The sequence below is a fragment of the Perca fluviatilis genome, chromosome 2 (genome assembly GCF_010015445.1).
Source record: "Perca fluviatilis chromosome 2, GENO_Pfluv_1.0, whole genome shotgun sequence".
NCBI lineage: Eukaryota > Metazoa > Chordata > Actinopteri > Perciformes > Percidae > Perca > Perca fluviatilis.
Window position 1 is genome coordinate 11,513,832 of NC_053113.1, and position 55,000 is coordinate 11,568,831.

General features: G+C 41.6%; 3 protein-coding genes and 4 non-coding genes across 7 annotated transcripts in view; all 7 read left to right on the plus strand.

The window, feature by feature from the left end:
- Window positions 1-21,953: 21,953 nt before the first annotated feature.
- Window positions 21,954-26,988, plus strand: LOC120553334 (mRNA decay activator protein ZFP36L1). Its single transcript, XM_039791660.1, has 2 exons — window positions 21,954-22,632; window positions 23,490-26,988. The coding sequence occupies exons 1-2, from the start codon at window positions 22,579-22,581 to the stop codon at window positions 24,714-24,716; spliced, it is 1,281 nt and encodes a 426-aa protein (XP_039647594.1). The 5' UTR covers window positions 21,954-22,578; the 3' UTR covers window positions 24,717-26,988.
- A 13,832-nt stretch (window positions 26,989-40,820) lies between these two features.
- Window positions 40,821-49,097, plus strand: rps3 (ribosomal protein S3). Its single transcript, XM_039786653.1, has 7 exons — window positions 40,821-40,927; window positions 41,935-42,065; window positions 42,953-43,046; window positions 44,002-44,096; window positions 47,001-47,188; window positions 47,521-47,724; window positions 49,021-49,097. Exons 1-6 carry the CDS (start codon window positions 40,898-40,900, stop codon window positions 47,718-47,720), a joined length of 738 nt encoding a protein of 245 aa, XP_039642587.1. The 5' UTR covers window positions 40,821-40,897; the 3' UTR covers window positions 47,721-47,724; window positions 49,021-49,097.
- On the plus strand, window positions 42,476-42,624 carry LOC120554434. Its single transcript, XR_005638446.1, has one exon. It is a non-coding gene; the product is annotated as a small nucleolar RNA SNORD15 (small nucleolar RNA).
- Window positions 43,621-43,769, plus strand: LOC120554442. The gene has a single exon (XR_005638451.1). It is a non-coding gene; the product is annotated as a small nucleolar RNA SNORD15 (small nucleolar RNA).
- Window positions 46,560-46,708, plus strand: LOC120554427. Its single transcript, XR_005638440.1, has one exon. It is a non-coding gene; the product is annotated as a small nucleolar RNA SNORD15 (small nucleolar RNA).
- Window positions 48,425-48,573, plus strand: LOC120554420. The gene has a single exon (XR_005638430.1). It is a non-coding gene; the product is annotated as a small nucleolar RNA SNORD15 (small nucleolar RNA).
- Window positions 49,098-51,429: 2,332 nt separating the features above from the next.
- Window positions 51,430-55,000, plus strand: part of kctd14 (potassium channel tetramerization domain containing 14) — a 7,966-nt gene continuing 4,395 nt past the window's right edge. Inside the window, exon 1 of the mRNA XM_039821761.1 lies at window positions 51,430-51,561. Coding sequence (XP_039677695.1) covers window positions 51,508-51,561 — 54 coding nt within the window. The 5' untranslated portion in view covers window positions 51,430-51,507. The remainder of the gene's footprint in view (window positions 51,562-55,000) is intronic.

Sequence of the window (55,000 nt, forward strand, 5' to 3'; positions counted from 1 at the left end):
TTTTCTCGAGGCTGGCGTGAACATCTGAGAGTGAAGAAGAGGAGGGTGATTCACACAAAGACAGCAACGAGAAGGTGTAACTGGAGAGACGACGAGATTCGGGAGCTACTTTGCGAGATCGTCAACACATATACGAGCAACGGCAAAAGACTGTGATTTAAGACCAAATTACGAACCGGCTACGTGACCACGGTGTAATCTGTGTCATGTCCTGCCTCCTGCACGCTGCACAGGAGTTACCCCTCGCCTAAACCAAACAGAGTATTTCCAGTAGGTGAGAACGCGTCTGACATTTAGTGCGTTTACATGTATTTAAAAAAACAAACAATTATATTCAGGTTTAGGCAATACCCCGATTTCTCAAACACCATGTATACACCTTACCCCGGTTAAAATCTGAGTTCTCATAACATAACATAGTCTACAGGTAGAGAACTCCTTCAGTAACTGGGGTAATCCTTCATGTATACACCTTAAGAGGCAGAGCAGCATGGTGGCCCAATGGTTAACACCGTGGCCTCACAGCAAGAAGGTTCTGGGTTTGAATCCAGGTTGTTGCGGGGTGCTTTCTGTGTGGAGTTTGAATGTTCTCCCCCCATGTTTGCGTGGGTTTCCTCTGGGTGCTCTGTTTCCCCCCACCATCAAAAACATGTACTAGGTTCTCCAGTCAGTGCCCTTGATCAAGGCACTGGCTCAGATCTGGAGTTGGTCCCCTGGGCGCTGTGATTGGCTGCCGACTGCTCCCTTGAGGGATGGGTTAAATGCAGAGAATGAATTTCGCTACAGGTATGTGACAAGAAAGTACCTTTAACTGGGGTAAGATCCGTTTAAACGTCTGCAAGTGCCCCTCCCCACTTGACTGGAGTGTTTTTTTGACCCGGAAATAATACAAATCGTTGCTGTGATACAACAAAACAGCGATGCTGGAATCAGCGGGCCATCGGAAGCAAAGAGCCTGGGGTCCATCTGTTTTATTCCCAGCCGAGGCAGCAGCGGACATCGGGAGATGGCTGAACAGACTGTCCATATCCGGGGGCTGTCCACGCTGTGTCTCGGGCAAAAAAAGCGGGAGGGACTGAGGAGCCCCTCGCTGCGGCCGCTGGCTAACGTTTACGTTAGTTAGCTAACGGTAGCTTGCTAATTCCAAGGGGCGTCGGACTGGGGGGTAAAGGGGACTGAGTACCCAGGGCCCTCATGTGAGGAGGGCCCAAAAAGGTGCTAGAATGAATAGCTGTGGATGCGGGGAGGGGCCCATAGAAAATGCCTTTCTACAGGGCCCAGAATTTGGTGCTACGCCCCTGCTAATTCCAACCGGCACTGGGCGACACTGGTTACAGATAACGAGCCAAGCAAAGTTGTCAGTCATCTGCCGAGAGCACTGTGCTTTCCTACGATGTGACAAGAGTGTGTGAATGGAACATTAGTTTGTTAAATTGTACTAATTAAGTGGCCGGTAGGTGTAATTTCGACATAGGTCAACCGGGTGGAAAAAAAACAAGTGAAACGTTTTCACACAAGCAAGTGATGCATTTTGGTACACTTGAATTTTTTTTTCTGTCTTAAAACAAACCAAACAATGCGGCGAAAATGTTGCATAAAACCATACTTGTAACAAAGCCCAAATATTCACAGGTTTTCTCCCAAAATCCTAGCCACCATCGGCCAATCAGCACGACTGTCACAATCACTTTGTGTATTTTCAGTATCTTAAAAAAAGTATTATCACACTGCAATCGCAGGCTCCAGTGTCGTAACTTTTTTTTAAAACACCCTGATGTGTAAAGATGATTTGTAGATTATGTAGCATGTTCACAAACAGGAACACACACACACACACACAAACACACACGGATACATTCAACAGTAAACCACATACAGAGGTCTGGCTGTACGCTCTAACTGACGGCAGCTGTGTTCGTTAACCCTTCTTCGCTCAAACATTACCACACAGCTAACCGCACACACGCACGTACATACACACACACACACACACACACACACAGATACTGTATATGCAGAGGAAGCCTTGTAACACCCGTTGTGTCTCGTTAACTGCTCAAATTATCAATGTGAGGCAATGGATGTGGTCAAAGCAGCTCACTTGCTTATCAGCACCATAGGACTACACACACAAACACACACACACACACGCTACTTAATTAGTTCTACTGGTTCATATCAGTGGCAGACACATGAAAACACACTCACACGGGGCATAAGGACACAGTGTACAAGGTGGCGTGTGTGTGTGTCTTTGTATGTGTATGTTTGTTTTTATGTCTGCCAGACCACCCTTGAAAGACACACAAACACACACGTACACACACACACACACACATACACACACAAACACACACACACACACACACACACCTCTGTTGACCCTGTTTCTCTTCCTGTAGTAATTATGTCACTGTGTGTTTGGTCTGCAGACCTGTTGACAGGAGACACGTGTGTGTGTGTGTGTGTGTGTGTGTGTGTGTGTGTGTGTGTGTGTGTGTGTGTGTGTGTGTGTGTGTGTGTGTGTGTGTGTGTGTGTGTGTGTGTGTGTGTGTGTGTGTGCGTGCAGTCAGCTTATTTAAAACTGGTTTTCGGTTCAAGTGCAATGGTAACAGACTTTAAAATCTTGAAATCTGTGCTATATTTGCATTGAAATTTGGCTTATGATTGGTCATTGCTGCTTTTCCTATGTATTTATGTATACACCTTTCTTTTACATACTTATGTACATAATTGTCCTGTATATTATTTACCTTTATTTGTCACAGCTTTGTTGTTTCTGTGTATTAACAACAATGAAAAAATAATAGTTAAATTCTTTGTTTGTGTTCACATTAGTGTTGTAGTCGAGTCGCCAACTGTCTAGTCCAAGTCAAGTCTCGAGTCACCAAAGAGTCCGGGACTCAAGTACTCCATCACTGCCTATTACGCATTCAAAAAAAAGTCACAAACTTCATCCAATTTCAGAGTCCTATTTAATGAATGCTCGAGTCCGAATCCAAGTCTCGAGTCCAGGACTCCATCACTGGTTCACTTACTTGGCTATTAAAGCCGATTCTGATATACCGATATGTTTAAATAAGCAAGCCATGCTTCCAAAGTAAGAGCTAGTTATTTTTTATTTTTTTAGTGCATGTAAATGTACTGATTGTCGCATCAAATAGTTCAGCCATCAAGAGGCTGCAGGTAAAGCCTCTTCTTCAGCACCAGCGCCTGGGTATTTGAATCTCCTGCGCCTTCCACTGTCCACAATCAAGACCTTTTTCCAAGCAGTAAAGCGCAGTGACAGTAACTGGACTTGTTGTGGAATAATGGGGTCGACGGAGGCCCATCGTGGAAAACAGACCGAGAACAATAGCGGTGGAAAGGGAACAGTTCAGCGGACTGCCACATTAACTCTGTTGCTTTGTATTGTACGAAACGGGGCCATGAATTCCAAAGGGAATTAATGTTTGTTATGGTAATGACTCCGTTAGATATGGTTGGATGGCAGCATCCAGAAACACTCTTATTTCTCAGGCCTGTGGTTAATGATGATGCTGTTGATGTTAATAATTTCAAAGCATCATTGTTTTAGTTTCTCAATCTTTTACTTATCGTCATATGGTTTGGAGAACTAGTTGGTTCAAAACCACTTCGGTACGTACAACAGTCAATGAAGGCATCACCATTTATACAGCCGCAACGTCCAACGCTGGTTCTAAATGTCTTCATTTCAGTAGTGTGGCAGTCTGTTTCGCTCAGCTCAGGAGGCCTACAAATCTAGCCTATACTAACTAGCACTGCTAATAAAGGGAAGGACTCGAGGTGATTGTATTGTCTACTGACTGTATTGTTCTTGGGGTTATAGTTAGTTTTTTATTAGTTCAATTTTATTTCTGTGTCATGCCGAACATTTGGCCCATCCCACATGGGATTATTTAGCAAACGTCTTCCAGTCGCATGCATAAATCATTCGGAGAAATACATGAATACAAGTATATATAGTATATACACACATATATACATACATATATATACACACACACACACAGTATATACAAACAACAAATCCTCATCTACAGATCATCTCATGAAGAGCTTTCTTCCTCTTCTCCCAGGCTTTCTCAAGATAACTGGCTCATTTATATGTTTCCCACATGAACAGCCATCTCAGTCTTTGAGCATCATCCATATTTACCAACTCAATCTCTGCTTTTATCTTACTAAACTAAAAGAAAATCACGATACAATACAATAAAAAGGACAATAGAAAACAAAATGGAACTCATCATTCAAACAACGCATGGGACAGATCCATTTTTCCTCTTCTACATTATATATTATACAGTATATTATGTCTAGTTTGGATGGGTTATTATTCGGTTTTATTTAACTGACAGATGAAACATGGTAGGTAGCTGGAAAAGAACAATAATGTGTATATGTATGCATGTATGCAGGGGCGTAACTTTGGGTTGGGTTCAGACAGGGTTGAGATCTCTAGCGATCTTAATTTTCTGCATTCTGAATTTTTCTGCATTAATTTATGCAGCAGATGTCTTTATTTATGTTTTTTTTTGTGTTTTTGTTTTTTTTATGTGTGTGTGTGTGTTTTTAAAAATTAATAAAAAAAAAATAAAAAAAAAAAAAAAAAAAAAAAAAAATGGAAAACCCACACGTTTTTAACTCCTTCCTACTCCTTTTTGAACATCAGAATCCTTTTTTGAATCATGTACAATCATTTTGAAAGATATGTTTGCTGAGCATTTTGATTTTGTTGTTTTTTCTTGCTTGTGCTGATACGTACACGTTCTTATTTAGCTTTTATCTTTTCATTTTTAACATGTTCAACTCGGCAGCCACTTATTTTTTATTTACAACCGAGTTATCAGATTCTGATTGCTTCCCTGGCTTTCACTGTCTTTTAATAAGCTTTTAACCAGGGAGTCACATACTGTGCATCTTAGCTGAGGGCTGACAACGGTGCTCTCGGTCAACCGGAAAGGCCTCCTGCACACTGGCTGTGTGGCGTGAGCGTGGCGGCTGCGTGGCGTTTTCTGTCTTTACACACCAGAAACGTGTCTGACGCGGCGCTGCTAGCCTTGTCTGTACACATGTAGGTTTCCCACAGTTTCAACTAGAAAAAAGTCACGTGATTTGGATCACCCTTGTTCAACATATGGGGAGAGAGTTGTGGAAATTTACTGCACTCAAGCAGTAGTATTCTTCATGTTAAACATAAATATATACTGATTTGATTACAGCAAAGACAACGTCAGCAATATTGAGGGCAAAATAGGCTACAGAATATTTCGTTCTGTATTGACCGGTGCAATATTTGAAAATCGATAATTATTTATTTATTTAAATTACATTTATATCTGCATTTATTTCAAAACCTAGAGACTTTCAAACATCAAAATGTAATTTATTAAATGTATTTGTGTCAAAATGACATATAAACATCTTTTCCTATTCTATTTTGCTTTGCGTGTCGCGTGAAAAATAGGCGTCGGTCCTATTTCTAGCATGCACTTGTTTTTGGTGCGGCTGAGCAACCTGATCTCACAGAATTCCATGAAATGAACACGGCCCCTTAAGTTAAGTAAAAGGTCATGGGTGGGCTAGGGTTAGGGTTAGGCAGTGTGAAGGAGCCCTAAGTGCAGCTCCACTTCTTAAAGGTCCCATGGCATGAAAATTCCACTTTATGAGGTTTTTTAACCCCCAGCCTGCCTATGGTCCCCCAGTAGCTAGAAATGGTGATAGGTGTAAACCGAGCCCTGGGTATCCTGCTCTGCCTTTGAGAAAATGAAAGCTCAGATGGGCCAATCAGGAATCTTCTCCTTATGAGGTCATAAGGAGCAAGGTTACCTCCCCTTTCTCTGCTTTGACTACCCAGAGAATTTGGTCAACCCATGAGAGAGAGAGAGACATCATGGCTTTCAAACGAGCAAAGTGGCAGTTGGTCAAGGCCACACCCCCCCCCCCCATCAGACATCAGATACAGTATTAAGGGACCACTAAGGCCTATATAAAAGAGACTTCAGATACAGTATTAGGGGACCACTAAGGTCTATATAAAAGAGACTTCAGATACAGTATTAGGGGACCACTAAGGCCTATATAAAAGAGACTTCAGATACAGTATTAGGGGACCACTAAGGTCTATATAAAAGAGACTTCAGATACAGTATTAGGGGACCACTAAGGTCTATATAAAAGAGACTTCAGATACAGTATTAGGGGACCACTAAGGTCTATATAAAAGAGACTTCAGATACAGTATTAGGGGACCACTAAGGCCTATATAAAAGAGACTTCAGATACAGTATTAGGGGACCACTAAGGTATATATAAAAAAAGACTTCAGATACAGTATTAGGGGACCACTAAGGCCTTTATAAAAAAAGACTTCAGATACAGTATTAGGGGACCACTAAGGTCTATATAAAAGAGACTTCAGATACAGTATTAGCGGACCACTAAGGCCTATATAAAAGAGACTTCAGATACAGTATTAGGGGACCACTAAGGCCTTTATAAAAAAAGACTTCAGATACAGTATTAGGGGACCACTAAGGTCTATATAAAAAAAGACTTCAGATACAGTATTAGGGGGCCACTGAGGCCTATATAAAAGCACCCAAAGAGCACCATGTCATGGGACCTTTAAAGCTACTATATTCGTTCAGTGGAATTGGTGATTCAGTATAGTCAGATCAGTGCAGTTACTCTTTAAAGCCACATCAGACAGTTTCACACTTTGGAATACCATTACAGTAGCTGAATGGGAGACTGAGATGGACAATGAGGCTATGTTCAAAAATATAAAGGGACGAGGACTTTTAACCCCATGGCCTCACATTATACTGGTCCCCAGCCAAATTCCTACAATACCAGTGCAAGTTCTGCACAATGCACAGAGGAACAATCTGCTCATTTTGCTTCATGAATGTGGTTCTTGTAAACCGAGAGTTTTGCTACTTTATTTTTTTCATAGATAAAACACATTGAGATAAAGTTTAACAAAAGTGCATGTGCATTGTGTAATATGGCAGGTTACTGTTTTAACAAACGTTTGACCACAGGAACAGAACTTGCATTGCCCTGCATTTCGACCAAACAAGGACCATAATCTACATGTTCTGGGGCTCAAATATAAACATGTGAAATGTTTATTAAATTTAGCATGTAAGTCCCCTTCTATCAAATCAAATCAAATGTGTTTTTTCTCGAGCTGGAGGGAAAGTCCAACACTGGGGACTTCCAGGCCTGTCTCTTAACAGCAGTGCATTCACAAGATGTTTTATCAGAGTGACACCAACAAACTGTACTACATGTGTGACATTGGTGTCATGTGTTTAAAAGTTCTCTCTTACTGTTGACCGACACACAACTTGATTCATTATCTGACAAATGCATGAAGTGGTGCCCTGTCACACGTATTTCATTACTTTGTGGTAATGTCTGAAGTTCTACCATTGATACTGTAACATTTTTTTTGTGGAAAAAAATGCCTTGGTTACCTTGTTTCAAGCCATTCTAGCGTGGTATAGAAAGCCTGCAGGAAGACTCGGCTCGATTTGTGCCAGTTCATATTAATATTCGAGTTTGCTTAAAGCTCCGAATCTTTTAGGGTTTAAAATTAATTTTGTAAACTCTACTAAAAATAGGTTTCAGGATTAGTAATGTTGTTTACGCCTAATACCCTACGTACATTATGTAACTTAAAAACAGTAACATCAGACCATGTCTGCCTCTTAAATAAGGAGGCAGGAGTGAAAAGGAGTCATCCGTAACATTTCTTGTGTTCTATAATTATGTACATTTAAGCCCTGAAGGTTTACAATGCCTGGCACCGCCCCTGATTCCTATGCTTTTATTTGTCTTATTTTTATCTTTCACATTATGTATTGTATCTATTGTATTCTCGGCATACCTGCCCTTGATATTTGCTTCCCATGTTGTTTGTTGCTCATTTGACTGCTTGGTTTTATCACACAAGTTGATGCACTTTAGTTTGAATTTGCATGTGTTCGCTACATGAAAGGTGCTATGTAAATAAAGTATCATAACTAATGTTTTATATTTGATGAATGTACAAACCTGTTAGTCGACAGTATTTCTGAACACATAAAAACCTTTTAGGCTTTATTTTTTTTCTGAGTTTCAGAAAAGCAAACATGTTACAGTAATTAGTCCTCATAGCGTTTACAGGTGGATCTGTGTTTATACTGCTGTTGCTGACCTTATTTGCTGTAACTCTATCCATCGGATCCCCCCCATCCTGTCTGTCTGTTCCCGACTGTATGATGTCATTTGAAAACAAAAGAGCGTTGGCAACTAACAGCTGAGGGGCAAGAGGTGCGCACACACACACACACACACACACACACACACACACACACACACACACACAGACACACTCATGTTGGAATAACAGTAGCAGCTGCTGAAGAGACTGGTCTCATTTAGCACCAAACAACACCTCTTAGACTCGCACTCTCAGACTCAATGAGTGTGTTACTTCACACTGTATCAGCAGACTGGGGCTGTCTGAAGTGAACAAGGTCCAGTCTGTCTCACACACACACACACACACACACACACACACACCTTAGCAACCGTCCACCAGTTGTGGCAGTTGACAATGTGTGTGTGTATGTTGTGTGTGTTGGGGACGCTGGCATTTGTCCTCTCAGACATTTGCAGTGAACATTTGCGTGTCTGCGCAGCATCCTCAGCATGCTCTGCGCCGTGTCGTACATTTGTAGAAGCCTTTAAAGCAGCAGGAGCTTTTGGTCAGATGACTATTTTTAGACGCGTTCATTAGGCGTCCAGGAAGCTAACGTTTGTAAATCCACTGTTGGAATCATACTGACTCTCACACTGATGGTATGACGCAGGATCAACCTGTATTTGCACTTACGTCACCGACAATCTTTCGGGACGCACAGGTCTCCACCTCCTGCCAGAGCTCCGACTGCAAGTTGATGCACTTTAGTTCCTGTGTTGACCCAGGCCCGGGTCCCTGATGTGAAAACCCCCTTTGAGGTCCATGTATACAGAGGCAACATAACACTCTACCTCCTGGCACTATTCAACACTGTGTCTCAACATCACGTTCACAGAATTTCATCCAAAATGACTTCTTATTTATTATAAATAGACAAAGTAATATAGAGGACGTGGTGTAGAGTAACTTTGTTCTGCAACTATAGTCTAAGATATGTCTGTTAGTGTCAAAAATAATACATATTTTGTATTTTAAACACAAGAAAGAATCCGTTGACTTTGTAATGTTTGCAAAAAATGAAAGAGGATTTCACCCAGGTTTTATTCCCAACGCTGCCGACTATTGAAGTGATAAGCCACGTGTTGAGCATGCTGTGAGTATCAAAAACACTGACAGCCAGCTTGAATGTGGAAAATAATCTTTTTATTATTTTCACAGGATGAAAAGGATTCTGCAGATTCTCTCTCCCCCTGTTTTTTAAGGCGATTTCTAAGCGGCGTGATAAAATAGTGTACGGATTATGTTCCCAGGGATTTGATGAAAGGAAGTCTTTATTAACCAGATGCCCCCGAGGGGCTTGCTGGTCACTGTCTTGCTGTTGCATCATAGTGAGCAGCTGGCACCAAATGGCCCATGTGTGTGTGTGTGTGTGTGTGTGTGTGTGTGTGTGTGTGTGTGTGTGTGTGTGTGTGTGTGTGTGTGTGTGTGTGTGTGTGTGTGTGTGTGTGTGTGAGACACGTTGCCAGATTCCAGGAAACAGGAAACTGACTGGCGGGAAAATTACTGCAGCGGGGGGTCCAGTCTTTTGTCAAAACATAATCCAGTGGACGCTCTTAACACTCTGTTCCCCCCTGTACCCCTACAACCCTCCTCCCATACACACTTACACACACACACACACACACACACACACACACACACTTTCTTTCTTTGGACATTCTTCCAGGAATCAGGGCCGGCTTCTGCTGCCCTCAGTCACAATACAGTCTGCATGAAGTGCTGCTTGGGCGTGTAGAGAGTGAACTGAAGAGGGGAAGTCAGAGATTCCTTGTTGGCGGGGAAAAAGAGAGTGGGATGAGTGTGTGTGTGTGTGTGTGTGTGTGTGTGTGTGTGTGTGTGTGTGTGTGTGTGTGTGTGTGTGTGTGTGTGTGTGTGTGTGTGTGTGTGTGTGTGTGGAAGGGGGGGGTTGAGTCCAGTTGGTCAATTGAAAGGATTTAAGGAGCCATACGGCCTGAAGGAGGATCCGAGGAAGAGAAAAGGCCCTTGGCCTGAGACCTGATGACCTCTGCGACTGTATGGAGCAAGAGAACATTCACGTGTTTTGCCACAAAAGGAGGGCTAACAATGCTGTAAACAATGAGTGCCCTGAAAATCAAACACTCTTCCAGTATGGTCTGTCGGATCGTTAATACATCTTAACGTTTCCGACCGCACTTGAAGGCAGCTTCACTTTCCCGATAAAGCGAGAAAGAAAAGAGACGGAGGGACTGAGGAAACAGTCATATTTAAAACTTGTTTGTGGCAGTGATGTTTTCCTGTTTTCTGTACGAGACTCTCACACCGCCTCAAAACACACTGACAAGTCTGATCGCCGGTTACATGGTTGGCCAACGCAGCGTGATGTCGGGTTGCGGTTCTCCCAAAGTTGAGTCGGTCTCAACTTTTCGCCTCAGGCGGCTGCATTTGCAAATAAATGGAAAGTCATGTGTTTTTGCCGACGCAGGCAGTGTGAATGCAGACTATGACTATGCCTTTTCAACCACACGTGGCTCAGACTCTGTAGTCCAATTTCTATTCCATGTCTGCCTCTTAATTTAGGAGGCAGGAGTGAAAAGGAGTCATCCTCACCATTTCTTGTGTTCTATAATTATGTACATTTAAGCCCTGAAGGTTTACAATGCCTGGCACAGCCCCTGATTCCTATGATTTGGTTTTTCACATTATGTATTGTATCTATTGTATTCTCGGCATACCTGCCCTTGATATTTGCTGCCCATGTTGTTTGTTGCTCATTTGACTGCTTGGTTTTATCACACAAGTTGATGCACTTTAGTTTGAATTTGCATGTGTTCACTACATGAAAGGTGCTATGTAAATAAAGTTTTGATTGATTATGGAAGGGTATCATAACTAATGTTTTATATTTGATGACTGTACACTGTTAGTCGACAGCATTTCTGAACACATAAAAACCTTTTAGGCTTTATTTTTTTTCTTAGTTTCAGAAAAGCAAACATGTCACAGTAATTAGTCCTCATAGCATTTACAGGTGGATCTGTGTTTATACTGCTGTTGCTGACCTTATTTGCTGTAACTCTATACATCGGACACTACAGCAGGCAGTGTGAATGCAGACTAACTATGACTATGCCTTTTCAACCACACGTGGCTCAGTCTCTGTAGTCCAATTTGTTGGTTGATTCAGCCGAGTTACCTTTCTTTCTCAACTCCGAACTCCTGTTGCACGAAAACGTAAGACCCACAGAACAGAAAACATGGAGCGACACACCTGTACTCGAACGTTTCACTGAGCAGATTTAATCCAAGAATATTCTGGTGACCTACATGTATATTCATCATCTCCTTATCTATCATACCATTCACCTTAAGATCCCAACCTGGATTTTAAAATACAAACGTGTGCATTAAAGTTTTGCTTTCATAGTCTGGGTTAGAGGTGGGTGTCTTCTCTAATCTTTTAGACAGGTAATCCCCACAGCATTTTGGAATCAAAGCTGAGGCTATATCTACACTACTATGGCTTTATTTTTAAGCTGCGTTTTAATACAAAAACAATCTAATGATAGTCTGGGAAAGCCCTGACGAACTTCCGGCAAATTTGAGATTTGCTCTGCAAGTCCGTCTGGCCAAGAGCCCTTTCAAGCCCATTCATTTCCAATGTTTCCAAATCGAGTCACCAATCACAACCGTTGAGGCGGGCTTTACACGATGACGATAGCGCAGCGACGGCGAGTAGCTTTTTGTTTATGTTCAACATGACGCCCACCGAAGCGCAGCGACCCGTTGATGCCGCTGTAGCTGCTACGTCACCCGTCACTGTAGCTGCTACGTCACTATGTTGGTCTGATTGGTTGAAGGACTATCCAATTGCGCCCAGATGCATTTGAGCGGCGTCCGTTGTTGATGCCCCTTTTGGAAATGGGCTGTGAATGAACCTTCCCCAGACCCACTCTCAGTTACAACTGAGAAGGGGTCTGGTGTCAACCAGGCTAATCTGACATTACTCTGCAGTTGAAAATCATGGATGTTTTAGTTGAAAATACAGAAAAGTAAGAGCAGAGATGTATGGATCTTTTTCACAGCAGACATTTTGACTCATAGTAGGAAAAGCACAGCTGAGATTGATAACCTTAACGATGGCTCAGTTCCATCAAGTGTCCCAGTAAGATATTTCAGTGAGTCAGCATGCACAATACCAGGACCTCTCCTAAGTGGAATGCAGCCATCATTAATGGTTTAATACCAGGACCTCTCCTAAGTGGAATGCAGCCATCATTAATGGTTTAATACCAGGACCTCTCCTAAGTGGAATGCAGCCATCATTAATGGTTTAATACCAGGACCTCTCCTAAGTGGAATACAGCCATCATTAATGGTTTAATACCAGGACCTCTCCTAAGTGGAATGCAGCCATCAGTAATGGTTTAATACCAGGACCTCTCCTAAGTGGAATGCAGCCATCAGTAATGGTTTAATACCAGGACCTCTCCTAAGTGGAATGCAGCCATCAGTAATGGTTTAATACCAGGACCTCTCCTAAGTGGAATGCAGCCATCATTAATGGTTTTGAATACACCTGTGCCTTTCCTACTATGACATGTCAACATTAGCCAAACAACCGACCAATCAGCGTTGGTTTTGAGGCGGGTTTAGGTGTGACGCAACGAGAAGTGTCTAAACAACATGGCAGCTTCCACGGATGAGATGAGCGTAGCTATTGCGCAAGTTTTATCCAAATTAGAAAGGATTCCTTCATTGAAAGAAGAGCAAAAAACGGTACTGAAGGCTTTTCTCGGAGGAAAAGATGTTTTTGCTCTTCACCCGACTGGTTTCAGCAAGAGTTTGATCTGATTGGTTGATTTGGCCCGTCTATCACCAACATAGGTGGTGATTGACAGATGGTTTATCCAATCAGCTAACCAGTATTTTCGCCCCTTCCCAAAAGTTCTCCAACGGAAAGTTCCCAGATGGATATGCCGAGCAAATGCGAAGCGATCCATCTGGCGGCGTCAGGTTATGTCAACATGTCTGCCATGAGAAAGGTCTATTAGCTTGGACCGACGATGAGGTGGAACTGTTACTGAAAGGTCTGTAAGCCGACCTAACCGACAAGACTGACTGATGTGAGAAGTGTTTCCAAAGGTCTCCGTTTTAGGGGCTCTGACGCGAGGCATAAACGTAGCAAAAGATATTTGTTTAAACCAAAACATAGTAGTGTAGATGTAGCTTGAGGTGGGTTTCTTTATTCACTACCACCCATCTCCTTTTCCACTGTCATCCTCTGATGTTTTTTTTTTTAAACAGACAAATCCAGAAAGAGAGTGGATCTGTGTGTGTAGGAGAACAGAGAGGAAAAGACAGAGACCTTATCATTTCAGTTTACCACACGGGAGAGCATTGTTTTGTCAAATAAAACTGAAGGGAAGAAGTGCTATTAGAAGAGCGGAAGCTGGCTTGATGTATGGAACGAGGCCAGAGACAAAGTGAAATACCCTCCTTCAGAAGCTTGTTGTGAAACGGTTGTTTATGCGACCCCACTGGAGTCAGGTGATTTATCCACCCCTGTATAACAGTCGCTAACTGCCCGGGGGGGTTGCCATTCATCTCTCAGGTTCAACGACATGCTCATTTCTCAACTGTAGTCACTGTTAATCACTTTATAACTTTTCACTTTAATCAGCCATTTAAAACTCCTATCAGGGCTGGAAATATTTCCTGGCACTTCAGAAAAAGACCCATAAATCACCAGCTTATAAACAGATAAGAGTTGCTGTGTTCCTGTGTGCTTTATTGGCACTAACAGAGTACTGTTAGTGCTGGAAATTTTATTCCCTGGGTACAGAAGGAGCTAACTCAAACTTTTCAAAGAAATCTCCACTGTGGGAAGACAACCTCCTGACACTTGACCAATCATTGCAGGAAGTGGGCACGTTTGTTGGATTGTTGGTTTTTAAAGGTTTGCAAAACCAATCTGAGGCAGCACCCCAATTCCAATGTTGGAAAGGTGGAGAGGATTTCAGGTACTGTAAGACAATCACAAAGCACTTGGTTTGAAGCACACTGAGGCGCTACATCTCATTGGTGAAAGAGACGTAAAAACGGCGTAAAAAAAGGGGATGTATGTGACCATTTGAACACAGCTTAATGTTTGTAGTATGTGGCCATGGTGTTAAAGCTATAGTGCGTAGTTTCTGCCGCCCCCATGAGGAATTCTAAGTAATGACAACAAAACTGTCGGCGCGTCCACATGATACAAGCCTTACATGACCGTGCACACCTCCCACCCCCCCCTCCTCCTCCTCCTCCTCCTCCACGCAGTTGCTAGTAGCCAAGGAGGACATGGAGGATTAAAAAAAAACATGGAAGAGGTCATTATCTTCACTCAAGTTTCTGTGCGAAAGTCACCGGACGCCACAATCTTCTCAACATAGCCGTACTTAGAAATAAAGAGAGAGTTGTGTGGAGCTGATAGTCTTAGTTAGCTTTGTAGCAACTCATTTAGCAATGGCTTGAATGTAACGGAGGTTCACTAATATCAAAAAGTTACGCACTAAAGCTTTAATGCGATACAGTATTGAAGTGTGCCGATACACACAGATAATGGATGAGTTGGACAAAAAAAACAAGGCAGTGGACATCTGATGGCTATGGCTCTCGTTCACATCAATAGAGGTAGGAAAGTAGCATCACGCCAAACAAACACAGCAGGTTACAACGATAGACTGTGGCTATGTAAACAGGGCACTTGACCACCATTCAGATCCAAACCAAAATGGAAATGACCTTAAAGAGCCAACGTTCATGACAATGGGCACGCCAGGAGGAGATAACGATGAATATTAAAAGCATTAGTTGTTTTTGTTTAGGGAGTAAACAGCTCATTAACCCCATGTGGAACTGCAACATTACATGTCAGAGGATGCATTCACAGCCACTGAAGGTTACATTTGAAAAACTCACCAGCAACGCATGCCTTTCTAGAAGCAATGTCCCGCCTATTCATTGATAGTCAACAGACTTTTCTTTAGGAACTCTATACTGAAAACTTCTCACAGGTTTGTCGACTGAATGACCAGGTTTGTGGATGAAAGATAAAAACATGTTGCTGTTGAGTCCACACCACTAACACCCAATGAACTGGACATCTTGAACCCTCAGAAGATAAAACTATAATTAGATCCCACTTTCCAACTGCTGCAAAACAGTCCTTTAGACTGAATCACCGTGATGTTGCGCTAACACAAGAACCACTTCTGGGTAGACAAATTGCAATTGATTTGAATTGTGGAGCTTTGTGAAATCCGCAAACTTGTTTATTTCTGTTAGTTAAGCGGTTAGACATTTCTGACTGTCGGACTAACTGCTAGTTTGGGTTGTGTCAGTTTCTTAAGTCTGCGGAGGAACTGGTAAATTAGCTCTCCAAGCTAACATTAGTTAAAAGTGTTGACATATGACACAAGTGTAAAACATGCATTTTCGATGAATGAGATGAGAGTATAGCCAGTTGTTTCTCGTCCCGGCTTTTGTTAGAGCCGTTAAATTGTATGTACGGGAAGCAGGAGTTTTCAACCCGGAAGTTATTGTAAACAAATATTGTGATTGGGTCTTTACAGTGTGTTGTATCTTGTAAGCAGTAAAGCCACCAACCCAACATAACCAAGAATCACCTGGGTTTTGTTCCGAGTTTGGCGCTGCACCCTGCTCAAATTCATAAGCTAAGTGCTTGTTTAAAAAAAGGCTTGTCAAGTTATTTCATCCACAGTTCCAGAAGTAAAAGCCCCATTCATTTTTCCTGTTAGAAAGTTCTGCCGTTGGTGGTGCACACAACAGAATTTTAAGATGATGCTTTGTGGAAAATATTCTTTCCGATCCTGGTCACTTAAATTCTGTGTTTTGTTACAGTTGCAATAGTCTATATCCACAACGTTCCACTTCCGGGATTGCTCGGTTGCCGCCGGATATTCTGACGGATGTCACTCTCTTCAGCTGGATGTGAGGTGCAACAACAAAGCACAGTTGCAACAACAAAGCATTTTGAATTAACTACAGGTCTGATTCGTAATGCCAAAGTGACACAATAAAATATCGAAGAAACAAAGTGGAAATAATTCAAACTTATGGCAATGGCATAAAACTCTTGTATCATCAAATTATCACATTCAATCAATATCAATTGTTTAAATGTGGAGGGATGCAGTCCACTGCAGCAGAGCCACGTAAGTCTCAGGATAAGCTCTCGTCTTTGATTAAGCCCCAGAGGACAGTTAGACCAGATCCTGTGTGCTGGTATTGTCCGTAACGCTTCACTGTGGTGTACACCAGAACATATGGAGAAGCTTCTGGACAATGGAGCTCTTGTCATGCTGGCCTCAACAAAGAGGCCAAGACGAGCTCAGACAGGGGGCCGATGACCCTGTGTGTGTGGTGTGTGTGTGTGTGTGTGTGTGTGTGTGTGTGTGTGTGTGTGTGTACATGTCATTACATCTTCATAATTATGTTATTAACTTTACCACCTAAATAAATTTTGTTTTAACAATATTCTAGGGTTGGTATAATTTATTTTATGTTCTCATTACCTTTCAGGCTTTTCTTTTCTAAATACTTTTGGGGGAAATTGTTAGGTTGAACATAATCCGAAAAGTGGCTCATTCCTATCGGTTGCATGGTGAAGGGAACAAAAATATCAGCCCTCTTCAAACTACACACTTCCACATTTTTCACATAATTTGTGAGCCGTCTGCTTAACGTTTAACCGTAATATTTTGGATTCCTGTCAAAGTGTCAGCCATGTTGACTGACATGCATTACATCTTGGTCTCTGTTGTCAACAAACTGCAAATCATAATACACAACGTAGCCAACACTGTGTTATTGTGTTGTACCAGCCTCTGTAAACCGGCTCCTCCCTCGTCTCCACCCAAACCACTGCCAACTGACACGGCACGTGACATTTCCCAGCCAAGGTTAAAGTAAACCACCATTATGATATGATTATACAGACATTAAATTATGATTGAGGTGGAAAGTACCCCTAATGTTAGTCCCAGACCTGATCAGAGCTCTATTACAAATGTGTACATGTGATGTGTACAACAAGCTTACTTAACTCGCTCGTTATGGGTTCAATCAGTGGAAATAAAGACATGTATATACATGATCTTGTTGTGGGTTATTATGCATTATTATGCATTACAGCAATGCACTGTTCGTGTTAAGCTTTGCAACTGTAAGAACAACTCAAGAAAACACCCACATACAAAAAACAGACACATCCCATAGCCACAGACAGTTATGCTGGTTACGTAAGAACAGATTCAGTTACTGTGTCACTACAGTACACCAGACCACAACAATAAAGAGAGAGATAGAGAGAGAGAGAGATATGTAACTAATTCATTTGCGTGATTGATCAAGAAAAATACAAGAACATAATCCCATTTCAAAAATGCACTGCAACCCTGAACTTATCCAGACAGTACCCCGGAAAAGCTGTATGTGATAACTCAAAAAAACATTAAACGGCCTTTACCCTGCCAGAGAACAAAGTCTGTGTTATGGCTGATAGAGCCCATGTGTGAATGGAGCATAGTCTTGATGATTGTTTTTTTTCTATCATGTGGCTCGGGCAAACCCCAACTTAACAAACGAGGGTGAAGAAGAAGAGGAAGAAGAAGAATTTCCACGAAGACGGCAATGAAAATGTCTAACTGGAGAGGGTAAGGGATGATGCCAAAACAGACAAATTCAGGGAATGGCAAGAGACTTGTTTATGACCTAGTCTCGCATTGCCAGAGCGTCCTCCACAGCGCTGCGGAGTAGGGTCTGACTACTTTGCGTCCTGTCCTGCCTCCTGCACGTTCTACCCAGGCAGCAACCCTTACCCAAACCAAACAGAGTATTTCCAGTAGGTGAGAATGTGAGAATCTCCTGTGTGCTACATGTGTCAAAGGGAAATTCTGGACCTGATTGTCTGGAGATTATTTGAGAAAACAGCAGAGAGTACAGAGAAGTAGGGATGATGGACTTGTTCATAAATCATCCGTAGAGTGCTAAGAAAGAAAGAAAGAAAGAAAGTGTTGATGAAAAAGACATAACGACAGTCAGTCTGTTACCAAACCAAGCGACCACAGGGAGGAAACCACACTGAATTACAGTTATTTAACCCTGAACACACACACACACACAGTAACGTATCAATGAGGCATTGTGATAAGAAATGTCTGTTGTGTGTTTACAGTTTGTCTTTGCAGCCTCTTTAAAATGAACTCTCACTCAGTTCTTACAGCCACAAAGAATCCAAAGATCAAACCTTTGGCTGCTCGGGTACCTTATTCATGTAAGTTCAATAAGTATCACCAAACTCACCATTTACTGATTCACTAACAGAAAGTTTTCAGGCCCTGACCATGTTTGAGCCGGCTTATGTCATTCCAAAAGCTCAGTTTAGTGTAGTGTGAGAGTCATTTTCAGTATAATAGTTTCATAGTTTCCATAGTCCATAGTTTTAGTATTACCAGCTGAATCCCACAGACAGTAAACATTGAAGTGTTGACACTTCCTCTGTGGAGCTCCTGTTCTCCTTGATGGGTTCCACACCCCGGATCACCTAACGACAACATTAACACCGTCTGAAACGTCCCTGCAGCGTCCATACAGAGACACAATGCACAACACTAACAATAGATCCACTACTGTTTGAAATGCATCACAGCTGTCAAATGTTGTTGTGTACTTGATGTGGTCACTGAGTTTCAGTGAGTTGGAACTAAACTTATGTAACCCTGATTCTAACAAGCAAGCAGTAAGCTCTTGACTCTCTGAACAGGGCAATCATTCTTAAGAAAATGCACTTCCTGGTTTAATTTGAATTTCACAAATGATTTTTTTTCTGTCTGTCCAAACCTTTTAGTCCAAAAAATACCAAAGATACATATAAAAATGAACATTTGCTATTTAAACAGAGACACAAGACTACAGCTGCAGTAACTAATCTCCGTCCATATTAACGCGTCTCAACACAACACATATCACATGAGCAATCACACACACTGGGTATGTGCGTGCCGGTATAAAGAGGAAGCAGATTGTCTGATGTTACCATGTGGTTGAAAATCATGGATGTATAAGTTTGAAATACAGAAAATACTTTGGAGAAACAACAATAACGGTGAAAAAAAACAGGGATTTATTAGCTTAGACCAAGGAGGAGGTGGAACTGTTACCGGAAGGTCTGTAAGCTACCTAACCGATAAGACGTGCGTCCTCGTTTCCAAAGGTCTCCGTTTGTGTCCGTCCAGATTACAAAGCAACCCTGGAGTTTGTAAACCAAAACAGGGGCAGCATTGTTTCCAAATGTCTCCATTTTAGGGGGTCAAAAAACCTTGTAGTATTGTGGACGCTTGGCGCAAACGTAGCAAAAGATATTCATTTTTAAATCAAAACTGTAGTAGCGTACAGTAGATGTAGCCTGAAGCAGTGGAAGCACTGGTGGAAGCTTACTGACTGGGGACAGCCCAATGGTCCCACAGCCCTATGTTCCCACAGCCCAATGGTCCCACAGCCCTATGTTCCCACAGCCCTATGTACCCACAGCCCAATGGTCCCACAGCCCTATGTTCCCACAATTCTAAGAATTTTTTTTTTTCACTGAAAATTAGGCCCTATATTCCCACAGCTTTCTAGGAGATTTTCAAAATGAGGTCTTGTGTTCCTACATTTCCCTTCAATTTAAGCCCTATCCTCCCACATGTTAGGGGTTAGGTTTAGGGGGATAAAATATGATACAAATTTATGAAAAAGGAAATGTGGGAACTGTGGGAACATAGGGCCTAATCTTGAAAAAAAATCTTGTTGGAACATAGGCATGCTCCTGACTGACTGACAGTTTACTCACATGCAGTACCCTGACTGCTTCTGATCAGTTGCGAGCATGTCTGCTTAGCTGTCACAATGGACAAGCACAACCTTGCAAGGTAAGAGAGGACTGAAAACCTTTACATGGGTAACTATACAGGCCATTAATAGAGATAATGTTCACCCCTCCAAGTGACTGGGCCAACAGAGGAGATTGATATTCTTATCACAAGCATTGGTAATGCGTTCGGTCCATATGTGACCATGAAAACGTACCAGGTTTAGACATGAGTTAGACTTCTGCAGCTGCAGTTCCATACGTGCCATTGCTGCGGGGCTTTTGCATTTTAGCATTATAAGTTTATTTGGCAAAGGAAATTCAACATGGCAGACATTGAGGATTGATTTAAGAAATCCCCAACCGTAGCATTTCTCTTTACTTAGTCATCTTTTACAAACTTTACATTCTACAATCGGATCTGGAACAGTTGAATTTCATTGCTGACAGAGCAAGTAGTCTCCCCCAACAGATGGCAACTTTATGTTGTTATCACTGAATTTTATTAAAATCAGGTTGGGAACACAATCGTGGAAATCCCACGTTGACCCATTCAAACCAAAAGCAGTCTTTGTTATGTCCCGTGTTGCCATCGAACAGTCAACATTTTTTTTCCACCCTGCTAGCTTTAAACCATCCTTACTGACCTCAATTTGCATTTGAACACAACAACAAGCTTTGAAACGACATACCGTGACGATGGAAACATCACTGCTGAAGGAGTGGCTGGATCAGCACTGAACCACATGTCAGGACTGGCTCTTATCTCTCATATATGTGAAGCCATGAATGTCAAACATAAACTGAGATAGCGGTGACATTTTGATTCATTCGTCAGGTAAAAAAGTGTAGTTTACATACAGCAGACAGCAACGGAGGACTCGGATACATTGTACTTGGATGGTCAGCATGCATGCTAATGAAGACAACTTGTGACTGGTTCCAATACATTTTACATACGTCCCTTTATCATTGTAATTTAGTTTTGTCCAGAGAATCTGCATTTCCATTATTTAAACCAATGACATAATTTCTGCCTCCAAGGCATCTTTGACTCTTGAGAAATGTTTGAACTAAAACTATTCACAAAGCTGGGTGGGGTACGTCTCGGACACATCGTCAGTCTAACACATTCACACTCCATTTACACCTTTGGGCATTTTGGACTTCCAATTTACAGGACTTTGGGAGGAAAACGGAGCAAACAACTGTCACAGACATGTGGATGGCATACAAACTCAACACAAAAAGAATTCAAGTGTATTGTAACCTAGACGTACGCCGCCATTGTTAGTACTTTGTTTTGCACTTAGAATAAACAGATACAAGGCTGGGTTAGTCATCATTGGATTTTTAGACCAAACAGGTTTGTGGTCTTATTATATACTTGCAATAACTCTTATTAAAGTATTACCATGTGTTGAAATTAAACTTTTCCATCAAGTAGAAGCTGAACGAAGCGTGAACAACATGGCTGAACAGAATCTTAAATCAAGTTTACTGCAGAAACCTTGATTGGGTCGACTTAGAATATCTTTTTATTACTATTAAAAAGAAAGAATTAAAAACCAATTCTTCTCACATATAGCATGTTAAGGCCCTAGTTTCCATCTTGATAGCCTTAATAAGGGTTGAATGCAGTGTAGCTGAAAACATTTGGAGGAATACAACTTAAAACAAGGAATACAACTTAAAACACTGTTTAATTGAATATACTTTTTCAATACTTTTTAACAACTTTGCAGCATTTTAACTGTACTAATGAAGTTAAATGTGTTTGGTGTTTGCAACATTATCTGCTCAGCTGTGTCGATCCAAAACAAAGTGAGGGTATGGCCGGTTAAAAAAAAAAAAAAGAAGAAGGATTCATCTTTAAGGATTTGGTAATGAATGGGTAGAAAAGTAGCTCCATTCAGCTCCCTTCTCTTCTTTCTGTGCCCACCCTGCCCCCCAGCACACTATTACAATGAAGGACCCCATCCCCCCCAACAACACCCACATTAACACACATTAACACACACACTCCCAGCCCTGCCCCCTGAAGAACACAGGCAGGGGGGTGTGTATGGGTGGGTTTCCCCAACTATTTAAGCAGATTCCAACAGATGGTCGAGGAACTTTCCTCCGAGGGTCACGTTGCTCTTCTTCAACGGACCTGACTACTTCTTCATTTCTCTCCCCTTCCCTCCCCACAAAACTCTTTCAACTCGTAGGACAAGCAGTTTCTCTTCCGCTTCTGAAGGACCAAACTGAAATCCCCGAGGTTTCCCCAGGCCTTAAACCTTTTTCTCTGCAGTCTCAGATCCCCTAAAGACTAGACTGTCTTCCTTCACTTTGGACCCAGACACGTTTTGTCCTCCCCAGCGTTCCTCCACTGTGGGATCAGGCATCCAGCTCCTTCAACTCAGCGAGGACGGTGGAGCGAACCATGCCCTCCGACTTTCTAACGCCTTTCCTGGAACTGGATGAGGAGTTCTTCAAGGTGAGAGCGACCAATGACAACTTCAATGTTCGATAAATATCTACCAACATGCCAAATCTTACTCGTCTGTCTCCTCTGTGATCAGCTTATGCTCTTGATTGATGAATCTTAATTATGGCAATGCTAGAGTAAATCATTAATGCCCTTTGTGTTTTAACGTTGGGAATGATAATTAAGTGATGAAAAGTTGTAGAACTAATACCTAATTAAAGACTTAAACAGATGAAGTGTGTTACTTTGGATGTATCTTAACTTTCTTTGGGGAGATGACTCATTAATAATGCAAGAAATAATGGTGGTTTGGGGAAAATCTAGATTGGCTTTTCATTTTATCTGCAATGTTTGGTTTGAAAGGTATTTGTGTAAAAGAAATCTACTAAATCTATTGTATATATAATATGTCTTGTAAACTTTACAGGAAAAGTGAAAATCTAGGGTGGGATTTTTTTTTATTTTAAGATTTTTAAACCACAAGGTTATACCTGCAAGAAAGGTTTATGTTTGTGTTTTGGGACCGGTGTACACATTTATATTACATTCATAGTTTCATATATGTATAATACTAACTGGAATTAGTTGGTTTTGTCTTTGTGCATGCGTATTCTACTTTAACACATATTTTTATGTTTAATAAAAGCTTCTAATCCCATTAAGCTAAAACAAACATGTACCCCAAGCCCTAATTTATTAATTTTTTTAAGATTAAACAGAGTCCAACTTCCCAAGTAAATGTTTCCCAGTTGCTTTAGCTGCAGCTTTTCAAATCTCCTTTCAGCTCGACTTGGCCCTGCCAGTCTCGCTCCAGCGCTCCAGGAATGCAGAAAGCTCACATCTATTCTTCTCCTTTTGTGTGACAGAATTTCCGCGGCCTGGAGGCGACAGATGGCTCGCCTACCGGCTCACAGCCTCAACGGCAGCAGCACAGCCAACGAGTCCTGGGCTTCCAGCGTCGCCATTCTCTGTGCCCCGTGACCCTCCCCAACTCCAAGTTCAACAGCGGCGCCAGCAGCAGCAGCAGCAGCAGCAGCTCTGATGTGATTGACTCAGTCGGCTGGGGGCTCAACGCGGCCTCCAGCCAGCAGTGGAGCGGGGAAAGTCAGCTTCCTCTCTCCTCACTCAGCCACATCCCCTTCAGAGTCGACCGCTCTGTCAGCATGATCGAGGGCGGCAGCTTGGGAGCCAGAGAGGAAAAAATGGCTAACTTAGCCCCAAAACTGCTGCTCCCTCCGCCTGGCTTCGGCCTCAGCAACAGCTCCCTCTCCTCCCTCGCTTCCCCGTCTGCCTCCAGACCCCAGGCTCCCTCGCCTCACATCTCCACCCGGTACAAGACCGAACTCTGCCGCACCTACGAGGAAAGCGGCACCTGCAAGTACGGCGCCAAGTGCCAGTTCGCCCACGGCATGGACGAGCTCAGAGGCCTGTGCAGGCACCCCAAGTACAAGACGGAGCCGTGCCGCACTTTCCACACGATAGGCTTCTGCCCGTACGGCGCCCGCTGCCACTTCATCCACAACGCCGACGAGATCCTGGACGGCAACGCTGGCGCGCCTCCGCAGAAACAGAAGCTGAGGCCTCCTCCGCTGCGTCACAGCTTCAGCTTCGCGGGCTTCTCCTCCTTGCCGCAGACTTTCCAAGCGCTCGAGGAGTTGCAGCCTTCCTCCCTCCTCTTCGCACGGGCCTCCTCTGTCTCCCCTCCCCCGTCCTCCACAGGGAGCCCCGAGCTCCTGTCCCCTCTCTTCCCCGAGCCAGGGGCGCTGAAGCATTGTCCCTACCCCTTCTCTGGCATCAGCGACCTGGGAGGCGACAGTGGCGATTCGGCGCCACGATTCTATGCTGTGACCGAGTCGGTCAGCGCCAGGTGTCCCACCAAAAATCCAAACCTCCCTTACCGCCTCCCCCAGCAGCTGCCGGTGCCCCTGAGCAGCCTCCCCGGCCTTCAGCGCTGCTCCTCGGCCGACTCGCTCTCCGAGGAGGGCTACACCTCCTCCTGCTCCCTCAGCTCTTCCTCCAGCGGCACGGAGTCGCCAAGCTTCGAGGGCCGACGCCTGCCCATCTTTAGCCGGCTGTCTGTCACAGACGAGTAGGGGGAGGGTTTTACTGTCAGGCTGAATTTAATCAGGGACCTCTAATTGTTTAAACTCTATGTGACGAGAATGTGATAGTTGGGTTGTTGTTTTTTTGCCTAGTCCGAAAACCAAAAAGCAGCTTTGACCTATTTTTTTTCTATGCACAATATAGGGTCTAAATAAAGCAGAAACTTCATTATCACAAGATTTTGAAAACAGTTAAAGAGTTAAAATACAAGTCACAATGGAGTCAAACATTAGGGTTTCAGTCCCTCCCTAGATCCAGCTAGGTAAACGTACCTAACTTTGTGCATATTGCATTTCTCATCCAAGCAGTTGTAGCGCTGCTCAGTGTTCGTCCAATTTTAGCTGACTTCTTTTGTGTTTTTTTTTTTATTTTTTTTATAAGGTTGTCCTTTTACGCCATTGTTACTGCTGTATACTGTTGTATACTCATTTTTTAAAAGAGAATACTTGTAGGGTACTTCACTTAGCTCGGCATTTGCTCAAAACGCTATCCCTACTCAGTGGGAGCTTCTGTGTGAGAATCCCTGGTACCCAGATTGAAGAAGGATTTGAAGATGTATGAATGGTGTGCTTTCCGCTTTTCCACAGATCTTATTTGTTATTTTTACTCCTTACAAACAGTTTATAGTGATGCCAACCTGCAGCTCTTCTCCAGTCACATGAGGGCTCTCCAACTGTATGAAACCAACCTCCTGTCCACGAGTAAGAGGGTTAAAGAACTCTATATGCTGTTACTGATTGATTGATTGATTGATTGATTGATTGATTGATTGATTAATTGATTGGATGTATGGCTGTGGCCACTTGATTGTATATGTCAGCCATTTTAACTGCCTGGCAAGGATTCAGCTAAACTGCCTCAGCAACAAATGGTATGGCAACCCACTGACTCACTAGTTACCAAAGTTGATGTTAGAGTTCCCCTAACCGACTAGTACTGTTAACACCCAGCCTAGCCTTTAACCACGAAAGAAAGTATGCAGTGTTATGATTATTGTTGTTATAGCGTAACACTTTTGTAGACTTATTTATTGTTTTTTTTTAATTAAGTTGTTGAGTTTGCTTTGTGATTGTGTTTGTGCATTTTTTTTATAATCCTAGAGAAATTATGCTTTACGACTGTATTCATAATGTCCATCTGCTTGGTTTATACTATCCAGTAGCTTTAAGAAGGCTCGCGGAGGGGAGAGGAGAGGAGAGGAAAGGAAAGGAGAGGAGGAGAAACTTTTTGGCATTCTATATGTATGTTGCCTTATTGGCTAATAGGCCGGCAGAAATCAAGACTCACTGAGGTTTCACATCAAAAGCAGCTGGATAAGTAAGTCAGCGGTTTCTCTCTTCGAATGGAGACGCCGACTGATGATCTTTAGCATGTCTGCTGTTGGCGTGAGCGTACAGTGAGTCTACTCTCCTCTCCGTCACGCCTCACACACCTGACTGTAATAACCTTTTTCTCCAATTGTTAAGTGCTGTTATCTAAATACGAAGCAAAGCGGTGGTGAAAGAGTGGTTTCCGCCACACATTCGTGGCCTCAGTGTGAGTCAGCAGTTGTAAATAGAAATGTGGATACACAATGATCATCCGTTTGGCAGCGACATAAAAATGTGTCAAAAAATGTTCATCTTAGAAAAGAGAAAAGCTAACAATACATCATACGTGTGTGATTTATCAGGGCTGCTGTATTGCTACGTTGTGGTCATAGTGTGTGGAAACTACCGTTTTTAAAAGAAAACCTGTGTGCTATCTTCTTCTCTTGTTGTAGGCAAACGGGGGAAAAGGAGACCTTTCTGTACAGTTGATTTGTATCTATCAGAGTTGCCTGGATGACAATGTGTTTGTAGGTCGACCGCTGTTGCACGCTAGCTAGCTAGCTCTCTGAGCGGCAGGTGAAATCAAGCGAGTTAAAATGAAATCAGGCAAGATTTTTTGTATTATTATTGTTTGTTTTTGTCATGAAATCAGAAACTCGACCTGCCCCGAAGAGACGCTCGCTGTTGCTGTAGCTAATTGTTAGCTCGACCTGGCAACAAGCCGTTTCTGTAACTTTTGTTAACTTAAAAGTCTTATTTATTTTGTTTTTCAAAGCGAAAACCTATATTGTGGTGTTTGATATTGTGTTTTTTTTGTTTTTTTTTCTTGTTTTTTTACATAATTTAAGTGCATTTATTGTTTACATTCCACGGGTTATGTTGACGACCTAGCTCTTTATCTTAATATATTTGTCCCATTTTATTTCAAAATAAAAGTCTTTGAAAAATGAAAGCGCAGTATCTTGTATCTCATTTCACGATTGTGTCATTCTGAAGGGATTTTATTAAATTAGGAATGTTTTAGCATTCAAGAGATTTCATTTCAAGCGATTCCAATGGCGCAGACAAATTTCCAATATCGGAATGAAATCCTGAGAGTCTTGCTGGAGTGGAGGCGCGCTCCCGTCGTCAATAGTGTGGTTTAAGATTGGGCATAGAACTCAGCCAGATCTATCTTAAGTCAGTCTTTTTCCCGTCTTGATATTCTGAAAAAATAAAAAAAAATCATGTTTGATATTATCGTAACTTTTAAGTCTTGGTAAAGTTAAATAGTGGCCTTGTAAATTGTGACCCTGCAAGACCCCCAGTCTTTGCTAAACTTTCTAGTCTGTGACTTAACAACTCACTGACATTATGACAGATTGCCTGTAGATGTGAGACAGAGACAAGAAGACTTTCAAAGTCTTCTAGTGTATGGTGGGCATTAGGTCTTTTGAAATCTTGAGTAACTTACGAGTCAAAAACTGAATAAAACTTGAGGGAAATAGCATGCAACATAAGAACGAAATCAAACACTTTAAACTTTAAGCACTTTACTTAGCTCTTTCACCCTCATCTCCCACATAAACTTTTAATTCTGATGCACATCGACCACACTGAGACTTCAGGCCCCTGTCTCCCATTCTCCCCCTCTGCTCATTCTCATCTCTACCAAACACTTCCCTTAGCTCTTGCATCATTATGCAGTTTTCTGCAAGATTGTTGTCTCATGATGACTCTGAGGGAAACGGTCAATCTGACTCTGATGAGCTCAGCTAGACAAGCAGCACAATTAAAGGCACTTCTACCTTCTGCAGAGAAGAAGATCCAGACAGTGAGAAGACGCAGGAACATAAGTGGTGTGGGTTTCAGTGCTGAAATAAACTCACACACTTCTCAGTACAAACTTAATTTGTCTTTGGACCTTTTGCTTTTATATACTAACTGCTTATAAATAAATGGCTTCCATCCACAGTATTTCTTTGTGTTTCTTGAGTCAGATTCCTTGTAAAAAAAACAACTATTGAACAACACAAATGTTGATTTTCGGGCGAAGCGTTCCCACGAGCATCACTTTAAAATTCTGCTACTGCGTTTAGGTCCTTTACGATCATCTGGGTCTCACTGACGCACAAAAGGACCAAAGATTAACTCTTTCTCTTACTTGCGTTCAGCGAAATCTCCCGGCCCTCCCCTCTGTGTGTGTGTGTGTTTATGTGTGTGTGTTGTGTGGGAAGAGGAGTGAGTTTTGTTGCAACTCGTCTAAACAGACCAATTTAGAGTGAGTGACACTGAGGACAATGTTTGGGCAACAGATGCTCGAACAAAGACTTCCCAGCACACAATGGGGCACAGAGATACTTGTGACTGATTTCCATCTATTCACACAAAGTGGAGCAGAAGTTGACGTCCTCCCCTGTGTGTGTGTGTGTTTCTTTTTGTTTTTTTTTTTTTTTGTGTGTGTGTGTGTGTGTGTGTGTGTGTGTGTGTGTGTGTGTGTGTGTGTGTGTGTGTGTGTCCCACAAATAAGTGTGTGTTGGTTGTGTTAAAACTACCGTTTTAATTTTGTAGCTGGTGCAGGTTGGGCTAATTAGGTCAACTGTTGGGCAGTTTCATCTATAACAACAGATTATGTTTATAACATGATCTCGACAAATAACTAATATGTAGTTTTTAAAATTTTAATCTGTAGTAACTGCAGCTGTCAGATGAATATATAATGGATTAAAAAAGAATGAGGCCTACATTTCCCTGTGAGATGTACTGTAGTAAAATTAAAACTACCTTCAACATTTTACTGAAATCACACTGGAACCTCAACTGAATTTTGCGTGTGTGTGCGTGTGTGTGTGTGTGTGTGTGTGTGTGTGTGTGTTGGCATTCAGCTGTGGGTAGGCTGAGGATTTCCCTCTGGTGAATGAATAACAGAAGAGTGAAACAGGAGCAGACTCCCACAACCCCCATGGCTACTTACCATTCAATACCCGTGGCTGTGTGTGTGTTTGTGTGTGTGTTTGTGTGTGTGTGTAAGACCTTAAAAAGGCCAAGGGCCATCCCCGTGCAGCCCATCGACCCCTCCCTCCCCTCCTGGTCATGCAGGCTCTTTGTGTCTCCCTGCTTTCCCTTTTCAGTCGAACATCTGTATGCTAATGCAGCTCAATGGGAATGGACTAGAATTATTCTGGGAGAGAGGGTGAGGGGTGGCTTCCCTGTGTGTGTGTGTGTGTGTGTGTGTGTGTGTGTGTGTGTGTGTGTGTGTGTGTGTGTGTGTGTGGTTGTGTGCGCCCCACAAATAGGACAGTTGTATAGAGTTGAAGTAGAAGCTGAAATCAAGCCTCTGCCTGAAGAACACAGACATGACATAACATGACATGACTTTAGATGAAGCGTTGAGTCTGAAGCTGTTTTCTCACATGAACTCCTGGACAATGTCCAAGGAATCAGGTCCTGACATTGTCTGAAATTTCCCTCTCTCACATGTGGCACGCAACAGGAGATAGTCCGTGTCAGATATTGGACTGGAAATACTGTAGTAGTAGTATATATGTAGAAATATGTTTTGGTTTAGGCGAGCCAGGTAGCCAGTTCGTAAATCTGGTCACAAACATCCACGTCTCATGCCGTTCATTGAATTTGTCTGATGATTTCGCCGGCGTCTCTCAAGTTAGACATTTTGGTTGCCATCTTCGTGTAAATGACCATCCTTCACCCTTGGATGTTTGTTTGTTGGTTTCTGGTTTGCTGCAAGCCGCATGATAGAAACCTCATCAACGCGCCCACTCGCTTGCTGTGAATTCTCTCACTTTGGCCGCAATCGGACATTACACAGACTTAAAGACTGTTTAACATCCAGCCCAACTGAGCGGCAAGAGACTCAAACAAATCACGAACCGGCTACGTGACCACGGTGTAAGCCTTCTGCACGCTGTACCCAGGCGCAACCCCCTCGCCAAAACCAAACAGAGTATTTAAAGAACGCATGTGACACGGACAATCTCCTGTTGCGCTCCACATGTGTCAAAGGGAAACTTTGGACAATGTCAGCACCTGGACGAAGACGCTGGATTTTGTCACCCATCACCTACATTGGAAGCACATTAAAAACTGTAATACAAACTATATTATAACTGCTGTTAGGTGCTATAAACCCACCCAAGCAGCAGAAAAAAACATCCAGTACCTTCAGTGCATGTTCTAAACTATTCATGTGAAGTAGTGAATTAACCGTTGTGTTGTCTTCCCATTGAAAAACAAGCAACTTTTGTTTTTTCTGGGTCAAGTTTTGAAATCAAAACTTATTTTTTTCCACACTTTTATCACTTTTTTGTCCAAGTTTTTTTTGTCACTTTTGCCGTTTGTTTCTGTGCTTTTTTTTGACATTTCTTCTTCTTTTTTTGCGCCACGTTTTTGAAGCTTTTTCCAACAATTTTATAATTTTTTTTAATTCTTTTCCTTCAAATGCTATAAAATTGAATAAAACACCAAAATTCAATGAAAGTAGTGAACTGATCTTTTATTTTACTTGTGAAGAGCGTTGCAGGGAACCATCCACGTTATTGTTTTTTTGGACAATTCGGTTGAAAGAAACTGCAGCAGTTGCACGGAGGGGAAAAAAGATATTTCATGACACAATTTCCATAAATGTGACCGATTCTAACGTTTGTTCATAATCACAGAGCTTCTCTCATTACAGAATATATTTCTTTGAGCACTAACATCCACTAATAAAAAATAAAGAGAAGAAAAAAGTAGAGGAAAAAAAAAACCCAGGGGCTAAAAAGAGAGAGAGAGGTGGTGCCATCTTGTGGAAGCTTTAGCGAAATACTGTATGCTAATGCAGCTCAATGGGAATGGACTAGAATTATTCTGGGAAAGAGGGTGAGGGGTGGCTTCTGTGTGTGTGTGTGTGTGTGTGTGTGTGTGTGTGTGTGTGTGTGTGTGTGTGTGTGTGTGTGTGTGTGTGTGTGTGTGTGTGTGTGTGTGTGTGTGTGTGTGTGTTTGTGTTTGTGTGCCATTTTTAGCGGCAGCTTTACATCATTAGCATTGCATTATTGTCGGCATTGATTTACATTGTGTTTTTTTGTACATTAAGTACAGTTATTCAATACTCCAGGTTATGATTATCATCATGATTGTTTTATAATGTTTTGTAGAAATATTTTTTGCACGTGACGCAAAACGTGACGTAGCTCCATTTGTTCCGTAAAAGAAACTTTAAAATGTTACATGTTAGAAATTATTGATTAGTCCAAATGTTGTAGTTAAAGTGTAAATTCTGCAAATGTGTCCCACCTCAAACTGTATTTGAGTCACATGAGCGATCAAATAAGGGAATTGGCATTTATGTGTGCGTGCAGTTTTTAAAATCTGCTGACCCACCTTTTTATTTATTAACCACTTCAGTTATTTAATCAGTGCAATGCTTTAAGGATGTAACACACTCTTAGACCTTCCCAGCACAGCCACGTGATTTACTCACTGCTACTTTGTACTTCCTCTACTAGATCTCAGAGGTAAATATTGTACTTTTTACTCCACTACATTTGTCTGACAGCTTTATTTACTTTCAGATGACAGTTTTTCCTTCCCTTCCTGTCCAGTGAAAACCATGTATCTCCAGATGTGTTGATGTTGAATGTTTGTGATAAACTGAGGGATGAAGTGTTCCTTAACGTGTTCTTAAATTCTTAAAATAAAGTCTTTAAAAAGCCTCTCGGATCAGCTGGAAAATGCATCATCACAAAGCTGAAAACAGGTTACAAAGAGATCACCTCCCGTTAGCATTCCACTGACTAGCATACATTTTGGCGCCAGTTTGACAGCGAATAACTTTACATCTGAAGCGTTTAAAGACTATTTGTCCGTTGTTTATTTCTAAAGAAACACGACAATGTATAAAAGGCTCCATTACCTTGTACCTCACGTTATGGCTCCGTAGCAGACGTTTTTATAACAATAGGCTAACGATTGTGCTATAACCAAGTGACTTACTGTCGCACAGTAGAGGAATTACCGTATAGTACAGGAGAAGCTCACAGGCAGTTTGGACTTACGTGAGCTGTTTAGGTTTAATTCCTAATGTTAACTAGCATGTTAGTGATCAGTAATTAGCCTGTGCCCATGTTATCTCCTTACATATACCTACACTCTCCGTCTCTGTAAGATTGGGAATGATTGAGATTTCTCTCGGCACAGCTACTAGAAGACTTCACACTTTCAGACAGGTTGCTCACATCACATCTAAGTTGGAGGCTGCTCAGTAAAGCAAGAGATCACTGCAAAAGTGCTTCTAATATCCTTCACTGGTCTCCGTCCAGAGCAACGGGCTCTGTTGGTCCATTTTATATATTTTTATTATATGTCAATGCAGCTGGATTGTGTCGTGACACCTTGTCTTTACTGACTTGTATTTTGGCACAGTTTGTCACCAGAGAGGTGTTTTCACATTCCTCTCCTGATGCGGGAGATGTGTGCGCACTTTCCTAATATCTGAGATTCAAACATACCGCAAGCTTTAGTTTGATATGTCAAAGATTCAAAAACCAACCGTTGTCTAATTAGCCTGGATGCCAGCCGAACATAGCCCCGCCCACAACATTTGAGGTCGGGAAGTTTGGTCTGGACTTGATCCGTTGTGGAACAACTATGCTCCGACCAAAGCAGTTTGGACCAATCAAATTGTCAGGGCGGGCTTTATACGATGATGGACAGATGATCAACTAACGTAATCAACCACGTCACCAAAGAGCGCTTGGGTTGAATTTGTTTACAACAAAGATGGCCGCCACTGGAGAATTGAGATGTGTAGATTCCGCCATCGCGTCTGTTATAGAAGATATCGACAGCGCATTCATTTAAGAGGAACAGAGAACCGCGATCACGTATGTACACACACACCCGTCCGCACGACACGGACACGGACACTGCCGCCTCTGCCTTTGCTCTGTCGAAGCCTGCCTTACCGTGCGTTCATGGACATCGGAAAAACGTTTTTCCGAGTGAAAACGTCACCATTCACGTCACTTCCTGTTGGGAATCAGAGGTGGGAAACTCGGGCTGGATTTTGATAACCGAGTTCCCCAGTTGGTGACGTGTTGTTGACAAAATGATGTTTGATGGAGGCGACTTTGGTTCACTGAACATATTTCAATGATAATAAACTGTTTATTGTGGACAAATGCCTCTGCCAAGAAACATACACAGACATAATATGTTTAAAATTATTCATAAATAGGCCTATGTATAAAAAAAAACCACATTATCCGTGTCTTTTCCCGTTGGTTGTCCAGCAGATAACACAAACAAACACCTGACAATGTGCTGTTTGGATGCTCGCATAACAAAACAGCAGAGAATCTTCTGTTATTGTGGCGTCCATGTTTTCACCCACCTGATGCTCTCGGCTACGGCCAACGCTTGGTGGCAGTCATGCAAAAAGTTGTTATGCCAAACGCCAATATAACAGAAGAAGAAGAACACGCATCCCGACCCAACACATTCTCACACCCAACTCGTAAAATAAGGACGTTCGGTCAGGAGCCTTTCTCGTTCTTATTTGACGTTAAAAGTCTCCTTTAGCGTCTCATGTAAACGTGCTTGGTCGCCACTATTGCCGTCCCTTTTTCGGAGAAAACAAAAACAAAAGAAAAACAACGGGGAAAGGACGCATCAAAAGCCGGGAAACACACGCCGGAGACGGGGAAACAAAACGCCACAGACCGGGGAAACAAAAGAAAAACAACGGGGAAAGGACGCCTCAAAAGCCGGGAAACAAAAAGCCACACGCAGGGCGCGAACCCGAGTCTCCTGAGTGAAAGTCCGGTGTTTTACCCATCCGCCACCCCAACCACCGTCCTTATGCAGCAATTTCCCCTTACACACCACTCGCTAAATCTCATCCAACTGCGGCTCTCCCCGGTACGTTACACAAATACGCTGAAGGGTGCCTTTTTCGTCGCATCAGACGCTGAAGGACACTGCCCAAACGTACTTATTTTACGAGTTCGGAATGAGAACGGGTTGCCCGACCATGTGAACGCTGCCAGGGGCGGTCCCTGTTATTCCGAGGTGGCATGAACGCAGCATTCGACTTGCAGATTCTGTGACGTCTGTCTCCGTTGCTCTGATTGGTTGTAGGTCTATCCGTTGCTCTGATTGGTTGTAGGTCTATCCGTTGCTCTGATTGGTTGTAGGTCTATCCGTTGCTCCGATTGGTTGGAGGTCTATCCAATTGACTGCAGAGGCATTATTCTTTCCTGGTTTGGTTGAAACACGCCCCATAATTACAGCCCAATGGAGCAGCATCTGACTCATATTCTGACTAGAATCTGAGTATGACGACGTCAGGCTACTGTCTAAAATGCAAAAGTTGGAAAAGAAACCTGAAACCTCCAGCGCAGAGCCTGTCAGTAAAGACAGCGAAAACACACCATCATCGTAGCTGTCAGCCACTGCCAGCTACAAGCTAACACACAACATCAAATAAAAGATGATAACTACACTTACCATTCTGATACGTCTTTCGTGCACAACAGACTCTTCATCTGAGTCTGGATCTGACTGGCGCCAGGTTGGTTAACATGGGCAGCGAAGTGTCAAATGTCAAATGTTTGTGTCCTGTCTGAACCCGGCCGAGGCTCAAACATGTCTGGCTGAATCTCTCCAGTGTTTCTAGTGTAGGACTATTATTTTAATCAATTAGTTGTTTGCTCTATAAAATGTCAGAAAAATCGATCAGTGTTTCCCAAAGTCCCAAGATGACATCCTCAAATGTCTTGTTTTGTCCACAACTCAAAGATGTTCAGTTCAGAAAAGTTTGACCTTTTTTTTTTCATTAAAAAAATGACTCAAACCGATTCAATCGATTCCCAAAATAATATGTGCGTAATTTAATGTTTGTAATTTAATAGTTGACAATTAATTGATTAATCTTTGCAGGTCGAGTTTTTAGCCATCTTAATGCCCGCTGCTCTTTCACCGGTCAAAAACACAAAATAAAAAGAGTAGATATGCTTCCCCCTGCCCCTTTTAGAGTTTATTTTTACTTTTCATGAGGGAAAACCAAGTTCAGCAAAATATGGTAACACTTTACTTGAAGGTATCTACATAAGAGTGACATGACACTGTCATATATACATGACAAAAACCGAATGACACTTACTAAAAGAAGCGTTATGTCCTAAACGTTTATGACTTGTTTATAATGTTTATGACACGTTCATGACAGTGTCATGTCACTCTTATGTAGATACCTTCAAGTAAAGTGTAACCCAAAATATTAATTGAGTATTTTTACATACTTTAAAATGTCTAATGGGGGGACTTTAAAGCAAGACAACGTAACTTTTCCCACTTCGGTCCCCCTACAGGTTGTCTACACGAGCTGTAGTTCCAATGAGGCAACCTGTAGGGGGACCGAAGAGGGAAAAGTTACATTGTGTTGCTTTAAGTAAGAGTTAAAAATGTTTACAAATGCAACATTTTAAACATATGTGCTTCCAACTTTATCATAGTGTGCCGTTGTGTGTTATAAAGCATGTCATTGTTTACATTTTTATGTGTATTTTTTTTCTCTTCGTCATTCTATTTACCAGTTGGTCGGAGCTGTTGCCTCTGCTGGAAAACAAATATGGCAATATGACAAGTGTTACATGTTTGAGAATATCGTGTTCCCCATCACCGTCAAGCGGCGTCCCCCCACCTCCCAACCCCAGCCCCCGCAGGACTGCTGCCCCGGCTGGCACAAAGCGCCCGGGGTCAACATCCTGGCTCAGCTGTACCACGAACCCATCACCTCAGAGACCCACTACAGCTACTTCAAGATCATCGTCAACCCCCTGGGCTGTGTTCATCCTGAACAACACATTCTCACACCCAACTCGTAAAATAAGGACGTTCGGTCAGGAGCCTTTCTCGTTCTTATTTGACGTTAAAAGTCTCCTTTAGCGTCTCATGTAAACGTGCTTGGTCGCCACTATTGCTGTCCCTTTTTCGTCCCTTTTGACGCGCTTGGTCGGGACGGGTGAACGGAATCGCGGAGGTTGGGTTTAGGAGAAAAACAACGGGGAAAGGACGCCTCAAAAGCCGGGAAACACACGCCGGAGACGGGGAAACAAAACGCCACACGCGGGGCGCGAAACCGGGTCTCCTGAGTGAAAGTCCGGTGTTTTACCCATCCGCCTCCCCAACCACTGTCCTTCTGCAGCAATTTCCCAACCACTCGCTAAATCTCATCGAAGATGAAGGCGAATACGCCGAAGGGTGCCTTTTTTCGTGGCATCAGACGCTGAAGGACACTGCCCAAACGTACTTATTTTACGAGTTCGGAATGAGAGCGGGTTGTCCTGAACGTCCACGGACTGCAGAGCTCACAGAACGGCTGCTCCTGGGTCGACAGGAATATAGCACGGATGTACCACACAAGGTAGACTGATGCTTGTGTACTTTCTAATCAAATCATAGGGCTGATTTAAACTGGGTTTCATTTCTGGGGAGAATTCATCTACATCAGGGGTCTTCAAAGTTTTTAGGCCAAGGTCCCCTTAGTCTATATCCACGACGTTCCACCTCCGGGATTGCTCCGCCGGATTTCACTCATTTAGGCCGGATGTCCGTCCCCTTCCTCTGTCTCTGTGTTGGCGTTCTAACCTCCGGTGGATTTGTGAGGACTATGGTTAACTGCTCCTCAGATCTCTGCAGGGTAAATCCAGACAGCTAGCTAGACTATCTGTCCAATCTGAGATTTCTGTTGCACGACTAAAACTACTTTTGAACTGCTTCTGATGTACTTGAACGTCCCACCAAAACAAGTTCCTTCCCGAGGCTATGTGGTGTAGGGGTGTGTGTGTGTGTGTGTGTGTGTGTGTGTGTGTGTGTGTGTGTGTGTGTGTGTGTGTGTTGCAAAATACTTTTTCACATCAAGGACCCCTAAACTGACACAAATTAGACCACCGTTAATTTTCTCATTGCATGCATGTTTTAATACTGTCACCACATAAAACAGTAGGGTGTGTGCGTAGCAGTCTCTGGGGGAGGGTGCGGTGGAGCGAGTGAGAGAGTGACGGTGAATGCTGAGCGATGGGTCTGAGCAGAGGAGGGTTTAAGTTTATTAGCAAAGATATCAAATGAATGAACGGCAGAGTTTGCAGTTTTGTGTACTGTATCGGAAAGCTGTAGCAGAAAAAGTGAACACTCTGCACGCTGCGTTTATGGCACGATTAGGGAGTAATAATTGATGTTAAAGCTATAGTGTGTAGTTTCTGTCTCCCCCATGAGGAATTCTAAGTAATGACAACAACACTTTTGGCGTGTCCACATGATTTGCCACACACACACACACACACACACACACACAGTTGCTAGTAGCCAAGGAGGACACAGAGGATTAAAAAAAACATGATGGACTCTACAGAAGAGGTAATTATCTTCACTCAAGTTTCTGCAGATGCCACAATCTTTTGAACAAAGCCATACTGAGAAATCCAGAGAGAGTTGTGTGGAGCTGATTATCTTAATTGGCTTTGTAGCAACTCATTTGGCAACGGCTTGAATGTAACGGAAGTTCATTAATATCAAAAAGTTACGCACTCAGGCTTTAAGTGGACTGACGTTTTCCTGGCTCTTGCGTTCTAACCGATGCCCCATGATGATACAGTTGAAAACAGATATTTACATACACTTCAGAAAAAAAACACTGTCATACATTAAATCAGAGTAAACTTTTTCTGTTTTAGATCAATACATATTAACATATTTTTTGCATTTGTTAAATGTCAGAATCGAGCGAGGGAGAATTTTGATGTATTTTCTTTATGACTTTCATCAAAGTCAGAAGTATACATACACTTCCTTAGTATTTGGTAGAATTGTCCCGAAACTGTTTCACTTGGGCCAAACGTTTTGGGCATCCTTCCACAAGGACACTTTTTTTGCTTGAGTTAGTGTTTTTTGTTTGATACTTGGAATTGAAGTCACAAAACTAATCCCATAAATTTGGAGTTGTAGTGTTAACTGTGACCACCACAGAACAATTAACACGTCAGTGTTCTCGTTTCCAATTTTCAGTTAGTTCAATTCGTTTTACTTTGAAAGTATTGACTGGAAGTTGCATTGTCTCATCTTGTCTAACTTGACATGACTTGTTTAGGCGTAGTTTCTCACTGTGACCACTAGAGGGCAGTAAATACTCATTATATCTCATTGAAACATGTCACAGTCGGCTCCGTCAGTACCAAGAGAGACATGACGGCATTCTCCGCCAAAAAAACTGTTGTTTAAACAACTCTGAGTGCAAGTTTAACAAAACCTAATGTTACTAATGTTATTTGTAACAGTCACACTAATAATGATCAATAAATATTAAGATCAATAATGATTTTCCTGACATTAACAATGTGTTATCCACTAATTGAATGTAGCGTTGCAGTTCCTCGCTGTGACCACTGGAGGGCTGTAAACACTCATATACGTCAGCTGTCAGCTTCTGTCAGGCTAAAAATAATACCGTGCCGACACTTCCGGTGGAACCTTCACAATAAAACAATCAAAACCCATGCGTTATGTTCTTGTGTCCACACAAGTATGTAAATAAAGATGAACGAAACATTCACAACAGTTGTATTTAATGCAGGGCTATTTGAATACATTACATCATGCAGGGCTTTTAGTGTTTAATAATGTTATTAGCAGTACGGACAAGATATTAAATGATAAGATATGATTCAATACAATATATAGGGGTTAAATTGAAAAAACATAAGCCTGCTCGTTTGTCCGGATGTGCCTGCTTGCAGTCTAAATACGTCACATAAAATTTGATGAAATTGATGCTTTTGAAAACATGATATTTCTGACAATAAATGAAAGATTTTTGAAATGGCATGTCTATTTTGTCTCGGCGGAGCTGAGATGAGAACAATCAGAACACGGCAACAACCAGCGCAGCACTGCAGAAAATTCACCACTGCGGGTCAACTACATAACGCCTTTACTGTCTCCGACCGTCGGTAGGATTAACAGATAAAATGCCTTCTCCTAAAGCTAAAAACACCGTTCGCAGCGGTGGAAGCCCGGTGCAAGGGAGCTCCACCGGGAGCTACGAGTTCATGTCGCTGACCAAGCCGTGGAACCGGTTCTCGCTGTCGCATCTCCTCCAGCGACAGGGCTCCGAGCCTCTGAGCATCGGAGAGCCCCAATCGGTGCCGCGTGTGTGTGTGTGTGTGTGTGTGTGTGTGTGTGTGTGTGTGTGTGTGTGTGTGTGTGTGTGTGTGTGTGTGTGTGTTTTTAGATTAGATTAGATAATACTTTATTTATCCCACAATCGGGAAATTCACTTATTACAGCAGCAGTTTTTCCACAATAAAAACAAACCAACAAACAACCGAACAAACAAACAGGCAAACAACAGACAATGAGCAAAAAAAACACTGAATGAATGTAAAGTGGCATTATATAAAAAGTATTTAAGTAAAGTGAGGTGGCCATAGTGCAAAAAAAATACTGTAATGTAACAGCAAAAGTAATTAACCATAATATAAATTATATTTATATTTAAGTGTGACCATAATATAAATAATATTGAAAAAGTAAGTACTTGGAATGGAAAAGATATAAATACAGATGGAAAAATATAAATACAGATAATAAGAAATATATACATAGAGCCATGCTGAGTGGTGATTGAGACAGGACCCGAAAAAAAATAAAAATAACTACAACAATTATCGGGTGGTGTAGGTGTTGTAATAAAGAGAGAGAATGGGAGAAGGAAGTTTAAGTGAGGTGGACCTGGTCACCCCAGACCCAAATCTTCTCAGCTGTTGCTACTGTCATATGCTGCACTGTCTCTTCATGAGGCACATTATGTTTGGCACATTGTATGGGTCACTTCTTATATCATAACAAGGTAATACAATGTGTAATCAAGTGATGACTGATTAACAGTAATGTAAATGCTAAATGCCCTAATACCTGTTGATACTACAACAATGCAGAGTATAGGCTCTTAAACTTGCAGTTTTTCACATACCATGTAAGACTCAATTTCTTTGCACAAAACTCTCCAGAAAGTGCCTTTTAACGGTTTATTTTTCTAATTTTATTCCCAGGGGGGGGGGCATACCCCCAGACCCCCCTAGGGAGAGCCCCACCGCATAACAAATCCCAATTTATATATATATATATATATATATATATATATATATATATATATATATATACATATATATGATGAGTTGTGGTTGAGACAGTTATATTTCTTATTTATTTATATTTCACACACATGCACCCCTACTACTGTACCAATGGGAGCACAGCACTACTATTAGTTTGAAGAACATAGTGACAGAGACCGAAGTTTTAAAACATTTCTTCCATTAAAAGTCATTTATATTTTCCAAACATCACTCCACATGCAGCCATGAAGAAAAGCAGGTCAATTCATGCATTCAGCCACAGTGCTAACAAATGACCGCATCGTGTTGATTCAACAGAAATAATAAAAGCAATAGAAGTAATTTAAAAATAAATAAAAAAATTCAGCTGATTCATCTTTCTGTGACTTACTGCTGTTGTTCATAAGCTTGTTTTTCCGTTTGGGGTGCCGGTAATGAAATAAAGCGCGTTTGACTGTTTGTAACACTATTGTACAATAAAATAATAAATAAATAAAATATATATATTTTTAAGTTTTCCATATAAACTACAATTTAAAAAAATAATAACAAAATGAAAGAAAAAAAAATTAAATAAAGCTCGTTTCATTTACAAAAAACTACAAGCCCCAGCGGCAGCCTGAGCATGGCGTCACCGGAAGTTAGTCATTTTAGTATAAAGTCATTTCCGCGTCCTCTGGCGGTCCTTTCCTGTCTACGGCCTATCAGAAGATGGCGGTGCAAATCTCTAAGAAGAGGAAGGTTAGCGCTGTTTTATCCCTCTTTTACTCACACAGACAGTCCGTTTATCTACAAATGGCTTCGTGCTGTTTAGGATACACCCGCTCCGTGTTCACCGCGGGGTCAGTTGAGCTTGTGTACCTCCGATCCGAGGAGGATTAAACCAGATGCTGCCGGCGCCGCGTCCTCCTCATTTGGCTAAACTAGCATGGCTCCGGTCACCGCGGCCGGGAAGGAGACACGAGCCCCTACTTACTCAGCTAAAACTCAGCGGAGTTGTGTGCAAAAAAACAATTGTGTCAGACTTTTAAACCTTGTGAAACGTCTCCGCGTTAACTTAGTTTGTTGTAAGTATCCTAATGTGACTTAGTTAGTTTGTTAGCTGGTGAATTAGCTTCATAATCAAATGAACCGGGACCAGGCGAAAGACAGCGTTAGCTGAGGAAACATGTTGTAATTAACGTTAAATTGAAACAGCCAATGGCTGCAATTTAAGACAACGGTAACGTTAGTTAATTGACAGCAGCATCAATATGTGGCTGTAAGTCCTCGTAGTTGCACCTCACAACAGATATGACATGCGGCTCCAGTGTTTGTGCTAAGTTTAGGCATAAATAACGCGTGAAGTCGGCTAACTAACGCTACACACTTGATAAAGACAACGGGGCGAATGGGCGCATATATTATAACTTATAGTATTGCTGTCAATGCGTTTTTATTTTCACTCTGCAGCATTTTTTTTTTAGATTTAGCCTGTTCTGCATTGGCATGATCTAACTTAAAGCTAACCCACAATCCCTTTATTCAATGACTTATTAAAAGGGACATGAGCAGTGTCTCAGGTTGGGGTTTCCCCATTTTTTAGTTAAAAAACCTTAGATTTAGTTAAAAACCTCCTGAAACTCATTCATTGGCGTCATTCAGACCTTGCCTTGGTTCTGTCCCTCTGGGGGTGGTGGGGGGGGGGGATCGCTCTGTTTCATACTGCGTTACACGTTGGGTAAGCTGACCCTGTCCTCTCTCCTTAGTTCGTCTCAGACGGTATCTTCAAGGCCGAGCTGAACGAGTTCCTGACCCGAGAGCTCGCTGAGGATGGCTACTCCGGTGTGGAGGTGCGTGTGACTCCAACCAGGACTGAGATCATCATCCTGGCCACAAGGTGAGTCAAGCGTCCCAGCCTCTGTATGCTACACATGCAGTTACTTTTGGGGGCTATTCCCTTTTTATTATATAGTGACAGTGGATTGACAGGAAAGGGGGGGGAGAGAGATGGGATGACATGCAGCAAAGGGCCACAGGTTGGATTTGAAGGTTGTCTGGGAAGGGCTGCTGCGAAGGACTCAGCCTACATGGGGCGCACGCTCTTACTGGGTGAGCTAGAGGCCGCCCCTGCAGTTACTTTTTTTTTTTTTAAGAATTAGCTCAAGACGTTGCAAGTATGGAGTGTTTTTTTGCAGTGATTCAGTGAAGTTGAGTAGAATTCACAACCCAAACTAAAATATCTGTCGTACGGAGACCCGTGTTTGCTCTCAGGGAGGAAGTGTTGGTTCTGTGTCTCAGTTTTGGTCCCTTCGGTGATGATACGATGACGAGTCGGAACAGGACTCACTCTGGTTCTGGTGGTTGCTGGTTCAGGTCCACGTTCTGTGGTTCTGCTCCAGTTCCTCAGAGCAGCGAGTCCTCATGGTTGAAGACATCGAGGCATTTGTCTGAGAAGGGCTGAAGCAGCACACACAAACTGTTACCTGCTGAATGTACTGTAGTCAAGTTAATGGAGACAACCTGATAGTCTGACATGCCAATAAACTAACCAAAGCAAGGTGCTGCTGCTGGCAATAGAAGCTTCATTTTTAAAGGATAAATGACGCTAAGTTGTACCCAAACTAAAGCGCAACGCTCCTACTTGCTTTCACAGGATTTTATTGAACGTTTCTAATATTCCAGCACTGAAGTATTCTGTAAAATAGATTTTAATCTGTACTCCAATGTTTTTTCTTCGTTCTCCCAGGAATACAGTGTAACCCTAAATGTGTTAACTGTCTTTAGGACCCAGAATGTTCTGGGAGAGAAGGGCCGTCGGATCAGAGAGCTGACCGCTGTGGTCCAGAAGAGGTTTGGCTTCCCCGAGGGCAGCGTCGAGGTAAGACAGCCAGGGTGGTGGGGGGGGAAAAAATGAAGTGTTTACTCAAATATTTTAATTAGGGATGGTAATTTAGATTTTTAATTTTCCTGCGCGCCTAACATGCCACCGACAGCGCCAGTTAACCCGTCCAGGAGAGCCACAAACTCAGCAGGAAAAAAGCTCTTCAGACGCTAGCTAGTTAACTAGCTGTTACAGATTGTCGAGCCTCTTATTTCTTTTACAATGCAGAAAAAAAATAGATTTTTGATTTAATGCAGATAAAGAGAAGTTGTGTTGTTGCAGTATTTTTAACACTATTCAGCTGAAATAGATTAAATAATTATAGGTAGTTTGTCTAATCGGCGTAAAGTGAAGGCAACAAACCCGTGTATTGTAAATATAAAAATAGCTGCAAAACCTTTTTTACACTGCAACATATCATGTCTTTAACAAAATGTCATTCACACAGATCTGGATTTTATTGAACACAGTAGTTTCTAACACAGTTTTTAAATATGAAGACTCACTCAGTTTATTTGGAGAATAGAACTAATGCAGGTGCGAAAGGCTTCCGAATCTTGATTAGACCTCCCTTCAGTGATGATACGATGACGAGACAGAGCAGGACTCAGTCTGGTTCTGGTGGTTACTGGTTCAGGTCCACGTTCTGTGGTTCTGCTCCAGTTCCTCAGAGCAGCGAGTCCTTTCACATGAAGACACCGAGGCATTTGTCTGAGAAGGGTCAAAACGTTTCTAATTAAACTAAGCTAAGAATCATTGAGGTCTCCGACGAGAGCAGCATCGATATTTTGTGCACGTGTAGTCGAGGAAAACGGCAATTTTCATCTGCATTTAATCAAAACTTACAAGCACTCTGACCCAACGATGGGGTATAAAGTTGTTTTTGTCTCTAACCAGCAGTTTTTCTAGTAGCAGGATGTTTAACCTGTGAACTGTGTCCCCTCTCCGTTAGCTGTATGCTGAGAAGGTTGCCACCCGTGGTCTGTGCGCCATCGCTCAGGCAGAGTCTCTGCGCTACAAGCTGCTGGGAGGCCTGGCTGTGCGTAGGTAAGCAGCGTGTCCACTGGGTTTTAAAAGGTAGTAAATCAAATTAGTAAAAAATGAAGGCCATTTAAAGGTATTAAACGCCTTTTGAGGTATTCATTTTTTTAATGATTCTTTTTTTTTTTTTTTTTGTGTCCAAACTATGAGTTGTCCATTTGTTTTGTCTATTTGAGTTGATTTTGTAAAGTTTGTGATATTATATCCTATCCTGCATCGGCTGATAGCCTATTTCAGCCTGCCAAGGCAGACCCACATCAAGAGGTTGTCTTTCGAATTCCCTCTGCACGCTACAACCAAGCAGAGCGACGAAGAAGATAGCGGAGCTAGCTAATAGATTAAGCTTTTGCCGTATCTGGTCGGCAAAACTCCGAACACATCTTCCTTTTTTAAGAATGACTTCAGTGCCGTTCTTTTCTCAAAGAAAAGCTGAACTCAGCCGATTCCAAAGACCGCTGTTGGCCAGCAGCAGCAGCAGCTGTTTGTTTAAAAGTTGTTTGTATCCCACAAAGATGAACAGAGATCCTGAGTGGTGCATCACACAGATGGAGAGTATAGTGCAGACATTCCTCCAGGGCAAGCAGGTGGTATCTCAGCTGGTAAGAAAATCTTGTATAGGGACAGTAGAAGTGGATAGGTTATTCAGATTGATTAAGGACATGATAGCGGTCTCAGTGTGCAAGGTGGTTTAGTGCATTCTCCTTACAGTGTGGAAGTGTTATTGCTTTTACGTAAATTTATTTGAACAAGTTCTGAAAAAATCTACTATGTACTCCTAGCTCTCGAAGGAGACAGTGTTTCCTCTAGGATTGTTTTCTGCAGCGGGGTGGGTAGGGTTGGGCGGTATCCAAATTTTGATACTGTCAAACCTCCTCCCTATTTTACCGCGGTATATAGTATTACCGTGACTAATTAAAAGTTATGACGTAAGGCTCAGACAGCGTCACCAAACTGTTGGCTTGTGCACCGTTCAGAAACTGAATACCAAACACTAATCCTGAAACACTAATAACATAACAACTTACAAAACGACTTTCTCCTCCACACTGTCACGTGATGACAACCACACATAATTACATAAATTACATTTTGTGGGGTCCAAGCGGGGCAGACGTGTGCTGGGGGGGCAGCGGCGCGTGGACTAACTGCTGCTGGTTGGCGAGGAAAATCCTGTCTGCCTCTGCAGCCAGTGCCCGATAGTCTCTGGAGGAAGGTGTCTCTGTATTGAAACTGATAGCGTTGCTATTTTTAGACCCAGCAGTATACCGTATTACCGCCCAACCCTAGGGGTGGGGGTGTTGAACGTCAAAAAGTAACGTTACCTTAAAACGGCATACGTAGATCGCGTAGACCCCTCTGCGTCTATGCCGTAGCCTGACGTGCACCTCTCGAAAAATGTAACTATACGTCGTGGCCACGCACGTCGCTCGGCCGTGGCTTGGTAGCATTGCATGTCCCCACACTCATTTCCTGGTTCTCCTTCTCCATAAACGACGTGACATTAAGGAGAGGGGTAACTTTTCCTGCTACAGATTTGGTCAGAACAGTAGCCTGACACGCCAGACCCACATCCAGATTTTGGGTCTGGGAACTCCCCATTGGTCAGGGCTTAATCCGAGGGGCGGGGATAAACGGTTGTCTTTCAAATTCCCTTGTGCACGCAATAGGATAGCGCTACAACCAACCGGAGCAACGAAGAAGGAAGAGAAGCTAGTTGATAGATTAAACTTTTGCGTATCCGGTCGGCAGAACTCCGAACACATCTTCCTTTTCTTTTCTTTTTTTAAGAATGACTTCTGTACCGTTCTTTGTTTTTTTTCTCAAAGAAAAGCTGAACTCAAAGTCTTCCTGAAGACTGCTGTTCACCAGCAGCAGCCATAAGCCCCGCCCACCGACTCTATACACGATGTGATTGGCCTGACCAGAGTTTGGTTTTTCCAGCTCGCAAGTAAACAGTGCCTAGACCCCCCTGGCTGCAAAATAATTTTACTGCCGCTAGGGTGCGTCTAGATTTCTAAGCTAGAAGAAGAGGGGAGACACTTTGTTTCTCTCACTGTGCCTCTAGAGTCACAACTTGCTCCGAAGAAAATTGCCGTCACACTCTCACTTTCTCCCTCGTTCTATCACCCACTCCACATGTACACCTTCGGCCGGAGTTTGTTGGTCAGTTTTTGCAACGATGGTAGTAAAACTGGATCTGAACATTTAATTAATTTAGTTAATAGCCGTGAATAGTGATGTTGGCTAAATATGGTTTCTGTCCACAAAGAATCATTGTAATAACTGTAAAAAGGCAATAAACATAGAGCAGCTTTACATTTGTAATGTAACAAAGAAATATAGTTGTAGATCTGTTGCTGCTGTTGATCCAGTCATGTCCAGTAGAGGTAATTAAATGCCATCTGTCGTACGGAGCCTCGTGTTTGCTCTCAGGGAGGAAGTGTTGGTTAGGTGTCTCAGTTTTGGTCCCTTCTGTGATGATACGATGACGAGTCGGAGCAGGACTCGGTCTGGTTCTGGTGGTTACTGGTTCAGGTCCACGTTCTGTGGTTCTGCTCCAGTTCCTCAGAGCAGCGAGTCCTCTTGGTTGAAGACATCGAGGCATTTGTCTGAGAAGGGCTGAAGCAGCACACACAAACTGTTACCTGCTGACTGGAACATGGACATTAAGTAAATGGAGAGAAACTGACATTCAAAATATCGGTGACGCAAATTAAAACTGACAGGATTTACTTTAAGTTTTCGAATGACAGAAATGCAGTCTGTATCTGCATATCATCCATTAGTTCTTTGCGTTTAAACACAGCATAAACTCATCCTCCATGCAGTAAAGGATATAATTACTGGGTTCTGGACACCCTTTTGTAATTGGCTGTATGTGTAACCCCCCCCCTCCCTCCCCTCTGTCAGGGCTTGCTATGGTGTTCTGAGGTTCATCATGGAGAGCGGCGCCAAGGGCTGCGAGGTCGTGGTGTCCGGCAAGCTGAGGGGTCAGAGGGCCAAGTCCATGAAGTTCGTGGACGGCCTGATGATCCACAGCGGAGACCCCGTCAACTACTACGTCGACACAGCCGTCCGCCACGTCCTGTTGAGGCAGGGTGAGTACAGATGATCGGAGAGAAACAGTCGGAGGGTTTACTGTGAACTCCGCCTGTGACGCTTAACTTGATTATTGGTGCTGAAACCAAGTGATACTTCGGGGGAGGAGGCAGTTTTATTTTGGCCTTGATTAGGGATCAGAGGGATCAAACCCAAAAGGGATCAAACTTTATTCTTAATCGTCACATGAAAAATGACAAACCAATTGATTATCCGAAAACTCGGCAATTAATTTTAATTGACAATGAATGATTTCATTTCCAGCTCTGCTCTCCGTAGCTTAGCTTTTTGTTGGTGCTGATACATGTTTGTGCTCGTCGCCCGTTCTCAGGCGTGCTGGGCATCAAGGTGAAGATCATGCTGCCCTGGGACCCCAGCGGTAAGATCGGCCCCAAGAAGCCCCTGCCGGACCATGTCAGCATTGTGGAGCCCAAGGAGGAGTCCCTGCCCACCACACCCATTTCTGAGCAGAAGGGGACCAAGCCAGAGGTGCCCGTCATGCCCCAGGGTACACCTGTACCCACCGCATAAGAGGGTAAGAGACTGAAGGGGCCCATCACCAGCAGGCTGGCTTCATTATGGTGTGAAGAAGCCGTTACACAAGGGCCTTGTCATTGAATCCTTTTCTGTATTGCAATAGTGGTGAAATATCGGTTTTAAGATAATGGGCACCACAGACTCATCTTGATTAGGGAGGTAGCAAACGATCACGCTCATTGTTGATTACTTTCTCAATTAATAGATTAGTTTGGTCTATAAAATGCCAGAAAATGGTCAAAAAAATGTGGATCAGTCTTTCCCAAAGCCCAAGATGACGTCCTCAAATGTCTTTTCTCCAAAACTCAAAGATATCCATTTTACTGTCCCAGAGGAGAGAAGAATCTAGAACATATTCATATTTAACAAGCTGACCTCAGGATTTTGACCCTTTTTTTTTTCTCTTTTTCAAAAAATGACTCAGACTGCTTAATCGATTATCAAAGTATTGGCGATTTAATAGCTGACGATTAAACTATTAATCTTTGCAGCTATAATCCAGTTGTGAGAATATAGTTCTAATATGAATGTAGTCTCATTCATTAATGACAGTCTCTGTCCTGATGGTCCTGGGAATCTCAGTTCTTACATACTGTAGGCCTCGGTAGTGATGTAGGTGGCGCCTAATCTGTCCACTGAGGATATCCATGTAATAATAAACAGGCCATGAACAAAGACAGATAAGTCTGTTTTTGTCCCTTCGGTGATGATACGATGACGAGTCGGAACAGGACTCGGTCTGGTTCTGGTGGTTACTGGTTCAGGTCCACGTTCTGTGGTTCTGCTCCAGTTCTTCAGAGCAGCGAGTCCTCTTGGTTGAAGACATCGAGGCATTTGTCTGAGAAGGGTTGAAGCAGCACACATTAGCGGTTTCCAAATAATTGCAGTAGCAACTAAAGTGCAAATAAAACTAAATTCTACTCCAAAAAAAGCTTTGAATGAATACCTACTTTCACAGGATCTACTTGTAATCTATTGTTTTATATACATAAAATTGCCAGTAGGTTTAACTTTGTTTTTAACTGTAGAATAAATTGTAGGGTTGTTGAATATCTGGCTAAAATGGAAAAACTGAACCTAAAGTACATAAATGCGTCACAATGAATCATAATTTTGTAGGCCTTGTGATCTAAGTCATTGTAAAGTGATGAGGAAATTAATATTTTTTGCATTTTTGCTATTGGCTACAATTAACTGGTTTTGTCATTAATAAAATGTTCTGGTCAGCAGGATCAAATTACTCAAGTGTTTGAAGCTTGTTTTTTAAATTCCTTTTTGTTTTTTTGTCTTGCAGCTTTTCGTGTGCCACCAGATGGAAGCAAGACCCTCAGTTTTTTGTGTACAAAAACAATAAAAAATCTGGAAAATACACTCAGTGTTGTGGTCACTCTGTTGCAGATGAAAATGCAAGAGAATTACAAAGTTAGTTTGCTAGTTTCTCAAATGTTTAATGAAATACGAAGCTCTCTAAAAATAGAAAAACAGTCAAACATCGGAAGACTCAAATGTGACCAGCTCCTAAATGAGTGATTGGATATTGCACAGTGGAAATAAAATCTTACCCTGGTATGACAGCACACACACAATGGGGTTTTTACTGTGGAAAAACATGTATGCAATTTTACACAAATTAGCCAGTAAGCTGACTGTTGAGCTGAAAGTACATTTCTGAATACATCTGCTGTTTGTGTTCAGAACAGGTCAGTTTTGTAGAAGTCATTTGCACTCAAGTACCATTTCATATATCTTACCCAAAGAGTATATTATCTGATATTCTTGTTTCCTATTTATTTTTTTTTTTAAGTCAGTTTGGACACAACTTAACTTGTAGAATATGGTGGAAATTATTAGAGTATTTTATTTCCTTGTTTACACAGGGTAAAAGTGACTGTCTACCATATAATTGATTGAAAGTAACCGGAGTAAATGGGATGTCTCACTCTGCTTTATTCCCAGGTTCCATATGTGCAGCAGACTAGTTAACATAACTTTGTCATTTGATCTTGAAGAAATGCATTCCTGAATATATTACTTTGATCTATATGTAATACCATATTGATTTGAGTGTTTGCTCTATCTAGTATTGTCCATTTTTCTTAGTTAATTCATACATTTTAATTTCTCTATGCTGAAAGTTCATCCTATCCACAGCATCTTTCAAAACCACACTTAACCAACTTCTTCCATATAATATATGACAAAATGAAACTGTGGTTCCCAACCTTTCTGGTCTGAGGTCCCACCACGGCCCTGTCAGATGAACATACGTACCAATTCCCAATGTATGTTCCAAATTTATTCCAATACTATTTTTTTCGTACAACTGAACTGTCAATAAGGTTGGTTTGGCCAGAAATCGTACTGCTGCTGCTTGGAGTGAAGCTAAATGTTGCTATTACTTTTAGCTAACCACTTTGAACTGTTTAGTCAGAAGTTTTAGCTAAATATTTGAACGGTTTGGTCAGAGGTTTTAGCTAACTATTTGAACTGTTAAAAGTTTTAGCTAAATATTTGAATGGTTTAGTCAGAAGTTTTAGCTAAATATTTGAACGGTTTGGTCAGAAGTTTATAGCTAAATATTTGAACAGTTTGGTCAGAAGTTTTGGCTAAATATTTGAACAGTTTGGTCAGAAGTTTTAGCTAAATATTTGAATGGTTTAGTCAGACGTTTTAGCTAAATATTTGAACAGTTAAGTCAGAAGTTTTAGCTAAATATTTGAATGGTTTAGTCAGACGTTTTAGCTAAATATTTGAATGGTTTAGTCAGACGTTTTAGCTAAATATTTGAATGGTTTGGTCAGAAGTTTTGGCTAAATATTTGAACAGTTTGGTCAGAAGTTTTAGCTAAATATTTGAACAGTTAAGTCAGAAGTTTTAGCTAAATATTTGAACAGTTAAGTCAGAAGTTTTAGCTAAATATTTGAATGGTTTAGTCAGAAGTTTTGGCTAAATATTTGAACAGTTAAGTCAGAAGTTTTTAGCTAAATATTTGAATGGTTTAGTCAGAAGTTTTAGCTAAATATTTGAACGGTTTGGTCAGCAGTTTTGGCTAAATATTTGAACTGTTAGAAGTTTTAGCTAAATATTTGAATGGTTTAGTCAGAAGTTTTGGCTAAATATTTGAACAGTTAGCTAAGTCAGAAGTTTTAGCTAAATATTTGAATGGTTTAGTCAGACGTTTTAGCTAAATATTTGAACAGTTTGGTCAGAAGTTTATAGTTAAATATTTGAACGGTTTAGTCAAAGTTTTAGCTAAATATTTGAACTGTTTAGTCAGAGGTTTTAGCTAAATATTTGAATGGTGTAGTCAGAGGTTTTAGCTAACTAACTGAACTGTTAGTCAGACGATTAGACAGACGATTTAGCTAACCATTTCAGCCCCTTAGGCAATACTTTTCTTTCTGCCATTTATTCATTATTTGAGCTGCTCCACAATCTTTTCAAGTACCCCTTGTTGGGAATCACTGTCTTTATTACAACAACCACAGGGAAAGTCGTGGTTAAAACAAAATAAAAAGATTAAAAAACAAAACAAAACACAACATAAAAAAGATGGGAGTTATATGAGTAAATTTGCACAGGTATGTTGTAGCATTCGCATTGCCTAAATCAATGTGATTCGGAAGAAGGGCATCAAAGTGGTCAAAAACTTTTACGACTGAGTGACTCATCTCCTCGGCATTAAAGCATCAGGTCCGGGTTAGGCCACGCCCCCCCTGGCTCCTACCTGTTGGGTGGTGTTAAAAATAGAAACTCCCAGCTACCATCTGGACCAGCCAAGATGAGTCTGCCGGACTACAAATCAACTGAGAAACAGTCTTCAGCCGCACATCCAGTAAGAAAAAACATATTTTTTTTTTTAACGTGACAGTTATATTTCGTGCAGCAGTGAGAGCTAAACTGAACTCTCCACCTGTTAAAGGACGGAACAGGTGGATGAAAACGGTCACCGGCTACACGGCTGAGGAGAAGAAAGTTCCCCCAATTGCTTGCACAATGCGCCCATTATCCGCTGCAGATATGTTCGGTATCGTTTCTCCTTTTCAGTTCTTAAACAGTTTGATTAAAGCCGGTTTAACAGCCGTCCTTTTTCTTTCCTCAGAAAAGTAGCCTACAAAATCCAACTTGAGGAAACTCCCGAGTTACTCAGCTGAAGCAGAAGTACAAGTTTATGTCTGTCTGCTGCGGGTAGACTCCCTCCATTGTATCTCAGAAAGAAGCGTAGGCTACTTTTTGTCGAGTAAAAAGGACAATATGTCCGTCTGAATGTTAGTTTCAGATCTTTTACTGAAGTAAAAGTAGCTTCAGTGAGTGTAGAAATGCTCTGTTCCAACCAATGACTGTAAAAAATAAGTTCCAGCCAGGGGCGATTCTAGGATCAGACCTTTTAGGGGGGGCTCAGCCCCTAAAGAGATTGTGTGACCCACCCACACCCTTTGCTAAATCAGTACTTTAACTGGATAATAATGAATACATGTATCTATTATAACCGTGGATAAATGCAACATTTTGAACATATGAAAAAACTAGTCCCTTTTATGGACCACCAGAATCAAATCAAATTATAATGAGGTGTAAACAATAAATAAATAAATAAAAAATAAAACTTTCCTTGACTGGGTTACAGGTGCATAGCATTGGCGACAGCGACACAGGATATTAAACCTGTTTCTTTGAACCTGTAATTGTGTGTGTATGTGTGTATGTATGTGTGTATGTATGTGTGTGTGTGTGTGTGTGTATGTGTGTGTATGTATATATATATATATATATATATATATATATATATATATATATATATATATAATATATATATATATATATATATATATATATAAATAGTTACTGGTTCCAACTAAAAGTCCTGCAAGTCTTACTCAAGTAAAAGTACATAAGTAGGCCATTGGCATAAACCTCTATTTAAAGTCTCTAAAGTAAAAGAAGCCATTATGCAGACTGGTCCATTTCAGATTATAATTATCGCTGCATTAATGTGATTATGTTATTGTTGCAGCTGGTGAAGGTGGAGATTATTTTCGTTACTTTACTGTTGTAGTTTAATCTGAAGGAATACATCCTTTTTTTTTTTTTTTTTTTTTTTTTTTTTTTTTATAAGCCGAATCTGCAAAATAAAACTAAAGCTGTCCAACGTAGTGCAGTAAAAAGTACAATTTTTACCTCTTAAGATGTAGTTGAGTTAGAAGTTTAGAGTAGCTTTAAATTGGAAATACTTTAAAGTATCTCAAAGTTGTACTTAATGTACTGAGTAAATGTGCTTTTTCTTACTTTCCACCACTGCATAAAACCAACAGATTTAAACGGTAAGACATATGAATCTTTTTGTGAGTACATAGACGATTGTGAAGTGTGTTCATGATGCCTGAACAATACATTGTACAATCTGAGTATTATCTTGTATTTTTAAATTAATTAAATTAAATTTAAAGACTCTTTCACAGGATCAGTGCTGGGTCCCAATACGACGCGATAGGGCTGCACGATATGAGGAAAATATGCGATATGGGATAACGTTGCTGAATATTGCGATAATGATATTACTTTACATTACATGTCATTTAGCTATTTGCGATAAATAAACAAATATTAGAGTGAACTCAGTTCGGCCTTTCTGCTGCTTTCAGTACAACAGTTTGCTTGTTGACTTTAAAACGAAAGGAAATGATTTCCATCATTCTTTTATTGAACAAATTTAACATTGAATTGAATATAAAAGGCACCACTATAAAATAATGACAGTTCCATTTTAAAGTGCAGTTTTCTACTGATATTTTATTTCAACTAACACAAACAAATCTCTGAGTGTCTTTCGCGATATGTCGCAGCCTTTTGATATGTTAATTGCGACAGTTGATATCGCGATGACAATAAAAAAAAACGATATAGTGTGCAGCCCTACGACAAGATGTATTGTCTTTTTTTTGGATTGGCGAATCCAGAAACTACAATGTCAGTGATGTACTGTATAGTCACTGTTGTTTAATTTTAAGATTACAATTAAATTCAACTTCATAGTGCAGAGTACAAGTACAAAGACAACAAAACGCAATTTGTGAAAAGTGCAATGTGATATACAAACTATAGACAGGTGGTGTATAGACAGGACAAGACATATAGTGCAGTGTAGACAGTAGTATACAGTTGGTTTACAGAAGGTGGATTAGAGTAATATCAATTAAATATAAATATGTGCCATGTATTACCTTTAGTAGTAGTTACCTTATACCTTATAGTAGTATATATTACCTTATACAGTAAGAGCAGAATAAATATGGCTATGTAATATGACATGTACAGATATGTGCAATGTAGTAGCAGTACCATTATATTAAGAATAATATAGATATATGCAGTGTATTAACAGAATATATAATGGACTATATATATAGTATATATAATATGCAGAATATATAATGGGCTAATGTTTTGGTAATCTACAGTTTACAGGCTAGTTTATTGTTTACATTTCAGTTTGTTTTTTTTCTTCAATAATGGGTTTCCCACTTTCTCAAAATGTGCATAACGTCTTCAACAAACGACAAAAGATCCACAACTCTGGATGTGTCTAGCCGTCTAGTGCGTGCTGCTGTAAGTGGGTGTTTCAGGAACAGCTGACACCGATTCAGTGACAGACCGCCGAGGCATGTGCTCTTATCAACCAGAGCAAACTGAAGGTGGAGGCGCCTCATGCTGACTCACTGACTGAGCACACAGTATTAAAGTAGTGAGGACACAGTATTAAAGTACTGAGGACACAGTATTAAAGTACTGAGGACACAGTATTAAAGTACTGCGGCGGTATTCAGCTGCCTGTCAGCGAGCGAGTGCAAGTACAGGTGTTTCACTGGCGTTCCATCTGCAGTATCGGTTACCGTGTTCGGCGTAGTTTGTGATGACTAAAAATAATATTCCGTGCACATCACAAGTTGTCTCGCTCGGTCTAATCCGCATCTGAATGAATCCCAAACTATTCCTTTCATAATGACACGAAACAAAGAAATGTAAGCATGTTTAAACTCTTTTTGTTTCTATTATAATAATACAAATTATAATATGTTTTGGCATTTCTGTACTGCAGTTTCATAAGAGCTCAAACACTTTATCATTTAAGTCTGTTTACCTTATGTTATTAAACTGTAGATCTTTTGAGTTTATGACTGTTTGGCCGACAGAACAAGACATTTTAAAGACGTCAATTTGGTATTTGGAGAAAAACGGTGATGGGCAATTTTTACTATTTTGATAGTCCATATCCT

Coding starts and splice junctions, on each gene's coding strand:
- LOC120553334 (XM_039791660.1), top strand. CDS start 22,579: ATGCCCTCCGACTTTCTAACGCCTTTCCTGGAACTGGATGAGGAGTTC. Junction 22,633..23,489: donor TGGATGAGGAGTTCTTCAAG/GTGAGAGCGACC, acceptor TTTGTGTGACAG/AATTTCCGCGGCCTGGAGGC.
- rps3 (XM_039786653.1), top strand. CDS start 40,898: ATGGCGGTGCAAATCTCTAAGAAGAGGAAG. Junction 42,066..42,952: donor ATCATCATCCTGGCCACAAG/GTGAGTCAAGCG, acceptor AACTGTCTTTAG/GACCCAGAATGTTCTGGGAG. Junction 43,047..44,001: donor TCCCCGAGGGCAGCGTCGAG/GTAAGACAGCCA, acceptor CCTCTCCGTTAG/CTGTATGCTGAGAAGGTTGC.